The sequence below is a fragment of the Crinia signifera genome, chromosome 19 (assembly GCF_055691185.1).
Source record: "Crinia signifera chromosome 19, ASM5569118v1, whole genome shotgun sequence".
Lineage (NCBI taxonomy): Eukaryota > Metazoa > Chordata > Amphibia > Anura > Myobatrachidae > Crinia > Crinia signifera.
In genome coordinates this window covers 29,699,281-29,771,369 of record NC_139226.1, presented here as the reverse complement: position 1 = coordinate 29,771,369, position 72,089 = coordinate 29,699,281, and the positions used below count along the sequence as shown (strand labels likewise).

At 46.3% G+C, this 72,089-nt stretch overlaps 1 protein-coding gene across 1 annotated transcript; it reads left to right on the top strand.

Annotated features, from left to right (window-relative positions):
• The first annotated feature begins 30,473 nt into the window (after nucleotides 1–30,473).
• LOC146042307 (kinesin-like protein KIF18B) lies at nucleotides 30,474–63,674 on the top strand. The gene is made up of 16 exons (XM_083162260.1): nucleotides 30,474–30,614; nucleotides 32,416–32,751; nucleotides 35,100–35,257; nucleotides 35,945–36,049; nucleotides 37,392–37,502; nucleotides 39,305–39,502; nucleotides 41,153–41,329; nucleotides 42,327–42,401; nucleotides 42,491–42,603; nucleotides 51,462–51,588; nucleotides 57,277–57,365; nucleotides 57,611–57,843; nucleotides 59,717–60,338; nucleotides 60,822–60,926; nucleotides 62,049–62,152; nucleotides 62,672–63,674. Exons 2-16 carry the CDS (start codon nucleotides 32,430–32,432, stop codon nucleotides 62,794–62,796), a joined length of 2,664 nt encoding a protein of 887 aa, XP_083018386.1. The 5' UTR covers nucleotides 30,474–30,614; nucleotides 32,416–32,429; the 3' UTR covers nucleotides 62,797–63,674.
• The last annotated feature ends 8,415 nt before the right edge of the window (nucleotides 63,675–72,089 follow it).

Genomic DNA, 72,089 nt, shown 5'->3' with positions numbered 1-72,089 from the left:
GGGGTGCGATGCCGGGCTGCCCGATGTTGATACATTGGGCAGCTTCGCATACCCCATAGAAACCTATGGGGGATGCGGCCGGCGGCGCTGCAGGGGGGGATCGTAGCAGGGATCGGAGATACCTGCTGCGGTCCCCCTTTAATACATTTAGGTGATACTTAATATTTGCAGTTTACCCCAGAAAACTGGTGTTTTTGGGGATTTAGCCGCAAATATTACTTTATAAATGGGGCCCACAGTCTCCATTCAGTGCACGGAGGTTGATGCCATGCCCCCTTATGATATCACATGATGCTTGCAAAGATGTCAAAACCCTTTAAGGGTCCCGGCCCATGGAACAGAAAAGGTATATTCTCTATAAAGAACTGCACAATATGTGGGCGCTACATTAAAAAGCTATCAATAAATATATAAATGCGATCCTATATCAGGGCCTCTGGAAAAAAAGGATTTCTGCTTTACTTGTTTGATGTCACTTGTTGAAGGTGACTTACATAGTACATGTACTGTATAAAACGTATTGCGTCAATAAATCTAATAGAGCCGGAACTTCTCAAATTGTATTATAAAGGATACTAGTCACCAGTCTGTCAAAATGATGGAGCTGCCGGGAGCCGGGTCTCTGCCATGCTGCGGTGTGTAGGTGCACGGGTGTGTACTGTATATGCCTGAACAGAGCTCCAACAGGTGCCATCTAGTGGCAGAAATCAGCTTTGTTCTCTGTACAATGATTTAAACAACTCACCAGTAGATGGCAGCACAGACCTATGGAGTGAATACTGATGGGATTATAATGATGCTGAAAAATGCACCGATGTAGTCTTTACTCACAATATAAGAGTCAACGGGACCATTTAGAGACAACTATTTGCAAGTATTGCTGTAACCGAGGCAGCAGCCAAGCATACATAATAACCCTACAGTGCATGTGATGAATGTGATGGGCACACATATGCAAATACTTAATAATACAGATAATTTGTGATCACCATCCACCCATATAAAGGCCAATAATTTTTATTGACTCACAAATCAAAACAGCAATATAACAAAAACCGATGTATCGGTATAATATAAAACGCATCCAGTTGCAACAATACTATCAAAGAGACCATCACAACAATATGGCCCTTATTCAGATCTGATCGCAGTACAAATATGTTCTCAAAATGGGCAAAACCATGTGCACTGCAGGTGGGGCAGATGTGACATGTGCAGAGAGAGTTAGATTTGGGTGGGGTGTGTTGAAACTGAAATCTAATTGCAGTGTAAAAATAAAGCAGCCAGTATTTACCCTGCACAGAAACAAAATAACTCACCCAAATCTAACTCTCTCTGCACGTGTTACTTCTGCCCCACCTGCAGTGCACATGGTTTTCCCCATTTTGAGAATAAATTTGTACTGCGATCAGATCTGAATAAGGGCCAAAGTAGTAAAAATCAAATACTGTATTATATATATATATTAAACACCCCCTGCAGTTACCCATTGATCAAGTTTATACTGCCTTTACTTTGTGTTTTGACAGTGTAATATTCTACCGTGCAGTTTGCGGCCAGTAATGACAAGTGGGAGGGGGCCCCCCTTTCTAAAGTGCCCTGGGCCCCCCTGAAGGCTTAATCCAGCACTGGTTCACACATGAGCAGAACGGGTCCTGCCAAAAAAGTGCCAATAATTTTTATTTTTTGGCATAGGGCGCAGCTAGAACCACATTGGCATTAGTCCCAATGGGTCGCTGCATTTTGTGGTTGGAACCAATACATTAGAAATCAGCTTGTCTAGTCTATGACATCAGTTATGTACTGCTAATAATTATAGGTGTGCGGTCTGGATTTAGCGCAAGTTCAGATTTTTCCGGATTGTTCTTATTTGCTATCCAAAACATGAGGCAGCCAGATAGCCAATAAGATTACACTTTGAGATCCAAGAAAAACCAGGTAAATCCGAGCCCGCGCATCTCTACTAATAATAGACTACTAGGCTGCCAGCTTCATGATGCTGTTCCTTGTAAAACAACAGACCTTGTTCTTAAAAAATCTGGAATTAGGAATTATTCTAATTTGTTCGGATGGGGCCGAATTTGGCCCCGTTCCAATAGTTTGATGGCATGTGCATGGTCTTTTATGCGCATGTGCAGGTCCCCTATGGCTTGCATAGTCGCCAAGCCGTTCACAGGCTGGGGGCAGGTGGAGGCGGGGTCGGGTGTTGCCCACGGGAACTCAAAGCAATTCAATCTTGGGTCACGACTGTTGGGCTGGCCCGACAGCCGTGACCCTGTCCCGTTTGCAGGTGGGATTCAATGTCCCGCCTGCAGCGGGACGAGAAGGGGGTGTGGCCGCGAGCTGCAGACGGGAGCTTGTGAGTTCCTGGCCGTTCTCGGCAGATTGAGCCCGACTGCTTGTGAAGACAGCATTGAATAGGGCCCCGCAGCCATCTCCCCCGTCAGCAGATGGCTGCGGGAGGTTGAATACCCCCCCGAAGACTTGCCAACCCTGCATCACTGTGGTGCACTTTCTGCAAGGCATCTGTTTTACATTCTATAATCATCATTACATTTTACAGACCCCCAATGTCATCCCTTCCTTATCCCTGTGCATGTATAATGTCTTTTCCACTTTGTACTGTGAGATGGAAGCAAAGAGCAGAGATGGGAATGCTGTGATTAATGTGGGATCTGTGATAGATCAGGGCAGATGAAGGAACGTGTCAGCCCATCTGTATGTTCTCCGTAATGATGTGACTCTTCCTCTACTCTTGGTCTTGCTGTGCCTATTCCCCCATAGGACGGCTGTAATTTGTCATCGCTTGTAACTTGGTAATGTGATTTTAATTCGCAAAGCTATTTTCCCGCTGTGTTTCCAGTTGCTGTGTTGTAATGTATTGTCTTGCGCATGGTCATTGAGGGCCTTATTCTAGTTCACTCTTTCTGACAAAATCCTTCTTAGATTGATAAAACCATGTGCACTGCAGGGGGGCAGTTACTTGTGCAGAGATAATTAGATTTGGGTGGGGTTTTACTTCAAAGTGAGATCTATACTGCAGTGTAGAAATAAAGCAGTCAGTATTTACCCTGCACAGAACCAAAATAACTCAACCAAAGCTAATTCTCTGCACATTTTACATCTGCCCCCTGCAGTGCAAATGGTTTGGCCAACTAAGAAGGATTTTGTCAGAAAGTGTGAACTAGAATAAGGCCCTGAGAGTCACTGGTGCCATTTATTTTATTTAATATTCAACGTTTCGGGGGAATCCTCGCTGTCAGAAGACCCCAAACAGCGAGGCTCGCAGCTAATGCAGTGAGCCCGCTGCATTTAGCCGCAAACCTAGCTGTTTTAGTGGCCACATACGCCGATTCCCCCTCGATCCAAAAACAGAGCGTCGTATGCAGGGGGTCAGTTGAATACTGACCCAGCGAGCTGTGACAGCATTGAATACTGGCCATTGGGTGTACCCAACTGCTAAGGGGGTGTGGTTGCTGATGGGGTTGAGGATACACCCCTCATATTCATAACTATGGTCCATTTGGCTGCAAATGGTCATGGGTTCATGATTGCGGCATCACATGGGTGATACCATAGTAACCACTTTATTCCACAGTCCCTATCTGTCTGTAACGGACAGTCACAACTCACTGGCACTCTACATCCCCAAGTGTGACCTGCTGGACAGATGTGACCGCTTCCACCGCTTCCCCACTGCTAGGAGAAAGCATCACCTTTGAACACAGGCTGCTTTGTGGTTCAGGATGCCTTCTGCCGGAGGACAATTACATCTCCCTCAAATATTGACTTTTACATTGACTGAAATTGACTCTGTTGGGCAGCCTCGGCTTTTGCAGATGCCTTCCTCTACTGTTAGGAGAGGTATTAAGCATTTGCCAGTTAACCAGGGCCGGAATAAAGGGGGGCTCAAGGGGGTCAGTACCCCTGGGCCCCCCTCTATCTATGGCCCCCCTTTTTTTATAGCTAAAGGTTTTGTACATGGGAGTGGGGTAGTGCTGCAGCTTCACCTATTTGCCAATGTGACTATAATTATTGGTGCTGAGCATCGGGATCCAAGGCACAGTGGGGCAGATGTATTAAGCTTTAACAAGAGATAAATGCAAGGGTGATAAAGAGAGATAAATGCCCAGCCAATCACCTGCTAACTGCCATGTTACAGCCTGTGTTTGAAAAAAGTCAGTAAGGAGCTGATTGGCTGGACGTTTATCTCTTGTTATCACCCTTGCATTTATCTCTTGTTAAGGCTTAATACATCTGCCCCACTGACTGCACAAGTGTGCAGTGCATTACTGGTAGTTGACTAAATCCCATGAGACTGCACAAGAGGTTAGAGGCTGAGAGGCTTGTGCTGAGCTCTGCTTGGTGGAGCTCATCACATGCTACTCAGGCCCATGGAGAACAGCAGCAGCAACGGCCTCGTCATGGGAAGGTTTTTATTCAGAGGCAGCGCTGAGCCTGTGAGGTCTCCTACGGAGTAAGGTACAGAGGGACAAACACAAGCTTTCCATGTGGTGTATATATATTAATCCCTTCCCCTGCATTTACCCATTGGCCAAGCTTATGCTGCCATTACTGCCTTTTGTTGGGGCACTCTTAGTTTAAATTGCTAATTTAATCGTCTAGTATTTAATTTAAATAATTAAGTTATATTTTAAATTTAAAATTGTGTCACGGGAGCACGATATCGTAATATATTCTACAAACTCTGAAAGTGAACTAAGAGTGTCTCCTTGCAAAAATAGTTTATATTTCTGACTCGGAGCATCACCAGAAACCGTGCAATTAAGGGAATGTAATTGTTACAATCATTCAATAAGTGTGAGGGTGGTTACTCTAAGTTTTCACCCCAAAACCCACCATTCAAGGTGTTACAGGGGTGACCAGTCCAATGCGACCCAAAAAATGCCTATCTCTGTGAAACTACAAATCCCAGCAGGCCTTGCCATGATTTTAACATTCCCTAATAGCAACAGTGTGGCAAGGCATGCTGGCACTTGGTAGTTTCATAACAGCTGGGGGGGGGGGGGGGGGGCAAGGTTTGGACTTGCCTTTCTTAGGTGATTAAAATTGTGCTATCTCAGGTACAATTTACTCTGCAGCTTTCATTAATAAGATTTGTATATCCAATAAATATCTAGAGACAATCAGCACCTGATATCTGAGTAGATGTCGGAGGGGGGCCATGCTGTAGCACCATGGCCCTCGTTAACAAGGTCCTCCATTGTCTGTAGATGTTCATATGAGGGAGGAGATTGTTAACAATGCACAAGAGCTTGCATCAAGAACGATATTGAGTGTACCAACTAGATGAGATAGTAAAGGGGCCTCCTCAGGGCCGGTGCGCCCCAGACGGGGGGGGGGAGTTGCGGCGCGGCTGGGGGGAACCGGTTATGCGGCACGTGGGGGGGGGATGTGCCTGGAGTTGCGGCACGGCTGGGGGGGGACCAGCCGATGCGGCATGCGCACGGGGGGGGGGGAGTCAGGGGAAGAGAGTAAGCACTCACCCCTCCATACCATCCAGGACACGGCAGGAGTCAGGACGCGGGGCGGGGGTGCACTGCAGGAGACAGTGCATGCAGTGATTGATGAGATGCTCCATGGGTGGCGGGCAATGCGGCGGCGGGCGATGCAACAGGGGCCGCGAAGTTGCTCTACGTTGGGGAGACAGTTACCTTACCACTCACCTCCATATCATCGGGGGGGGGACCTGCTCCATCTTCCACGGTCCAGTGGCCGGCGCCCTAGGCAAATGCCTAAAGCTGCCTAGTGGTGGCACCGGCCCTGGGCCTTCTGAGCGATATCTTTTACTATCTCGACTAGTGTGTATGGGGCTTCATGGGTGCTGGGTGAACTGATCTGTTGGCCAGAGAGGAGGCTTCTCAGGGAGAGACTGCACAGGGACTCAGAAAATTGGGCTTGTGTCCTTCTAGGAATCAGGCCCTGGGTGTCCTATTCTGTGTGCCTGAGACTGCATTCAGCTATAGCTAATTTATTATTTATGTATTTATTTATTAACAGTTTCTTATATAGCGCACACAGATTCATGGTTAATATGGATAGTTGCATCAGGGGACAGGACACTGCAGCAATCATCAGGGTGACAGAGGTTTATATATTCTAAGAAAGGCCCTGATCGTGAGAGCTTACATTCTAAAGGGTTAGACAGACAGGGGTGACACAGAAGGGGAAGAAGTGGGCATAAACAGTAGGTTAGGATAAGAGATGTGGGTTTTATGCAGGAGGGTGGGAAGAGGCCAGCTTAGTCTTTGATATTTTAAGTCTAAAAAAGTGCTGGGTCATCCAGGAGTAGACAGCAGAGAGACAGTTGGAGATATGAGTGAGGATAGAGGGAGAGAGATCAGGAAAGGAGTGGTAGATTTTAGTATTATCAGCATAGAGGTGATAGTGGAAGTTAAGTGAGCAAATAAGCTCACCCAGAGAGGACATATAATGATAGAGAAGAAGAGGACCAAGAATAAAATGATGGGGGACACCTACTATCAATGGAAGAGCAGGAGTGGTGAAGTCATTAGAGGTACAGCTGGGCACCTCAATGATCTGTGCAGGCTTCTGGCTAATTCGCCCATCAGAACCTGGTCTGATTTTTGGGCGAATTTTAGACACATTTATACAAATCGCATACCATTAAATATGCGATTTGTATACTTTTCAATGTGAAAACATCTGGATGCGATGTGCTGCGAAAAACAGCCATCGCATTTCCAGAATGTCAAATTTGTTGGCCAAAATCGCACTTTTTTCACATTTTCGCAGCTCATTCAATATGCGAAAATGGAAAAACATGCGATTTCGGCCGTTTTTGTGAAAAAAATCGCAAAAAAAACAAACGCATCCCATAGAATGTCACCCTTTATTTTAAAAGATCACATTCCAGTTCACCTTAAAAAGAAGGGGAATGCAAAACGGTGAATCATGGCGAAAATCATACTGAAAGCAGTTCTCCATCCTAGCATTGAATACACTCTCGGCGAATAACAGTGAAAACCCCATTGAAATACACCAGCGAATTGCAGCGAGTATGAAACGGAGAACTGGCCGGCATTCACTGTTCGCTTTCGGCGAGCATTGAACATTGAATAGGGTGAATCAGATTGTCAAAAATTGTGAAAAAGATTCACCGCAGAGAGAGAAAACAGCCCGATTCGCTGAAAAAAACGGTGAATCCTGAGCATTGAATACTGGCCATAATGTAAAGAATGACTCTTCCAGCCAGCAGACATCCTCATAGGTAACATTCACACACTGTCCAATGCTCCGCTCATTTGGAAACAATTTACTACCACATTTTCTTAATGGCTGTGATTTGGGGGCATCCAGAGCTGACCCGCAGTGGTGCAGGCTTCCGCTGGAGTGATTAATCCCAAATATGTAACCTGATGAGATAGAGGACAAGAGGATTCTGTAATACTGGACAGAAGATGGAGAAAGACCAAAGAGGGGCAGCTAATTGTACACATATGCTTCCAATATTAGTGACAGATTGCTAATAAATAAGGGTGCATGCATCTACAATTATGTCCTCTTAAAGAAGAACCCCGCTCCAACAGACTTAAGGTGCGTACACACCTACAGATTTTTCTGTCTGATCTATCTGGTGGGAACAAAAACCTGGAAATGTATGGGAGCAAATGACAATCAAAAAATTGTTCCCAATCGCTTGAATACAGACAGTGACCAGTCAGACAAATTGTTTAAATCATTCTGATATAACAAATTTATCGGTACTTATGTAGTATCTGGGCTGGCGATTTCTAAATCGGGTACATCGCATCGCATCGCATGCGACCATCGGATGCGATGCGATGACCCGATTTTTCCATAGGAATCAATGTTAAAATGGACATTTTAACATGGAATTCAATGGTAAAAAGGGGTCCTTTTCATACCCCTACTATCCAAGTGGGCATGGAGTTGGATATAAACCTGTGGCGAGCGTAGCGAGCCACCGAGCCCGAAGCGTGGCGAGCGTAGCGAGCCCCGCGAGGGGACACAGAATACCGTCCCCTCGCGGGGCTCGCTTCGCTCGCCACGCTTCGGGCTCGGTGGCTCGCTACGCTCGCCACAGGTTTATATCCAACTCCATGCCCACTTGGATAGTAGGGGTATGAAAAGGACCCCTTTTTCCCATTGAATTCCATGTTAAAATGGACTCAGTCCATTTTAACATTGATTCCTATGGAAAAATCGGGTCATCGCATCCGATGGTCGCATGCGATGCGATGCGATATTGCATTGCATCGCATCTGATTGTATGCCTTAACTTAAGGCATACAATCAAAAAATCGGCAGCCCAGATACTACATAAGTACCAATTTATCAAAGCACAGATTTTATGTTTTCCTGCATTTGGGTGGATAATTTTGATTGTCATATGCTCCCATACATTTCCAGGTTTTTGTTCCCACCAGATAGATCAAACGGAAAAATCTGTAGGTGTGTACGCACCTTAAGGGAATGCTTCTAATTGACTTTGCTGCTTCTAATTGACTTTGCATCCCCTCGCAACCAATGCAAGGGGACGTGTAACGAAGACACACCCCCCCGCATGCCGCCACTGCAGGAGAAATCATTCACCGACCATCGAATGATTTCTCCTACCATTGCAAATATAAGTCAGTTGAGACTGACTTATACTCGCGGCTGCTGGGATGAAGACGGGGGGGGCGGCTGATGTCAAGTGACGTCAGCCGCCCGCGTATCCATGGGAACCCTCAGTGTTTTCTTGGGGACGCCCACGGCCCAGCGCCGCCACCCCCCCCTTCCCTCTGTGAACCACCCAGCGAGTAACTCGCCGGAGCCGTTTGCAGTCGCGGTTTGCACATGCAACAAACCCGACCATTGGAGCAGGGGCCGGATCCTGATCATTATGTGTGATCCAGAATCGGCCCGTTACCACCTAGTAGTAGGAACTTAGGAAGGAAATGTAGACCACGATATAATCACCGACATCACCGTCCTCACAAGCTGTGGGAGACTGAGGGGAACGCTGACATTTGAACTATAAACAAATATCAGTAAAGCGTTTTCAGGGCTGATTCCGGCACCAGTTCACTAGTACTTCTATAGGATCTTTAGGGCTGTATATATTTGAGTTCATACATCCAGGACCTTATTCTGGTCCATACGCACCCGGGCAAATATGCACGTGTGCGCAATGTTTAAGACCTGCACATGCGCACTGCAAACAAAGTGTTCACCGGGCGCTCGCACACAACACTGCGGGCGTGGGGAGGCAGCCTGGGGATGCGGCCATGGGAACACCCAGCATTTAATTGGGGGCGTTCCCATGGAAATGATCCAGTGACACGGGTGCAGCTGACATCACCAGATGTCAACCAGAATCACCCCCCCCCCCCCCCCCCCCAAGTGCAGAGGCTAAAGTGATGAGCAGTTCCACATTCCATATCACTCGTCATATTTTGTAGCTAACTATTATTTTTATAGTGTTATATTATAACATTGTCTATTTTATTTGTTTATTATTCATGAGCAATGTGATTTTGGACGAGAGCTATAGCAGGAAAGTGTCCTATTGTGCCTACTTGTGTTGTATTCCTCATGATTTAGGCTAGCTACTGTATCTATTACTTTATTGCTGCGCTGATTATGGATCATTATTTTCGGTCCTCAGGACCCCACACAGTTCACATTTCCAGGTTACCCCACAGGTGCATTCATTACTCACTGACACATTTTTAAAGGTCCGCAGGTGGAGCTAATTATTTCACTTGTGATGGCCTTATTTTGGTTCATTCTTTCTGACAAAATCCTTCTTAGATGGACAAAACCATGTGCACTGCAGGGGGGCAGATGTAACATGTGCAGAGAGAATTAGATTTGGGTGAGTAATTTTGTTTCTGTGCAGGGTAAATACTGACTGCTTTATTTTTACACTGCAATATAGATCTCACTTTGAAGTAAAACCCCACCCAAATCTAATTCTCTCTGCACAAGTAACACCTGCCCCACCTGCAGTGCACATGGTTTTGCCCATCTAAGAAGGATTTTGTCAGAAAGAATGAACCAAAATAAGGCCCTCTGTGAGGACACCTGCAAAACATGCACTGCGTGGAGTCCTGAGGACCGAGTTTGAGAACCTGTGGTATAGTACATAGGCAGTGACATAGCTAGAAATTCTTCCCCCTGTCAAAAAAAATTCCAGGACCCGCTCACTACATATGCACCGCACTGGGTCCCCGCTCATTAGATATGTACAGGGTGGGACCAGCTCAGCGCTCACTGGGGTTTATTCAGGTTGATTCGCGAGGCTGCAAGTTCGCAGCCTTGCGAGTCCACCAAACCCCGCCCGGCGAACGACCGCCCCCCCCCCCCCCCTGCCCACATCTTTCGATGGTCACCGACCATCGAATGATGTTTAGCGTGCACGCATATATAAGTGACTTTTCAGTTACTTACATTTGCGTGCACGCTGGCGTGATATGGGCGGGCAGCTGACATGTGGTGATGTCAGCTACCCACCCCCCACAGCCGCGTCACTGCCTCATTACCATGAGAACGCCCAGCGTTGTCATGGGAACACCCATGGAATGCTGGGCGTTCCCATATGGTAATGGGGCAGCCCGGCGCCCCCCGCCCATCTCCGCCCCCCCACGCCGGCATGGGTGCGTTCCCCCGGCGACCTGAAAGGTCGCCATGGGTGCACGCACCATACGCCTGCACATGCGCAGATACCCGCCTGCGCATGTGCAGACGAGCAACATCGGTACTGCGTACGAATACACGCAGTACCGAATGGATTTGAATCAGGCCCTCTGTTTCCAGGGTCGTCTGTCAGCTCAGCCAGCGTCATCCACCACAGACCGCGCTGGGGCCGCTCCCCCAAGCCGCCGCGGGGTCTTCCACATATGTAGCTACGCCACTGTACATAGTTTCTCAAACTCGGGCCTCTGGATTCCAAACAGTTCATGTTTTTCAGTTCTCCTCACATAATAATCAGACGTGCAAGCGTAATGTAAGCATAGAACATACAAGCATGTGAAGTATTGGCATATAGAGATGAATGTTCCATAGACCTAACAGTGTAATTCTGTGCCGCTGATGCAGGTACAGTATAAACCCTTTCTGTGTTCTGTTACGGGGAGAGCTGCCCTGTTAGTCCCATTCATCTCTTCCCTTTATTTATTTTTCTCGTTACACTGTCTATGAGGACGAGATTCCTTATCGAGATGATCGTAGCTCTCATCACAGTTACTTAGGAGTAAACTAAATCCCGGTGCCGGAGCTACAAATTGTCATCGGCAGAACAGCCATTAACATTAATAAGCAAATTCCCAGGTAACAGAGACGGACGCTTATCTGCCTCTCTACAAACACCCAGGCCAAGATTGAAATCAAATATTTTGGCCCAGTCTGAAATCAGACATCCTTCAGCGCTCACCGATATCGCTATCAGACAATTTGTTTTGAGATAGTTTGGGAGCTGGGTTTGAAGTTATCTCTGGGAGTCTGTTAAACAGACAGTACTGCCTGAGATTCCTCCAAATGCATCTGGGAAAAGAATTTGATACATACGAACTGTTGTCATCGATGTTCTCTTCCCACTCTTGCGTACGGTATGTTATCGCTTTTATCGTGATGGCGAAGTTCCAATTTCACTGGCAAGAACTTTCTTACTACAGATTCATTGGAATAAATGTTTTTATTCTATGTGCAAATACACTATGTAGACAAGCGCTTGGACACATCCGCTCAAGCGATATGGTGTGCTCCCGAAACAGGCACGTGTTTGCGAAGGTATAAAATGGGTAAGGGGCACAGATTATACCAAATGGCTTGCCGGAAGGAGTTAACCGTGGCTGCTCGATTGGAGGTATGAGCGTGAGAAGCATTGTGAGGTCCCTAAATCCACAGTGTCTTCTGTTCAGAATGGGTGCAAAAAGAACAGTTATTGCAGGATTGCGCCCCGAAACTGCAACCCAGAATTAGGATTAGTCTGTGGGGCTTAGGGCTGGAGTTATGATTACTTGATTACTTACTAGCTGACATTGTACTGCTGTACAAATCTCTTGCCTGTGATATTCACTGATATTTATTACATTAGTAACTGAGCTGAGTACGTCTCTAGCACTGGCAGCAGATCAGAGGGGACCACATTATGGCCTGTGTGGGAGCCCAACTGATCATTATGAATATAAATACAATGATTTTCCAGAATATTATATTAGTATAGAGATGTTTCTTATTGCTTTGAAAAATGTAAATAGTGGTTTTGTTACATCATGTATTATAAAGGGAACATTGCTGGGAACCAAGACATTTTCTATCGCCTAAAGGGGCCAATTTATCAAGCAGTTATGAGGAAATTGCTGTGTCGGCAAGTCTAAGGGCAAAATGAAGTATCCTTACCATGAAATACGGTGTGAAGCTCTGATATCTCTTGCTTTCTGGATTCGATGGTTGGCGACCATCGAACAATTTCACCCCCATACACTCGCAAAGGAGAGCTGCACCTGCACTTTTTGGGACCACAAAGCTGATTCTGATAAAGCAGGGACAGTGCACACAGTAGAAGACACATATGGAGCGGAGACCGATAGTGCTAAGGGGAGTTATACAACAGAATACATGGGACTGTAAAATCAGTAGACCAGAAGTGGGTTGCACACCTGGCTATGAATAATGAGGGGTAACCATGTCAGTAAAAGCCCCCATACACTGAGCCAATCTGGTCAGATTTCGGATGATTGCAACCAATCGGGCCGTTAAATCTGATCAAATCAGCTGTCCCTGACATGCCGTCGGGTCCGATGCGCGATCCCGTGCACATCAGACCCAAGCAGGTGGTCAGACCTGCTGGCCGTCCAACCACCTGTCCTGGGACCTCCCTTCTGGTAGCGAGACGGACGGGAAGCAGGGACGCATGTGATCCTTCACAACAAATTAAGACAGATTGCATGCGTCCCTGCCTCCAGAAAGGTCCCGGGCGGCTTGCAGGGAATCAGGGGTCCGTACACTGCTACAAGACATCGCAGCAGTGTATGGGCACTTTTAGACTTAGGGGCAGCATGTGATGTTATGAGTCCAGAAGATAGGCTGAAATTGGCTCATAGAGTTCCATTACTGCCAAGTGACACTAAACGGAAGCTGTACTCGGGAGAGTAGACAAGATTGTGTTGTCAGTGGATGTACCCACATGCTTACTTTTTAAATTGTGGAGGCCAATCAGAACCTGTTATTGTCCAGTTCCGTGTGAGTAGAGCCTACTATCTGAGAAAGCCAATCTTTAAAATAACCTGTCAAATGACTGGCCGTTCTCTGATTGGTTGAGAGCTCTCTCAGCCAATCAGACAACGGCCGGTAATTTGACAGGTTATTTTAAAAATCTAATGCCCGCCACGGCACTGCCCATCCCGCCAATGATATCTGCGTTCACTGCCCAGCCAGGTCAGGACTCACCGCCCGCAGCACTCCCCGGCATCCCGCAGATGATGACTGCCATACTGCTCCCCCGGTCAGGCATATATAAAGGGAGGTTGGACTTGATCTTATGTGCTGACCGTCCAACCTCCCTGATGCGGTCCGATGCGCACAGGACCGCGCATCGGATCGGATGTCACACACCTGCGATTTTGGGCCGATTTCACCCGGTTATCCGAAACGGATGAAATCGGCCCAAATCATATAGTGTGTCGGGGCCTCAAGTGTTCTGCCACTCCACTGTGCTCCAGCCATATGCCTATATCCCTCAAGCCGAGAGTGAACGCTTTACTAGATCAGTATGAAGTAATGGGCATATAGCACCTGTGACTGAACCAACTGACTGGATTAGCGATATAGTCATTGTGGCAAAGCCTGACAAGCTAAGAATCTGTATTGGTCCTCATTTTTTCAATCAAGCACTGCAGAGATCTCATCACATGAGAATCCACCAATGCCGACATAGGGGGATGTTTTATAAGCTGCCCAAAGCAAAAATCTTGGATGCACATGATGCATTTCTGCAATGCAAGCTGGATGAAAAAGCAGCTATACAGTATGACCACCTTTTGGACCCCATGGCGTAGGAAAACATGGCATAAACTTCCGCTTGGAGTTTCTGTAGCATCCAAAAGTTACCAGCGGAGACAACATGAATTGCTGATTGGACTGAGCGGCATTGAGCCGATAGCAGATGATAGCCATGTAGTTGGCTGTGGTGAAACAGAAAAGGAAGCAGAGGCTGATAAAGACGGCATGTTGTGGGCACTGTTGGAATGAAGACTTGGGGGCCCATTTATCATTCAATATTTGCGGCTAAATTGGTGTTTTCGGGGATTATCCTCAAACATACCTCCCAACCGCCCCGATAATTGCGGGAACGTCCCGGTTTTCGCGGACTTTCCTGCATTCCTCCCGCCACCGGCAGAGTCCCCCGTTAGTTCCTGGCGAGCGGAAAATAGACGCTGTGCACATGCGCACAGCGTCTATCCCCCGCATCCCCCGCTCACAGAGCCTCAGAGCCATGCCCCCACAGCGTAAAACGGGGACATGGCCTCGCGGCACGACGCAATTATATGCCATGCCCCCTCCTGCAGCAAGCCATGCCCCTAATTTTGGGGAAAGTAGAAGTTGGGAGATATGCGCAAATATTAAGTATCCGATCCCTGCTGTGATCTCTCCTGCACCGCCATTGCCCTCTTCCCCCATAGGTTACTATCAACATCGGGCAGCAGCGCATCGCATCCCTGGGCTACCGCCATTCAGAGATTCCAGTGGCCACACCCACACAGCACTGGTCACTCCCCCTTTGCGTCTCATGCTAGGCCCTTCAACATGCCACTGGTCACGCCCACACAGCACTGGTCACTCCCCCTTTGCTTCTCATAATAGGCCCTTGAACATGCCACTGGCCACGCCCACACAGCATTGGGCACACCCCCTTTGCTTCTCATAATAGGCCATTGAACATTTTTAGCCGCAGGCCCATGAGGCCCTTAATCTGCACCTGATGCAGAGGCAAAAAGTCTCCCAGGGCCCAATTAATGGTCTGTGGAGTAATCGGCCCAAAAATCAATTGTGAAAGCTCAGCTTTGATGAATAAACTGTAATTTCATAATTGCACAAAATATCTCATGGAAAAGCCTGAACCAGAAAATGTGGCCTCCCGATGTCGGTTCCTGGCTGCCTAACAACCGCATACCATAGCCAGTGTTATTTTCATTTAATATACTCCAAACATCTCTCTTAAAACATGTTTTTAGACACATAGAAATCCCATCATATTAAAGCAATAATCTGTTAAAGCTGTCCATTGTCATGGCATTACCGGGCTTTATAATGTGTTCCAGAGCGCTCTGGCAACAAAATGTTTATCACAAAGTCTCCGTAGATGAATGTTGCCGCGGGTGCTCAAACAATATGTCCTTTCCTTAGTAGTAAAGTTAATGCGTTTTGCCCAACCAGTGCCTCGGTGTGATGATACCTCTCTCCTCAGAGGCACGTCCTTTTGCTGTGTTTATGTTGCTTTATTACTTGCTATAACCCTTTGGCCTTATTTGTTCCATAGCTGTTTACATCTTTATAAGACTGTAGGTCTTTTCGAATTGGGTCATCGCAATCATGTCAGTGGGCGAAATGCGTCTTCTGCCTGAAATTACCGAGTGTCTCTCAGGAAAGCTTTAAGGTAATCATTTTATTTGAACAATTTATGGCACCAGATGCAACAGCACTTAACAAAACCATTGAAAAACAAATGAATATACAAATTGTACAGATAGGGTTGTTCAGACCAATGCAGATAAGGACTCCTACACTTCTGTGTCATAAGACGACCATGCATGAAACAATTAGTTTAATCTGTCAACCAATCAAACCCATTCTTTTGGAACTGATTAACATGTGAGACAACGCATCATAGGGGTGTGTCAATTTGGTTGAGCTGATCAAGTGGACCAATCAAAATTGCACTGTGTGAAACACCCATATAAAGCAAAAGAAAAAGTGGTACTTATGTAATATCTGGGCTCCCGTTTTTCTTATGAGACCGCGTCCGCTCGCCACGCTTCGGGCACGGTGGCTCGTTGCGCTCGCCACACTATATAAAATCAACTCCATGCATAGTTGGATAGTAGGGGTATGAAAAAATGGGGTGCATTTAACATAGGAGCCCAGATAATACATAAGCACCGAAAAAGTAAAACTAGAAAAAAAGATCAAAATTAGAGAAGACATATTTCTAGATGGAGGGGAGACCACCCAGAGCCACAGAGACCCCGGAAAGGCAGTGATGTAAAGCTGGGTACACATATGTACAATTTCATTTTTCTTGCGACCGTTCGATCGACCGAATACACGTTCGGCCGTCCGAAACATACGACCGATCTGCGCGTACACATATGTACAATTTTACTTGCGACGTCCGATGTACACCCGTCCAAACAATCGCAAGAAAAAGATTGTACCACCGTACACACTCTCCCGTGGCAACGCTGCGTTACCTGGCAACAGGCAGGACCCTTGCCGACCTGAGATTCACCACCGCAATATCATCTCAAGCGCTGGGGTTGATAATACCAGACACCTGTGATGCCATCGTCCAAGTTCTACAGGACAAATACATGAAGGTAAATATGGAAATTACATACTGTACATGTCCCCCATATGTATAGCTGTGCACATACCTGTACCCTATATGTATATCTTTACAATGCCTGTTAATTTAATCTTTTACACCAGTGGGTGGGGGGTCATTTTGATAAGGCGGGTAATAGCTTTGAGGCTGCAATGGGGGAGGGCTGATGGGTCTAAAATCAACCCAACAGATTATTAATACGCATATACTTTTATATTGCAGTTTCCATCGACCAAGGAGGAGTGGCAAAATATTGCACGTGATTTCCGTTATCTTTGGAATTTCCCTAATTGTGGTGGAGCTATCGATGGCAAACACGTCAGAACAGTGGCGGAACTCCCGGAGGCAATGGAGTCATCTGCCGCCGGGCGCCAGCCTTAAAGGGGGCACTGGCTCCATTGCCTCCAAATGTTCCGCTCATTAGTCTCAACACTAGTCCCGAGTCTAGTGCTGCTCGGCGGTACCTTAGTTCTATGTAGCATCATGACGCGCCCCCCTCCTCCCTGTCAACCGGTGGGCTGCCGCTGCACTCCCTCAGGCATTGCTCTCAGTGAGAGCCCGCAAACAGTGACTACACATCAGGAGTCGGGCCGGGGCGGGAGACTCCACAGCCAGTGCGCACTGGTGCAGAGTGAGCTGAAGCAGCCGCAGCAGCGTGATGAGGTGCCGGGAGCCGGGTAGGAGACACTGCAGCGTGTGGGGCCAGTAGAGACAGCAGCAGTCAGCAAGAAGCCGGGCGGGAGATGCTGTGGCTGCCAGTGCCTGCCTGATTGACCATCGGTATCAGTATGAGAGCAACGGGTTAATTGGGGGACGGACAGCACATGTCTAGAGTGTGTGTATATATATATATATATATATATAGATATATATATATCTATATATAGATATAGATATATATATATCTATATATATATATATATATCTCTATCTATCTATATCTATATATATATATCTAGATATATATATCTAGATATATATATATATAGATATATAGATATATATATATATATAGATAGATATATATAGATAGATATATATAGATAGATATACTGTATACAGTGGTCAAAGTTGGGCACCATTTCTGTCTGATGATAAAAAAAAAATATGTCCCTCATGCTGGGCTCCCCTAGCAGAGGAGGAGGAGACCATCTTTGGGGACTGTTCTGCAGTCTGTCCCACAGCTCACCTCCTCCTCCCTGCCTGAACCTTAACCAGGGGTGCCGCATCGGAATATGGGGCAAGGGCGCAGCTTGCCCACCCCAAATATGAGATACACTAACCGCCCCCCCCCCCCCCCCCACTGCGGCCACATTACCATTACACGTTTGTGTTTGATTTACCAAATCCGTGAGTGCCGCCTCAGCATTTCTTAATTTGAATACATTTTTGTGGAAGGCAACACGGTATCGGGATACAGCCAGTCAGATATATATGTGGGGGTGTGTGTGTGTGTGGATTACTAATTGAGACCACCGTCATGTGATCTTATTGGAGGGATACCATACCCAGTGCGCTTTATCTAGCCGCAGATGGATACCCACCTGGTCAATATATTTATGGCTTAGAGGTTGTAGTTCTATCCGTTTTCCATAAAGTTTATACCTACTATGTTGTATTTGTAGTATGCAATCTTTTTTTAATACGATATTTATTCATCATTCTCCGAGTGCCGCCATCTGTTTTTCTCAGTACTACAAATATCTAGACTGAGGGCACCGGAATATATATATATATATAATCGGGCATGGGGGGGGGGTACCGACATGTATCTTGCCTCCGGGCGACTGGGATGAACTTACGCCACTGCGTCAGAATCATGCCCCCTGCAAAGAGTGGCTCTTTTTATTATAACTATAAGGGGTTCTTCAGCATTGTTCTAATGGCCATCGCTAATGCTCGATACGAGTTTGTATTTGTGGACATTGGGAAAAATGGTAGAGTTTCAGATGGAGGAGCCCTGGAGAATACATTTTTCCATGACAAACTGAAAAAAAATGAACTGAATCTGCCAGAGCGGACTGAAAATGAGCACGGTTTGAACTTTGTTTTTGTGGCGGATGAGGCCTTTGCATTGCACCCTAATGTCCTTAAACCCTACCCACAAAGGGCACTGAACAGGGAACGACGCATTTTTAACTATCGCCTGTCACGTGCCAGGCGAGTGGTTGAAAATGCGTTTGGGATTCTGAGTAATAAATTCAGAATTTTTCACAGTGCCATCAATCTGCGCCTAGATAAGATTGACAAAGTGGTGCTGGCCTGTTGTGTGCTGCACAACTACATGCGCAGAAAAGCGGTGCACACACAACAACTGGGGGCTACAGTGGACGACAGCCAAGTTGTTGATGAGCCTATTGGTCTGACAGCTTTGGCAAATAATTTAAACACCAGAAATGCATCAACGCAAGCAAAGTTGTCAAGAGACGAGTACTTGAATTATTTCAATGGTGTTGGGGCTGTGGAGTGGCAGAATGACATGATTGCTTAAAAATGTACGTTTTTGTCATTGTAAATATATTGTTTTTTGGTGTGTACTAATCAATATTTTGCCAATAAAATTTGTATACTCACAGTTCCGCACAAGTTGTCCTCTGCGTCTTCTTGCAGCAAGGAGGGGGAGGTGGAGGCCGAATCACGGCAAGTGAGTGGTAGTACTCAGGTGCCAGGCATTCCTGGAGGGCACAATGCCACGACACCTGGAGTGCAGACTGTACCCAGTACTGGTGTTTATGTACTAGCAAGTAGTTGCTCCACCACACCTATTTCTATGCCAATTTCTCCTGGTACTTTTGTACAGTCTCCAGGAGCAATACATGAAGGTAAATATTGAAACAACATGCATGTACCCCATATGTATATCTTTGCCCTATAGTCAACCTGCATAGTAAATGATATTTTCACACGGACACCAACTAGATTAGAGAATTTTTATATAAATTATTAACTTATAAATTTATAACAAATATAACATAAATAACAAGGAAATAAATAATAAAGAAATACTTAAACATAAAAATATTTAAACTATATTATTAAAACAATAATGCAATTAAATAAACTATATAAAATATTCACATTTGCTGATAAACTTGTCCCACCCCATAATCCCCTGTATCCATCGCCGGTTGTGAAGGAGATGGACTTTCCAATAAACCAAGGAAGTGGCCACCAGGTGGACCTGGTGGGAGTGTATTAGCCGACGTTGCCGGTTGGTGCTGCCTTTGCCCAGTTGGTGGCTGGAAATGTTGGTACTGCGGATATTGCACCGGGTGAAATACCGCTTGTTGGGGTATAGGGGCAGGGCTGATGGGTTGAAATTCAACCCTAGGCAGAGGGGTCTCATCGGTGAGCCGTGTGTGCCGGGACAGAGTCCCCACACGGGCCCGGTACAGCGTTTCATCAAATATGCGCTCTACCTCCACCCTTGTAGCCGGGTCCAACTTTCGCAAATTGTCAGCCAATACACTCCCCACCCGGTCCGCATCATCCTCCTCCATGGTCATCAATCTGTTGGCAGACTCCAGGATCTTGGTGGTTGCCACGTCCGCAGCATCTGGAGTCTGCCTCGGCCTTTTGCGCCCTCTTCTTGATGGCGCTTCTGCTGGAGGTTGAGCGCTTGTTTGCGGTTCAGCGCTGGTCGTGGCGGTTGGTGTGGGGGTGGAGCAGAGGGCCGGTGAAGGCAGCTGTGATGCCACCTCCAGCGATGCCGAAGATTCCTCCTCGGCAAATAGCGATGGCTGTAACAAAACAAGATGACAATGATGTATCACTATCGATTTTTAAGACTTCCATATATTTTTATATCTACGCAGAAGAACGCAGCCCACACACCACCATGTTGCTGCCATGGATGAAAGTGAGCTAGTTGAAGAGGCGTTATGACTGGCATCTCTGGAAACTAATTATTTAGATACCAGACATACCAAATACTAGTTTAAATACCAGAAATGCATCTATGCGTGCTAAATTAACCAGGGATGAATACATGCAGTATTTTATTGGTGTTGGCGCTGTGGATTGGCAGAATGATATTATTTCGTTAATTTTACACCACAAAAAAATATTACAATAATCCGCGCCAGAAAGACTACAACAGTGTAGATACCAGGGATTACCAATCCCAACCAAAAGTTCCAAATACAAAAAATGTGGTCAATGCACTTGCGATGTCTGAATATTGATCCCTGTGTTCTCAGGCGGATAAGAGTATACCTCCACCACTGAGAAGAACCAGAATTAGGGCCACAGAGAAGGTCAAATTGACGATGTATAACCAAAAGGGGGGGTATCGCCCCCTGCAACTGACCTCTCTGTTGTGCCCAACAGAGAGGTCAGTTGCAGGGGGCGATACCCCCCCTTTTGGTTATACATGTTCACAATTTTTATACTGTACTTGTTGTTATATTTATCTTGTTTAAAAAAAAATATTTAAAATAAAATCCGTCTACTTACTGTGCCGCAAATGGTGTCATCAGAAACCTCTTGGTTGCACGAGGAGGTGGAGGGGGCAGGCTGGTCCCTTGCAGTGTTGCTGACCGATTCCCTGGGCAGCTCCTGGTCCACCGTGAAGGCCAGCAGGTCGTAGTACCACAGCCTGGGCACATAGACTTGGTCTGCCCCTGCCCCAGACCGCTTTGAGGACTCCACCTTATTTAGTTCTTTTTTAAAGACGGTCCTCATATTAGCAATCCGAGTCCGGACCCACTCTACATTTGCTGTGGGGTAGTATGTCTGGCTCACCCTCACCAGCTCCTCCAGAGCAGATAGCCTCTTCTGCCGATTGGAATGGTCTCTGGATTTGGTGTTCCAGAGACAATTCTGATCCCTGTAGGCCTCAATGAAGTCCTTCATAAATTTGACATTTTTTTCTGCCATGGTTGAATTTCTGTTCCAAAAAATAAAATAAAAAGGACTATTATTTTCTTGATACACAAAGCACACCATAAACCATTTAATGTACAGGTGTTCAGTCTGTGGGCCACTAGATATACTGTAGCTATAGTACAGGAGTTGAAACTCTGTGGGACATAGGATACACGGTCACTACAAGCCCCAGCATACCCATGGCCCACAGATTGAAGTCCCTGTCATAGAAAACTACACATTTTGTTTTAATACTCACCGAAAGAAATGTCGATAAACAGTCCGGAAAATTCGCAGCGCAGCTCCGATCACTCGAACAGCAACGACGGAATATTCTTTCGTGCTGAACGTGGCTTGAAACACAGTGATTGGATGAGCGCAGGAATCTCACGTGCTTCGCGTCACACAGACACGGGACATCGAGGAGCCATGTCGGAGGGTCTGGCGCCACCGCATATGGGGGAGACCAGTACAGAACCTTTGATTTCAAATTCAGCACTGATAACAACAGATAAAGAAATCGCTGAGAGACAGGACAACAAGGAGAAAAAAGTGACGCGCGCCTCCGCCATGTCATCTGCAGAGGTGGAACTGATGGTCAAAATGCTGGATAGAAGGGACTACGATTGTTCGCGAAAAACATACCCCAAGACAAATTATAGAAAAGAAATTATTATGCAGCGTGTATGCAAGGAGATAAAGGAGAAGTTTGGGAAAAGAAGGTCCAAATACCAGCTACAAAAACGGTGGTCGGACCTGAAGCACAAGGAGCAGGCCAAGCTCAAGAAAATTCGTGGAATTATTAAAAGAAGTGAGTACAATGCCCAAGGTGGCTTTATTAATATACTGTCTTGATCCATTACATTTTGTGTGTTTTGCTGACATGTTGCTTGTTTTTACTCAGAGGAAATCCAATCCAGGAGAAGACATGAGGAAGGCAGAGACAGGGCCTCCAACCTGAAAATAAAGAAGGAGAGTACAACAGGTAAGGTTTTGTACCAGCACACCAACACAACAACGCATGTTTTATACACAAAACAAGGGGTAGTAATATGTCACTTTACCTTGTCACTATAGATGATATCCAGGCTGCGCAGCCGATGGAAGGGACCACAGAGGGCCACCAAGTGATTGCGATCACCAGCAGTGTAGATGGTGAGTGTATACAGCAAATCATCTTTATGGGATAGTGACGTATCATTTGTGGAAAGGTAAACATTTCTTTATCTGTACTTATAGATATCATCGAGATTTCAGATGTCAGTGCAGAGGGGGAGAAGAACACACCATCACCTGACACGTCCAGCGACGAAAGCACAATGCAAGAAAACATGACACAAGTCCATAAATGTCTACAAGAACTAAGCGGAAAAGTCCATACCGTAGCCCAAAAAATTACGAAAATCCAAAAAGGCGTAGCAGTAGTACACTCTTTATATGAAAAAATTTATAACGGTTTGCATTATAAAGTCAAAAAATAGTTTGTGTACTTTATTTTACTTTTTTCTCCTTCTTGTTTATTTGGAGGCCAGCAGCATGCACCTTAAAATGGTGCATGTCATGGCAAGCAGTCCCACGGCAGCAATGCATCACATGTGAGCAGGCCGGGATGTTCCCATGTGATGCGTTGCTGCCGTGGGACCGCTTTCCACTACATACACCACCATGTTCAAATGTGTTTTTATGTTTTTTGGGTGGGTGGGCGTTCCTGCTACACCTTCACACGTGGCACTTATGTCATGGCAAGCAGTCCCACGGCAGCAATGCATCACATGTGAGCAGGCCGGGATGTTCCCATGTGATGCGTTGCTGCCGTGAGACCGCTTTCCACTACATACACCACCATGTTCAAATGTGTTTTTATGTTTTTTGGGTGGGTGGGCTTTCCTGCTACACCTTCACACGTGGCACTTATGTCATGGCAAGCAGTCCCACGGCAGCAATGCATCACATGTGAGCAGGCCGGGATGTTCCCATGTGATGCGTTGCTGCCGTGAGACCAGTGGCGGGCTGGGCAGGGGGGCAGGGTGCCAGTTGCCCCCCAGGCCAGCAAACTGTACCTGTTTGGGGCCGCAGGTGTGTGCTGCACTTGCACATTCATGTGGCCGGGAGACATTGCAGCGTGTGCTCCTCGCTGCACTGACAGCCGTTCAGGGCTGGTGAAGTCGGGTCAGGCACACTGAGTACAGCCAGTACGGAGCCTCAGCCTAGTACACAGCTCAGCTGCAATACTTGATACTGGGGCCAGCCCCTTTACTGGGACCAGCCACCAATGAGCTGAGCTCCCATACAGGCTGGCCCCTCCCCTCCTGTGTCCCGACCTCCTACTCTCCTCTCCACCCGGGCAGCAGCATGCATCCTACTCCCTCCCTTCTCTCTTCCCTGCCTGTACTGGAGGTACACCCCTGTACCCACCCCTGGGTGAGTGCTTGGTTGGAAACTGGAAAAAGAGACATGGGTAGGGATATGTTACTGGGAGCTGTTGTTTTCTTGTTCATTAAGTGGGTGGGTGTGTGTGTGTGTATGGAAAAATACATGTGTGGGGGGGCTGTTATCTTGTTTAGTGAGTGTGTGGACTACTAGATGTGTCTGCATGTGAGTGTAAAAATATATGTGTAACTGTTGCATACATGTGTGTGTGTGTGTGGGAGGTAGGGTTACCACCCGTCCGGGATTACTCCGGACAGTCCGGTAATTAGACCGGGTGTCCGGAGTCCGGACGGGTGTCGTTCCCGGACTATTCAATGTCCGGGAACTGGTGGCGGGTATCCCTACAGCCGCCGCGGAGGAGGAGGCAGTGGGCACGGCGGCAGAGGACATGTCATTACCTTGCTGCCGCAGCGATCGTGCCGCCCAAGCCGCCTCCTCTTCTTCTGTCCCCCCGCTGGCCTGGGCTGCTGCGACTCTCCGCCCCTCCCCTCTCACCTGGGCGCTGGGCAAGCACTGTGACGCGCCTCCGTCTCATGGGGTCACCTGACCTCGCGTTGTCCCAGCGGAGTCTGGCAGTGGTTGGGTGCTTCCTGCCCATCATCTTGGGGGCGGAGCTGTGCTCCATCTGGCTGCTAGTACGCTGTAATTGTGCCTGCTCCTCCTCCTGCCCATGTGCGAGGCTGAACCCCCGCTCCGCACTGCAGTGCCAGTATCTACGACTACTTCACTCGGCTCTTTGAGTGCAAGCGGCAGAGTTGGCTTACTGATCCTGGGGCAGGTAGGCATCTCACCTCGGGCGCTTTCTCTGGTGCCTGTACACTGTGCATGTTGTGCTGCTTGTATCCAGGCATCTGCTCTTTATTTCTGCTGCAAACTTCCCTTCCCTCCCACACTACCTGGCTGTGTCCTAATAATCCCCCTGTACCTCTGCTGTCACACCTTGAGGCAGTGTTACATATTTATGTACATACTGATTATAGTAATTGGTTTTTATAACACTATTATTATTTATTCATCTGTCACCCTTTGTGTGCCCCCGTCACACTGTGTGTGCCCATGTCACCCTGTGTGTGCCCCCGTCACCCTGTGTATGCAGCTCTGTCACCCCATGTGTGTGTGTGGGCATCATGGTGTATCGCATAATGTGTAATGGGCATTAGAATGTGTGTGATGTAATGGGCATCATGTGAGGCGTAACATATTTAATGGGCATCAAGGTGTGTGGTGTAATGTGCAATGGGCATTACAGTGTTTGGGATACCGTGTAATGGGCATTATGGTGTTTAATATAATGTGTAATGGGCATTACGGTGTTTGCTATAACGTGTAATGGGCATTATGGTGTTTAGTATAATGTGTAATGGGCATTACAGTGTTTGGTGTAATGGGCATTATGGTGTTTGGTATAACATGCAATGGGCATGTGGTATACTATGTAATGGGTGTGTGATATGTAATCGGCATTACGGTGTCCGTGTTGTCCCTAATTTAGAAAAAATTTGAGTCCTGGCATAACAAGTAATAAGCATAATGTGTAATGGGCATCATGTTGTGTGGCATAACATGTAATGGGCATTATGGCATTATGGCATTTTGTATACTATGTAATGGGTGTGTGACGTGTAATCGGCATTATGTTGAAATTTTTTTGCGCGCGCCTACGGCGCGCACTGTCCATGTTATCCGTACTTTACAAAAAACTTTTTGAGTCCTGGCATAACATGTAATGGGCATTGCGGTGTATGGTGTAACATGTAATGGGCATCACGGTGTGTGGCATAACATGTAATGGGCATTACTGCGTGTGATGTAACATGTAACTGGCATTATGGTATGCAAAATCAATTGAAGCAAATCTTAAAAAAATCTCAACATAAGGCGGGTCAAAGGGGCGGGGCAGTGGGTGTGTCAAGGGGCGGGTCACTGTCCGGGAATCTCTCAACAAAAAGGTGGTAACCCTAGTGGGAGGGGGGGGGTTGCTGGTGTTTTCTTTAAAAATATAAATATATCAGTGTTGCATACATGTCTGTGGGGGGCTTGTTGTTTTATTCTTTATGTTGTGTGTGTGTGTGTGTGTGTGTGTGTGTGTGTGTGTGTGACTAATTGTGCACATATTTAAGTTGCAGTTGGCAGAGCTGTAGCCCAGACCACCAAAACGCGGAGGGTGTCACATAAACCCCATACCATCCTTCTGTAACATGGTATTAGCAGCGGCCCACTAGCCCCAAACTCTATCCCTCATTTCACACTGCTGCTCTGTCCCCTGCCATTCTGGTCATCTGTGCTGTGGTTCCAGCCCAGATGCCTTCCCCCAGATCTCGTCCCATTCACTCTCCTAAGTCTCCTCCCCTTTCCTAGGAGCCAGGCCAGCTGCCTGTCTGATAACACAATTTGCATTTTGAGTGTGGTATGTAAAGGTGTATTTTGTGTATATAAAATTAAATATATGTATGAGTGCACGTGTGCATATTGTATATTTATCAATTGAGTTTAAAGGGAGCGGTCATATACAGATGGAGCACCTTTCGTTTAGCGGGGGTCTGGCAGGAGGGCCCCGCCAGCCACCGGAAGGGGACGCGCGCGTACAAGACACTCGCGTGTTCCCTTCCGTCGTTGGTCCCCGCTGTCGTCTCGTCGTCATTCCTCGGTGGTCCCCTCCGTCACCCCGCACCCCCCTAACACTGCCCGTCTCCCTGAAGCGAAGACGGGCAGGGTTCACGTCTCCCGATGCCAAAAAACTGGGGCGTACGTGCGTGTGAGATGCTCCCACATCCCAGTCAGATAGAGCGCCTCCCCGCTGGCGATCGCCAGCAGGGACATTCTGGCGATCTCCGGCACTGAACGAGAGGCGCTCCATCTGTGGAATAGGCTTCACACGGGTCAGTAATCTAGGGAAGAGAGTTCAGTAGCACAGGGTACAGATGCCGTGCATCAAGTACTGTAATGTTTAAACTTAGATATGTTAATTTTTTTGTGTTGGATTGGGTTTTGTAAAGGAAGTTTTGTGCTCCATCTGTCTGTTCATATACTGTATACAAAAAATTATATTTGGGACTTATGAATAGGACTCCATTATTGATTCAGGTTGTTATTATAATAGTATCTAGGGATTTTGAATTTTTTTTTAAATTTATTTCATAATATATTGTTTCCTACTGTAGTTGGGTTCTGTATACTCACTGGGGCAGGGTGCACCAAAGGTAAAAATGTGGCCAAACCTCTGAAAATCCATAGTCAGAGGTCTGACCACATTTCTCATATACACCAAGCTCCTGAATGTGATACATTCTAGATCTGGGGTAGCCAACTCCAGTACTCGAGAGCTACCAACAGTTTATGTTTTCCAGGTCTCCTCACAGAATCACAAGTGATGTAATTAGCTCCACCTGTGGATCTTTTAAAATGTGTCAGTCAGTAATGAGTGCACCTGTGTGCCTGCGAGGTGAGCTGGAAACTGTGATCTGTTGGTAGCTCTCGCGGACTGGAGTTGGCTACCCCTGTTCTAGAGCATGGACTTGGTAGGCATTGCCATCTGTAAATGGCATTGCCTTATAGAAGCCTATGGGTTTCTTTTTGCAATGTGTACTGAGAGGGATTTAATCGGTCTCCTCCCAGTGCCCCATGCAGCGAATTTATCTGATGCATGCGCAGAAGGATGCAGTGTTTTATGTTCCACTTGTCGGTTTCTGACAGGCGGCATTCTAAGCCCATTCCGGCTAAATAAGCAAACTAGGCCTCCAACATTGTGAATCTCATTTTCCATTTAATGCGCTGGTAAAAAAAGTGGGGCCACTTGCTTGTGTTTGCCCCCCAGGCTGAAAGTTCCCAGCCAGCCCCTGCGTGAGACCGCTTTCCACTACATACACCACCATGTTCAAATGTGTTTTTATGTTTTTTGGGTGGGTGGGCTTTCCTGCTACACCTTCACACGTGGCACTTATGTCATGGCAAGCAGTCCCACGGCAGCAATGCATCACATGTGAGCAGGCCGGGATGTTCCCATGTGATGCGTTGCTGCCGTGGGACCGCTTTCCACTACATACACCACCATCTTCAAATGTGTTTTTATGTTTTTTGGGTGGGTGGGCGTTCCTGCTACACCTTCACGCAAGCACCTGTATGTGATACTCTGTTCAGGTCCGACCACCCAAATAAACAAAGTGTTCACAGTATTTTTTGTCAGTATTTCTTAATAAATGTTAAGTGTTTATGCAGAACAATGAACATCACATATCTATCTATCTATCTATCTATCTATCTATCTATCTATCTATCTATCTATCTATCTATCTATCTATCTTCTATAACTATATCTGTCAGGAATGCACACACAACGATTATTTATTTAAAAAGGAATGCACACACAACGAATATTCTTTAACAGCATGGCGCGGAAAGTACGGGGGAGAAGACTTCCTGTTGTTTACATGCTGCGCTGATGGAGGGATGACGCAGCTAGTCAACACCCACATGGGCGTGCTGCTTTTGGGAGGAATGATCGCAGGAACGGGCTGCATATCGATCGAACGTGCGTACACATGTCACTTTTCTTTCGATATGGAGCCGTCCTGTCGGAAGAATATTAAGCAGCAAAGAACCTGCGACCGACCGACCGTGGACGGCCAAGAGCGTTTTTGGCCGTTTATCGATCGCAACGAAGGGATCGGGACAGCGTACACATATATACAATCGAACGGCCGTTCGTCCGCAGATCGGAAGAACGGCCCGACGATTGTACATATGTGTACCCAGCTTAAGTAGGTATGAACAAAGCAGGGCTCCTACCTACACAACCACTCACAGGAATACAAATTTAAATGATCTAAACAATTTAACTTTTAGGTACCTGCAACAAAAGCAATGTTTAAACAATTTAAAAAACAACAACATCCTGTACAGCAGAGATTCAGCGTTTGGACAATATAACAAGACTTAAAGTTGAAAAACAAAAAATTCAACATGAACCCTCCTATGACCCTGTATCTACTCTAAGGGCAGTTTCACACAATCCGGCAGCCGTCGGGCAGCAAAACCGTGCACAGCCAAAAGCCACTCAAACAATAATGCCCAGCAATCTGTCCTTTCATATGGGACAGACACGACGACACGGCCGCCGGGTAGCAGCTGGATCTTACAACTGCAAAGGACAGCTGCCGGGCCATGGCAGTCCCGTCCTACCTAGGGATGGCCATCGTTGCCATTGCCATCGATGGTTGCCATCGATGGCAATTCTGCAACAGGCCATCGATAGTGTTAAACTATGCAAAGGATGACCATCAATATTTTTACATATCGATGGTCATCAATTGCCTGTGGGCCAATCAAAAAATGGGGCGGGGCTTCGCGGTGTCAGGGGGCGGAGCTATGCTCCGTGTCCCGGCACTTTGAAAAAAAAAAAAGCAAAACATCGTTTTGCTGTTCCATCGATGGAGGGAAACCATCTGGTTCTCCCCCATCGATGGCAAAAGTATTCGACATCGGCCATGAACCATCGATGATTTTGAATCATCAATGGTCGATGGCCATCCCTAGTCCTACCCGGTCAGTGTGACCTGAGGGCAAAGGGGGCCTTGCTCACACACACAAGTGAGTTGGTGTGCAGTTTTAGCTCTCCACCGCCACCAAACTCACGTCACTAGTTTCCTCCCTCAAATTTGCATAGCATCGGCTCACGGAGCAAAAAGCCGGACAAAGTGTGTCCGGCCCTAACTTACTCTCACAATGTTTAGGTCTAAATCAGGAATGTCCAAACTATGGCCCTCCAGCTGTTGTGAAACTACAAGTCCCATCATGCTTTGCCACAGTTTTGCTATTAGGTAATGCTAAAACTATGGCATACTTACCTACTTTTGAAAACTAGTTTCAGGGAGATTATAGCTGGAAAAAGAATTCTGCAAAGCGCCCCATTGAGGGGGCATGTCATGTTCCACCAAAAGGGCGTGTCTAGTTCCACATAAGGAGAGATTGTGAAAAGAGATTGTGAATGTGGAACCTAGAAGCGTGGGTGTGTACTGCTACATATGAGAGGAATTTTTTTAAATGACTTATATACAAATGTAGATGAGCCCCAAAGCAGTTATTAAGAGCTGCTATACTTGGTAAAGTGCTGGGAAATGGCGCTGATGATTCAATGTAAATTTATCTATCTCTCATTCCTTTTATCCCCAAAAAGTGTACTTTGGGCTAGGTGAAATGAGGGAGACTGCTAGACTAATGAGGGAGAGAGGGACATTGCAGCTATTTCAGGGAGTCTCCTGCAGAATGCAGGAGGGTAGGCAACTATGAACTATGGCAAGGAATGCTGGGATGTGTAGTTTTACAACAGCTGGGGGGCCACAGTTTGGACATGCCTGGTCTAAATGATGTTTTCTAACCAATGTTGAAAAACATCATTCAACGGATGTTTTATTTCGATGTCCCATCCCTAGTTGAAACTTGTAAAGTACTGAGTGCTGCAACTGAGAGAACAGAAGCAAAACTACAACTACCGGCACACTCTGCGCGGCGTACACCGTCCTGACGTCACGGACGTATCAGCTCTTTTCGCGGCCAATCGGATCCCAGCTAGCGCGCGATTTGAACCTAGGCTGGCGGAAGTGTGAGCAAAAAGCGTCGGAGTGTGGGCGGGGCGGACGGGATAAGGGACTTTACTTTATACTAAATAGAAGATTTATTTGTCAATATAGGAGGATCCTCCCGTTGTCCCCAGCGCCGGTCACTTTCGGTAAGTGCGGTAGTTGGGTACTGTGGCGTTCTGTGTGTGCTGAGCCTTCCCAGCAGCAGCAGCCTAGGTGCCCCATTGCAGACATCAGAGTGCAGTCATTGCATTATTACAGCACCGCCATAAAGTGCGTGCGGCTGCAGAGAAGTCACAGGCACACTTACCTTCTGTACTGTGAGGGTCACACTGTACACATGTACTATGCTGTGTACTAATTGCAGGTCTCCCTGTATGTGCTTGGGCCTGAGTATTAGAATGTACGTAGAAATTACAGTTGTGTGGTAATTGTAATTGCTATGCTGTAATGTAAGTAACTGTGCTTCCGAGGGGGGTGTGGATTATGAAGTCGACTGCAGGAAGGTTTACTTTACGTGCATTAGGTCAACCGCTGGAGGTCGGCAGGCCTTATGTTGACAAATGAAAAAGTTTGGCATGGCTTTAGGTCAACAGGGTCATTGGGTCGACACACGCATTAGGTCTACATTGGGAAGGTCACATGGATTTTTTACGTTTTTTGTCCCAATTGTCAACATGCACAATGGCTCGCTGCTCACGCCATGCTTCGGGCACGGTGCCTCAATACACTCGGAAAACTATTCTATTCTTCATCTGCACCCAAGTGGATGGTAGGGTATGAAATACGGCTTGTCGGCTAAAAAAATGTGAAAAACTCATGACTACCTAATGACCCTGTCGACCTAAAGCCATGTTGACCTTTTGGCCTGTCTACATTCAGTGGTTGACCTAATGACTGTATACCGCGTCTGAGAACGCCTTGTTCCAATCAAAGGGCTAGTAGCAAAGTGGTGGGTACATGCCCACCGAATAGACTGGTGCCAGTACAAGCCAGTCGTAGGCCTGTCAGTTAAAAAATAAAATGCCCTTCAGTGGCCCATAGGTTACAATGGCTGTCTCCATGTAGGGAGGGCCATCAGCAAATCCCCCATAGATGGTTGCCATCTATGGCTTTTAAAGCAGGAACCATCGATGGCTATAAAACATTCTACCTCCCACCATCGATGGTCACTGCTATCGATGAAACTTTAACAAGCCATCCATCCAGTTTACAGTTCTTCTGCACATGCACGCAGCTCCCGGTGGGGTAGGCCGCCCGATGTGATGCCGCTGAATACAGCAACGCTGCACAACCAGTGTGCCCACGCCCACAGTCTTTCCATCACAAGACATCTATCGATGGCATAAAACCATTCGATCCTCCACTATCAATGCCCAAAACATTGAGCACTAGGTCCCAACCATTGATGTTGTGGGAATATCGATAGTCAATGGCCATCCCGATCTCCATGTGGATATGGTATTCGGTACTGGGCCAAGCTCCACAATGTTACAGGCTCCTGAGATGCTCTCAGCTCAAAAGCCGCCCATTGTGTATGACTCGGTGATGAACACTCGCATCATCGTCGGCTGGGGTGGACGGCTTTCCATATCGTACTGCTATGGAAAATCGCTTAGACTATCAGAAATTGCTCAGTGTGAAAGCACCTGTAGGTATAGACCCTAGAATAGATTGTTGCGGGAAGGTAGGTAAATCGCACATCGGTTTTGACTTTTTCAAGATTTATGATCCACGTGGAGAGGTAAACTGCGAGGCCTGGAGAACGCTGACCATGCGCACTACACTAATTTTGGGTCTATATGCTCAGATGTTGACGTATGTCGACCTTTTCATCCACACCAAATTGCCACATGGAAGCTGGAAAGTACAGTGCTGAAAAGGCACGGGTTCACATTTACTGTTTGGTGAAATGTATCTTGAAGAAAGACTAACGCTTTTTCTCCCCAGGGGATTCCGGAGCTATGACCACCTCCCCTGCCCCCGAGGAGGGCAATGTGTCGGTTGTAGTTCGCGTCCGGCCACCTAATTCACGCGAGCAGGAAGGGAACCAGCACTGTGTCATACAAGTGGTAGAACCCAGCATTCTGCTGTTTGACCCGGAGGAGCCGGAGACGTCTGGCGTCTTTTCCAGCCTAAGAGGCCACGAGGGATCTAAGCGCAAAGGGAAGGATCTGAAATTCATATTTGATCGTGTGTTTGGGGAACAGAGCAGTCAGCGGGATGTGTTCGAGCACACCACTAAGAAGATTCTTGACGGTGTATTAAATGGCTACAATTGCTCTGGTAATAAAATCAATATAATGTTTTCTGTGCGTTTAGGGTTTAAGTAAGCGCCAAGCTTCTGTCTTCTGACAAATACCATTTATTTTGGATTTATCTGTATTTGTCTATTATGGTGTTTTTGAACAATATGGCAGTTTAATAAGCGGCTAACACGGTAGGTTTCCCCATAGATTCTGACGTTGACCAGAAAATGCTAATTTATTAGGTTCCGGAAGGGAGTCTACGTAACTGAATTATCTTTCACAGTATTTACTAGCTCCTGCCCATGTGCGGCCTAATGCCTGTGTATTAACAGAGCAGAGTCAGAACCTAGTAGATACGTGATTGCATTGTATATCTAGAGTGCATTCTAGCACCCTGCGCCTTGAAATATCTTTGCAGTTCCTCTTTCGTGATGCGGTCAAAATCCCGACGGTCGGAATCCTGACCGCTGCAATGCCGGCACTTTGTCCCTTTTATGGGTGTCCACGACACCCATAGAGGGAGAATAAAATAGTGTGCCGAGCACAGCGAGGCACCGGGCCCGCTGCATGGCGAGCGCAGCGATCCACGGGGCCCCCCTTGTCAGCATTGCGGCGGTCAGGATTCCGTTCACCAAGATTTCATACTGATCCCCCTCATTCCTGCCTGAGGTGTCACTGAGACAAACTGTGCTGTCCTAGAAATACCACAGCAGAGTGTGACACCCCAGGCAGAGAGTGACACCCCAGGCTTGAAGGAGGAACTGCAAGGATATTACAAGGCACAGGGTGCTAGAATGAACACTATATATCACTTTCTTTTTAGCCTTTGCCTGTACAGGCTCTTCCCAGAACGGTCCTTTTGCATACGAGACTGCGCGTCGGAATCCGCAGTATACCACATGGTATTTGCCACTTTTCATCTGATTTTATTGGCCGGTGCGTCAAAATCGGCCCTAGTGTATGGCCACCTTTTAATTATAGAGGTGGAAATAGTGTAAAACAGTGAGGAGCAATGGCGGGCTAGCTTATTTACTATCATTTCAGGGTTCTTCTTACTTGCTGTAGCTTCTGAATGTGTGCGGCAGTCGGGTCATGTGTGCGGGGAGTGACTGGAAGTCTCCTGTCTGGTGAATCTAAAGCTTATTAGCTAAAGATCAGAATTACTTGGCACCAGAGAGCGCTCCCCATTGGCCATTGTAGGGACTTCAGTGTTCTAGTCTTCTAATGCACCAGTGGTCTCTGATATCTTCTACGTTAGGCATTTCCTAAATAGCCCAATACATCTATTTGCATAAAGAAACAACTGTTCGTGTGGACTTCATAAATAATTACTTCCTGTTCTGGACAAAACATTTGATCACCTGTATATGATTGTCCATCAAATGATTTACCATCAATGGTAGGTATCCAGTCAACAGGAAGCCAACCGCTCTTCAAACTATAAAAGGGCGTTTAGTGTCATCACACAACGACAACGGACAAACTGAAGTGTGGGGTTTTGAATCGTGTACTAGGGGCCCCAAAAATAAGAAAATAGATTTTTGCCATTCATGGAGGAACAAATAATTTCTATGATCTTCCTTCTATGGCCAAACCCATAACCTGTTACGTCTGGAGCATTGCAGCAGCTGTCCAGGAAATCTGTGTTCCAATGGCATGCTGGTGGGCTGACCTTCAAACTCCGCCCTATGAGACGTATGGTTGGGAGGAGTATTCTATAAAGGACATGTGCCCGAATCCAGTGGGGCTGCAGCACAGTTCAAAATTCAAATATTGGAGAAACCCCAACTGTCAGTTGGGAATGGCAGTTGCTGTGTTCCCCCTATTTGTAGTAGTTCTTTAATACAGGGGAAGCATAGTACTTTGTTAGGTACTTGTGTATTTGCAGGGCGCCCACTAAGCGATTTGCTTAGTGGGCTATTCTGCGTAGTGAAATCGCATTGCATGTTTTTGTGCCGTGCGATGCAATCTCACTAGTTAATTTATTCATGCACCCTGGCCGCGGATCGCATAGCACGCAAAATCGCATGGGTGCTTATACAATGAAAAATCAAATCGCATGCGATGCGGGCAGAGGTGCACTAAAAATTAACTATGGAAAATCGCATTGCACCGCAAAATTGCATGCGATGCGATTTTCCTACGGTGCCGTACGTATATAATTTGGGCGCCCTGCAAATACACAAGTACCCTTTGTTATTGTACCAATGCACATAATATAGACTCTGTGACCGTCTTGTCTGTTACAGCTCTTGAAACACTTGGGTTTGTTATTAGGCTGTGACTAATAAAAATCCCTTTATACCTGTCTGTATAAATCTGTATGGAACGCCTGCAATGACGGAACCCTTCACTGTGGCTCTTTTCTCTCCTTATTACATTTAGTCTTTGCCTATGGAGCTACTGGAGCGGGGAAGACTCACACAATGCTGGGTACAGAATCTGACCCTGGAGTGATGTATCTCACGATGGTGGAGCTGTACCGGGCCATCGAGGCAGTCAAAGAGGAGAAGTCGTGCGAGGTGCTCATCTCCTACCTGGAGGTGTGTGCTGCCAGTCCGTTTCATGGGACCGTATAGTGAATCTTTCATTTTGAAGTGGGGGAGTCAGAATGTAACACTGGTAGGGTCTCTCCTCTGTTAGGGATTCGGAGTCTGTACCAACATTCACTGTATACAGGATGTCCCATTCCAATAGATATTGGGGAGGGTTTCTCAAACTGGACCCCTTGTTTATGGTTTTTTTGTGTTTCTGCCAGAGCTATCTATTTATTTGCTACTGTCTCCATTAAAGAGTAGCTCCATCCCAAATGAGAAACGTAGGGTTAGGCGACATCCATAAAATGACAATCTTACTATCCAACTCTTCTTTTACCCCCTGGCTGCTCTGCGTGCCTTTAACAGTCCGAGCTGGAATGGGTGTTGGGCATTTCTCAAACTCTGCAGGGGAGAGCCGCTGCGTGAGACATAGATATATCCTATATTCAGGGATGGCCCCTTTACCTTCAGCATAAGATGTTCTTCATCCAAACTGCACTTAAGTTCCACGTGATGTCAGTAGCTCTGGCTCCTGTTCCCCCTCTGATATAGATGTTGATGGACAACAGCTGCCGTTGAGCAGTTCCTGTGGCATCATCTGGATCATTGCTGTGGTTTAAACGCCACCATCATAGTGCATGAGCTGACATGTCTCCTTATGCTGGAGTATAGCTAACCACTGTTCTGCCGTAGGTGTACAATGAACAGATCCAGGACCTGCTGGAACCCAAGGGTACGTTGGCAATCAGAGAAGATCCAATCAAAGGGGTTGTAGTACAAGGTCTCTCGTTTCACCAGGTGAGCGTGTGCAGGTGTTACGGCAGAAATGGGAGCGCAAAGAAGTGGAGTTGGCTAAATCCATTATAAACTTGTATCCCCAAAAAGGGGACATTAGGGGTTAAATATATGCAGATGGGAATTCTGTGTTGCCCATAGCAACAAATCAGATTCTAGCTTATTTAACACCGTCTAGAAGACCATATGTAGTATCGGATTGGTTGCTGTGGTCAATATCCCATCTTCAATAGAATCCCATATTAATACATTTATACCTAAGGGGGTTATTCAGTACGTTCGCTGCCTTTAACAACCGCATTGAAGGGTGTCAGATCGGTCTTTTTGTCTGATCTGTCTTTTTTTTTGAACAACGACAGTGGGTTGTCGAATTCACGGCCGTTTTTGCCGATCCACGGACGTTCCGACACTCGACAGCCAGAGTTGCAATCCTACTGTCAAGTTACTGTCGGAGGAAACCAAAATGGCCCGGGATTCCGACTGTCGGGGTATTCAGTATGGTATTCCGACTGACGAAACACCATACTGAATACCCCCTAAGTGTCCAGATGGCTTCTCCTGTCTGCCGCAACCAAGGGCGCAACTTCAGCCATTGATTTGTATATGCATGGGTGGCATTTTCCATCAGGAATTATTATTATTTTTTTTTTTCCATTTTTCTGTCTGGGATTGGTGTTCAGCCGGTTTCCTTAACAATTAGTACAGTTCTGTGCTTTATATTGGCTCCATCTGCAAGAGCTTAAATTCTTCCATGCCAATTGCGCACCGTATTGTATCAATGAGTCACACCGCTGTTACCTTCCAGCCATGGCCTGGATCTGGGGAGATAAGCATCTCTGATGGATTCATGGAATCATTGTATCAAAGAGAACCTGTGTTTCCCCCAGGCCACGTTATTGGCGTAAGCACAGTCTAATATCCCCACCGAGACCTATAAATAGTCAGGAGCTCAACTTCTAACTCTGATTTAAACTGAGTCTGTCTGCTTTAAATATACGTGTCATTAGGCCAGTCATTCCCAGCCGCGGTCCTTAAGGCACGCTATCAGTTCAGGTGTTAGTGATCTCCATGCTTGAGCACAGGTGACTTAATTAGTATCTCGGTTATTTTGATTTAACCATCTGTGCTGAAGCCTGGATGTTATGGACACCTGCTCTGCTAAGGAGTGTACACACAATCCGATAATCAGTAAAGATATGCACTTTAGAGATATAGTTAACAATATTATGGCGCATATGAAGTGTGCACGCACTATATAACTATATATTAGCAACAGTACATAAGAGACAGAACTAATGTTACCGGAGTAATAAACTTGCCTGTTTTGCTTTTTCCATATACGCAGCCCAAATCTGCAGAGCAGTTACTGCAAATGTTGGCTAATGGGAACCTTAACCGCACCCAGCATCCCACAGACTCCAATGCATCGTCCTCCCGATCGCACGCCGTTTTCCAGGTATGTGTCTCGTTTCCTGAAGATGTGTAGAAGTATGTATTTTGTCCTACTTAGAAGACCCGTAGCTGTGCAGAGCACTCGCAGTGAAGAGCTTTAGCATCAGGTTCTGTCCGGTGGAGATTTTAATGCAGGGGTGGCCAAACCGGTCCTCGAGATCTACCAACAGTCCACGTTTTCCAGGTTACCTAGCCGGTGCACAGCTGTAGTCATTACTAACTGTCACATTTTCAAACCTGCTGCATTCATTCCCACTAACCTACCAAATCAGCAATGGATATCTATACCAGGTTGAACTAGATGGACGCAAGTCTTTTTTCAGCCTTACCTACTATGTAACTATATGGATCCACAGGTTGCCTGGAAAACATGCACCGTTGGTAGATTTTGAGGACAGGTTTGGCCACCCCTGTTTTAATGCCTCATAAAGTTGACTTCAGTCTATTTCACTTCGAGACTCTATACCAGGGGTGGCCAAACCTGTCCTCAAGATCTACCAATGGTGCATGTTTTCCAGGCAACCTGTGGATCTATAGTAGGAATGAATGCAGCAGGTTTTAAAATGTGACAGTTAGTAATGACTACAGCTGTGCACCAGCTAGGTAACCTGGAAAATGTGGACCGTTGGTAGATCTCGAGGACCGGTTTGGCCACCCCTGCTCTATACCTAACCTATTTCAGCCTCTTTGTGGAGGTAAATGCAAATAACAGATGATGGCAGCTTGTAATCTGCTTCACAACAAACATACATATAACGTTAAATATCTCTAGTTGTCCGGAGGCCCCCATACACTATGCGACTTCTCCGAGGGGAGATGTTGCATCCAATTCCCCCATGAGCCACCTGGCACCTTCCCGGGATGGTCACATGCGATTTGGCACTTGATGCACCTTTATTTTTTTTACATGCAATTTAATCGCATGTAAAGTCCCGGGGAGCTGCAGGAGAATTTAAAAAACCCTAAACAAATGAATGGGCGGCCGCTGATTGGCTGAGAGAGCTCTCATTCAATCAGTGGTTGCCCATGTTTTGTTTTATTTTATTTTTAAAAGTAAATTTCCTATTAGCCAAGGAGTTCAGTGTTCCTGTTTATTGGATTTTCGCCCACAGATTGGGGTTATATTTAGCGAATCTTAATCTACTGTATGTTGGGCTACCAGGGCTAAAACAATTCAAATCGTCCTTCGTGCCTATATCCCATTTGTCTTGTTCTCACCAGTCAACCGATCTTTAACCACGCCCATCGGTATCCGTGATTGGTTGGTATGAAATCTGGTTCTTAAGGAGAGGTGGTGCAGCTAAATGTTTAACACTGGCGTAGTGTTCTGTGCTGTTCTTTGTCGGGCGGACATTACCCATCACTGGACACAGTGGTTTTCTGGTAATCATTTTAATAGTTAATATAATGTCAAGAAAAATATTTGCTGATCCTTGGGGAAACCTCTTAATACGGCTTCTGAATTTTTTACATTTATTTTAGTAAAAGTTATGCTTCTATTTTTGGCAGGTTAGAACCAAAGGAGATGTACAGGCGTGCGGTTACTAACTAATGGTCACTATGGCCAGGGAGCCTTTATTATAATTAAAAAACAAATTGCAGATCCAAGGTGCGGCACTCCTAGCATAGAACACCGTAGGCCTGTTAACCCCGCCCCTCTTTGCCTATTGTATTTAGAATGTCTGTACAACTGCTATAACACCGTTCAGGTCTTTTCTGCAGCCCACCAGGAGACCCCGCTCTCACTTGTACTGCCCGGACTCCTGTCTAACCGACGTTTGCCTACATTGTCCTGGTCTCTTCCAGATCTACATAAAGCAGCAAGACCGCACGGCCAGCATCAGTCAGGACGTGCGCATGGCTAAAATGAGCCTCATAGATCTGGCCGGCTCAGAACGAGCATCTTCCACAAATGCCAAAGGCGAACGTCTCCGTGAGGGCGCCAACATCAATCGCTCTTTACTGGCTCTCATAAACGTCATTAACGCTCTGGCCGATGCCAAGGTACCGACTGTCCCTTGCGCTTGTGTGGCATGTGCTGTACTGCGCTGATTAGCTTCATGTGGGCAGAATGTTTGATTAGTATCTTGGTGTCCTTGGGCCTCATGAAAGCCGCTGTGTCTGTTGTCTGTTAACGTAATCTGCATTTCCTGGGCACAAAGCAAACACTGAATAATCCCCTCCCTTGCTCAGGCCGCTTGGACCCTTGGCATAGATTAATTGTGTTTATGTTCCACAATAGCTTACAGCATTGGGATGTTCCGTAGCGGCAGAGTCCACAGGCAGCTGAACATTCATTGGAGCCCACACGTGTTTCGTGTGTGTGTGTGTGTGTGTGTGTGTGTGTGTGTGGTTTTATTCTTGTCAATGTGATGAAAAACCCTATGAACTACATTCAGGGATATCTGGTTTCCCTTTCTCTGAAAGGCCTGTGAGAACACAGATCTGTATATTTATTGCTATGAGTAATTTGACTATTTGTAGCATGAATTCTCTATTGCTCATTTATGCGGAAGGAAGAACAGTTGCTGACAGTCAGTAGTGGGTTACTGATTCTAGCTTATTGTTACAACCTGATGTTACATCTATTTGAGGGGTATACGGTCGTATTGTCGACAGTCATTAGGTCGACAGTCATTAGGTCGACAGTGGGAAGGTCGACATGGGGTTTTTCACTGTTTTTTGAGCCGACACGTGCCGACAGGCGGTATTTCATGCCCTACCATCCACTAGGGCGTGGCTCGAGAATAAAATAGTGTGCCGAGCACAGCGAGGCACCGTGCTCGAAGCGAGCGATGCAAGTGGCTGCGGTTCACCTCCAACTGTGTCCATGTCGACTGTGTCGACATTCGGGTGAAAAACCCAATGTCGACCTAACGCATATGTCGACCTAGAACCCTGTCGACCTAATGACTGTCTACCTTAATATTGTCGACAAAACGATCCACACCCATTTGAGGGAAGCATAAAATATATCAAAACTGTTTGCACACTTAAACAGTTGTCCGTCCGATGTGGGCAGGTTCCGGGGGCACATGGGAAGGGGGCGTAGACTGGTGGGCAGGGGGCGTGGCTCTACTTTACTGATGGGGGGGTCGTGTTGAGCAACTACGGAGGTGTCGGACTTATCCCAAGCTATTAAATTCACCATGGAATGATTTATTTATTTCTTTTCTCTCTCTGCCGGTGGCTTGCCCCAAACGCCCGCGAGGTGTCAATTTCCCGGTGATCAAATGCTAGCCTGTGCTTGTTGTCTGCGGATGGGCAGGGCATGTACCATGCATATGCGTAGCCATTTAATTATCGCTTGTGCTGTGAGTTCACAGCCCGGCGTGCGGGGCTGAATGACCCCCCTATATAGCCTAGTTAGTCAGCAGCGTTGCAGGTGTGTGGGATGCCATTGGGAAAAGGGGACTTTCTGTGTCGTATTCTCTGCTGCTGATGTTGTTCTTTCTTTTCTCTGTAATATTGTGCTGCAGTCCCTCCAGTGACATGACTGCTCACTGCTGTATTAGCTGAGGGGTTTCTGATAATATCTGGGCATCTGTGAGGCTTTGCATATTGATAAGTGTCTTTATCCTAAAGGGAAGGTGAGGGGGATCCTGCATTGCCTCCTCCTATGTGTCACCTATGGATTGCTTGTTCTTGTTGTAGAATAAGAAGGCTCACATTCCCTACCGAGACAGCAAACTGACCCGGCTTCTGAAAGACTCTATTGGAGGGAACTGTCGGACGGTCATGATCGCAGCGATCAGCCCCTCTTTTCTGAGTTATGATGACACCTATAACACTCTTAAGTATGCCAACCGGGCCAAGGAGATAAAGCTGTCGGTGAGTAACCACTCCGACTATGCTTCATTGTTTTTATTTTACAAGTTCTACATGAGCTCTGCCGCCCCACCTGCAGCTGGGCCTTCCCACTGCCGCCCGACCTGCAGCTGGGCCTTCCCACTGCCGCCCGACCTGCAGCTGGGCCTTCCCACTGCCGCCCGACCTGAGGCTGGGCCTTCCCACTGCCGCCCGACCTGCAGCTGGGCCTTCCCACTGCCGCCCGACCTGCAGCTGGGCCTTCCCACTGCCGCCCGACCTGCAGCTGGGCCTTCCCACTGCCGCCCGACCTGCAGCTGGGCCTTCCCACTGCCACCTGTATTGCAGCCTGACCTGCGGCTCTGCCTTCCCACTGCCACCTGACCTGCGGCTCTGCCTTCCCATTGTTGGCTCTGCCTTCCCACTGCAGCCTGGCGGGCGGCTTTTCCAATGTCTCTCTTCTGCTCTATAATTAGATTTTGTGTTTTCTGAGGACTATAAAGAACAAACAATTATCAACCTGATTATCTCTGGGGATTTAAGTTTCTTAAAAGGACCGTAACCTCCAAAAGGTTCTTAATCTTACCTAGCACAGAATAATTATTCTGCTACGCCCAGTACTGTGACCTTTCTATTTGCAGGCTATTACCCAGTTACGTGCCCCCTCCATAATATCATGCATATTCGGCAGTCGGTCTCGGCTCTTGTTAGTTGAGGTCTTTTGCAGGTAGATAAAATTGTAATTCAGCTTTGGGAGGAGATAATAGAATAATGGGGGGAGAGGACAGACACAATAACTGCACTGAGTCGTGACCTCTGAGCGCTGGTTGCTAGAACCATCACAGGTGACAAAAATAGTCTGCTCTTAATACAGTACATACATATATAAAATATTGGCTTGGAGTGTCGGTAATCCGGGAGAGCTATAAAACCTTAGTGAACAGGGTTTTTATGAAGTACGCATTCTTAGCTGTGCACTGATTTTTTTTTTTATTCTACAAATCTTCTTTGTTGTATATAGCTGAAGAGCAATGTGATCAACTTGGACTGCCACATTAGCAAGTACGCGGCGGTGTGCGAGGAGCTGAAGGCGGAGGTGAGCTTATTACAGCGCGATTGCGGGGAAGGCGTCGCTCGGTGCACTGCACGCCATGGGGGTATGTAACGCTTCCTTTCTGTGGGCAGGTCTCTGAATTAAAAGCTAAATTGCACGCCTATGAATCAAAACAGGCCAGCCATAAGGAGCAGGAGATTCCTCCTCCGCGGAGAAGGTCTCAGCAACAGAGGAAATCCCTCAGGTATTGTGCTTCCTTTTTTTTACAAATTACGTATTTTTTATTGGTTTTACATTAGCAGTAACAGACATTTAAACCTGCAAACAGCAGCTTAGTGTTCGATCCAATGGTGTACGCATAAAGTATACAATAGGTAGAATATCATACATAGGTATGCATACAAATGTGGCCATATCCATTTACACTCACATCGTACATGATGTGCACAGGCAGAAAATCAGCTGTACAGGGTGTAGCCGGGCATGTATTAAATCGAGCACTCGGAGGCGCCATCCGAGCTCCCAGGATTGTAGAGATATACGGATAGTAGAAGTGCATGGCCATGTTTCAAAGCAATTCTCTAAGCACCAATGATCTAGCTCATATAGTAAACAGCTAACAATAATATCCTCACCTAACTAAAGTAGACTATCATTATTGATAAGAAATGATCCCCAGAAAACAAACCCTCCCAAATGACCCAAAACATCCCACCAGATAACCCCCCACCAAGTGTCTTATGTAATGGAGTTATATAGATGAAACTATTGCCATTTGTAGATCTATGGAAATTAAAGAAGTCCATATACTGTCCCGGATAGAAGGGCACAAGCTCCAGTTTAGTAGTCTAGGCGTCGTAGTAAGCTAGGCATCGAAAGCAGGAGGAGAAGCGATCATGGGGACAGGATTCACGCCGCCTTCGAACAGGGTATCAGGATAAGTCCCACAATGGTAGTATGACCATATCCAGCCCAATGCAGAGTATAACATATAAAAGTGGGGCATTCCTGAGCAAGTGGCACCAAGCATGAAGTAGCAGGTCAGGGCTTTAAAGGAATTTCCAACTATTGAAGCAGGACCCTGTAGACCTGCATCCCGAAACAGCAGAGGATCAGAAGCCATGGGGCATACGATGTCACAGCATACAGTAAGGGTGTCTTCGGAGGTACCAGCGAATGCATCGTCAAAACAGGAGCGAGAGGTAGTGTCACACTGTGGAGGATCAAAAGCCATGGGGCGTACGGTGTCACAGCATGTAGTCAGGGTATCTTCAATCATGCCAGCAGATGCATCATCAGTGTAGGAGCAAGAGATATTATCACACTGTGGAGAGTCAGAAGCCATGGGGCATATAGTATCGCAGCATATAGACAGAGTGTATTCATGTCTGGGGTCAAAGTTAGCATCAATGTAGGAGCGAGAAGTAGTGTCAGAGTGTATCTCAGTCAGCCTGACCACAAGCCTATCGGCCGAGGATGTAATAGCCTGCAGAATACATTGCAGGGAAGCTTCCATCTTAAGCTATTGGGTAACTGCAGGTTTATATAGAGACGGCCAGCACGCCTCAATGTTGCACCCAGAAAAGCAGTAGAAAGACGCCTCACACTCCCAGCTTCAACAGTGGGGCTTGATCGGAGAGCACTATCTGGATATAGGTCTGGAGAGCGCTGATAGGTGGCCAGTGTAGCAATAGGGAATTACTGCCCAGGTCCGTCCTCCACTTAGATATGGAACATCGTTAGCTGGGGTCACCAGGTTTCCGCAGCACACATCCGCCAAGAGGTCACAGAGTGCTCGGGGTCGAGCCCGGAGGGGCAGCCTCAGCTGAGTGCAGGAGACCTGTGCCGCAAGTGCCCCAGCCCCGGAGTCACGCGGGCAAGATGGCGCCGGCACTCCCTGCGCGGCCAACAGCAGCGCTACCCTGACGGGAGCGCTTCCAACTCTCTCCGCTCAGTGAACAGAGAGCGGCCGGCACCCGTCTCTCCCACCCGCTGCGATTCCCGGAGGGGCAGCGTCGCAGCAATACCTCAGGGGCGCAGGGGATCAGCAGCAGTGCCCGGAGCTCGGCGTGGATGTAGGTCGCGGTCTCTCCAACTTTCAATCCCACAGACACACAGCCCCGGAGAACGAGCGGCGTTGGTGCAGAACGGTGAGCGGGTATCACACACATAGCAGGCGTCAGGATACTTGGTGGCAGCAATACAGGATATTTTGCAGGATTTTTAGAGAGAGCACAAAGGATCTGCTGCCTACTCCATCAGCGTCCAGGCCACGCCCCCCAGGTATTGTGCTTCCTGCATGAGCCCAGCAGCAGTAACCAGTGAGAATGGTAACTGCTTGTATCTTGGGGGCAGATGTATTAAGCCTGAACAAGAGCTAAATCCAAGGGTTATAGAGATAAACCTCCAGCCAATCAGCTCCTTACTTTTTTCAAACACAGCCCACAACAGGGCAGTTGGCAGGTGATTGGCTGGACGTTTAACAACATGTAATATGTCACCCTCATGTCAAACTGCATATTACAGGCCACCTGACACTGTGGACTGTCCAGTGTTGCATGCATGCTAAGCTGGATACACTCTTTAATAATGTAATTGTCCTTCCGATTTCACGAACAATGACACGATCCGAGAACGTGGGACTTAGAGCGTACACTCTCTGCCATCATCATTCCCGATTGTGCGCTGTATCCTTATTAGTGCATGCATCTACTGCCAATTCAGAATCCCTTGTTTTTTAGTATCACTCTTTGGGTGTGAGTGGGTGGTAGCTGGAGATTCGCACCAGTTAAGTTTGGGGGGGGGGGCTGGTTGTGGGTGTACTGTATAGGTGCAGCTCCGGTCAGTGATGAGGAGTGTGTTCACAGATCAGTCTGATTGTAGGCGGGTGCCTAGCACACGGTGTAATACTGGTGCCGTTGCACTGATGGTCCCAACTCTGCACACAAGCAAATATCCACATTTAGGGGCTGATTTGGCGGCAAATGACCTATGGTTTCCGAACTGCACCAGGGCCGCTGTGTTCCTGCTACTCTGGTAATCACGCAATGTATGCTACAGCTTTCAATACCTATGCTCTGGCCTCGTCCCCTTTTGCCTCAGTGGACGTTCTGATTCAGTGACCTGAGGCATGGTTTGATCTTCTGCCTACTGTCTCTGGGGTAACGCCTGTAGGATTGATGCTGCGTCTTCTTCCATACTTGTCAGCGCGGGGCCGGTGAGCGCTGAGGGCAGCACAGGTAGCTCCCTGAAACTCTTATCAACCTTTTTCTTGTCTGCCGACAGTAAGTTTGTGTCGACACTTAGTGGTCGATCTAGTGACTGTTGACCTAGACATTATGTTCCACTTATACCGTAACCCCCCTTATTTCCTGCCGTGACACCAATCACCGCTGATCGTTCAGCCTGGAAAATCTATTCCCGTGGTTAACATTTATAGCTTTCATGTAGGGTAATGAGGAACATAAATGTCCCAGTGTCCAAATGAAACTAATGTCAGCACATCTTGTCCATAGTTAATGCCTCTTCTGCGAATGCCTGTGGGGGGTTATGGGAATTGGTTCCTTGTGAAGTGCAGATTAAAACCTTTTTCTCAATCCAGCAGAGACCATATTGGCAAATGAAGACCCTTATTCAGGTGACGGGTGGCCAAGCTGTTACGCATGTATTCCGTGACCATGGCAGCTGCCACATTGCCCAGCTATGACTTTGATCTAGAGTACAGTTCAGTTGAATAGCAATTACAGATGGTGCCGCTCTCATTAGAGCAGCGCCTGGCGATGCCATCGCTGTCCGCCAGGAAGGGGCATGTGCCCAATTGTTCTGCATGCCCTGCAGCCCATCTCCCTGCCCTGTCCGCTCCCTGAAGCGGAGACGGGCAGGGAAGTACCGTCTCTCTGCTCCCTGTCACCCAACAGAGTGGGACACGCGAGTGAGACGCTCTAGTGTCCCCGCCATCTGCTAGAAACATCGCCATGGCGAGCTGACGGCATGGCTGAGAGGGGCTCCATCTGTAGTCTCTCTTCCATGACGATGAACTTTTTTGAACTGTTTGCTTTTGAGCAAATTCGCACAGCGACCGACTATATAATGATTGCGCATGCATACGGTTTACGCCGAACCGTCAAAAATGAGCAATTTTTTTTTCATTGCAAGCCGGGAAAAAGGGAAAATGCTGGTGTGCCCAAGCATTTTTTAAGAGGGTATGCCACGTCGGTTCTGGCCTCGAACAGCCTATTTAAATTGCAGAGTGAAAGTAGGTTCTAGGATACAAACAGACTGGAAAAATCCTTCGATAATGATCAAGTTGCCTACGGATTTTCAGCTAGATGTCAATCGATGTGATTCGCAGCCTTGCACACGGTGGGTTTTCAAAAACATTTCCACTACGTTGGAGCTGATCGGCTGGTGGCTTTTTCACCTTGAATTTTCTCTCTCCTCGATGCATAATACACCTGCCCTATTGTTCTTCCTCTTTAAACCATGGTTAGCTGCTAGGAAACAAATGCAGTCATTGTTGCTTTGCACAAAAAGGGCTTCACAGTCAAGGATATTGCTGCTAATAATATTGCACCTCGATCAATAAATATTTATCAGATCATTAAGAACTTCAAGGTGAGAGGTTCAATAGTTGTGAAGAAGGCTTCAGGGTGCACAAGAACATCCAGCAAGCGCCAGGACTGTCTCCTAAAGTTGAATCTGCTGCAGGATCGAGGTATGACAGCAGGCAGGTGTGATAGCATCTGCATGCACTGTGAGGAAAATGCTTTTGGAGGATAGTCTGGTGTCAAGCAGGGCAGCAAAGAAGCCACTACTCTCTGGGGGAGAAAAATGGAAAGTTTGTACCTCCAAAAGATACAGGCTTTGATCTGCTGAGGACTGGGGTAAAGTTATTTTCTCTGATGAATCCACTTTCAGATTGTTTGGTGCATCTGCTAAAAAAAACCCCAGACCTTAATCCTTTTGAGAACTAGTGGTCAATCCTCAAGAGGAAGGTGGACAAACAAAAAAATCTACAAATTCTGACAGACTCCAAGCACTAATTAGGCAAGAATGGGTGATCATCAGTTAGTATGTGACCCAGTAGTTGATTGACAGCATACCAGGGCGAATTGCAGAGGTCTTAAAAAAGAGTGTCAGCACTTGCATAGATGTAATGTAATTGTCAATAAAAGCCTTTGACACTTATGAGATGCTGTAATTTGACGTCGGTAAACCACAGCAACATCGGACAGAAAGGTCTAAAATCACTGAGGCAGCAAACTGTGAAACCAAATACTTTGTCATTCTCAAAACTCTTGGCCACGGCTGTAGAGTGGAAAATCCTGTTGCTTTCTCTGTAATTCGTTTTTCTAAATAATTATGGTTAGCATCATTTTTGCAGTGTCTTTCCCCTTGAATTTAGCCTGCAAGAGCTATAATGACGAGTAACCATTTGGATTCACTACTGAATCCCGGCGGTCGGGATCCCGACGTTCAGAATCCCGACGCCGGAATCCCGACAGCCGAAATGCAGACAAGGGGGGGACGTGGATCGCCCCCCCTTGCGGGCTCGCTGCGCTCACCACGCAGCGGGCCCGGTGCCTCGATACTAATTTATTCTCCCTCCAGGGGTGTCGTGGACACCCACGGAGGGAGAATGTGTCGGGATTTCGGCCGTCGGGATTCTGAACGCCGGGATTTTAACTGCATCCCAACCATTTACATTAAATTCCCTTAATTAACCAGTTAGCGTTTTTTTTTTTTTTATTTCTAAATTGTGCGTTTATGTTTTGGATGGCAAATTAGGTTACAGGACACAATCCACATGTTCAGAACTACGATTTCAAAGGGTGTACTTTCATACAGTATCTGGCATAAGCAGCATGGTGAATATAGGGCGCTCCAGCTGTTGTTGAACTACTGTTTTGCTATTTGGGCTTGCTAAAACTGTGGCAGGGCATGCTGGGATGTGTAGGATCACATGTTGACTACACATATATAGGGCAGTGGTTCTCAACCTTTATTCGCTCCCGTACCCCTTGATTAGGCTTTTCATTTTATGAGTACCCCTCCTCTCAATTTGAAATATCCACAGTACTTACGAGTGGAGTGGAAGTGAACGGTATGCGTGTCCATATATGAAGGAGTAGCGGAGGACTATGGTGCGTTCAGGATTTGGATCCCTCGATGTGGGTTCTCTCCACGGCAACGGGGGACTTTTTCCTGTTCCTGTGCCATTACCAATATTACTTTCAAGTACCCCCAGCCGGTCTGCAATGTACCCTGAGGGGTACACCAATCCCTCACTGATATTGGTTGATCAATTGACAGACCTACTCCGTGTTTTGGACTCCCATGTGCTAATTCTAAACCTCATACAGATATGAAATCTAGTATACCCCTAATGAAAGAAGGTGTCCCTATATAGTGGCTAGCCTATCTGTTTTTTGTTGCTTGACTTCCACATTCATTGGACAAATAGGTCCAATCTCCCCAGGCAGAACCAGTAAAGGATTTTTTTTTTCAAACCATTGCATTTCTGTACCTATGACATCACCGTACAACTCCAAATATATGTCACAATTTTATTTATGTCCGTCAAATCTGTTACCAGAAAACACATGGCTTTTTCGGTAATGCAATACATCGCAGTGTTGGACCAGCTATTGCCTAAGAGCCTGATATTCTTTGGGGTAATTTGCAAAGTAACCTGATGGGTTGTGTGAGGCCAACTTAAAAGGTTCGTAAACCCCAGATGGGTGGTATTGTGCAAAAGTCCACTTATTGGGTTTCTGCACTTGTCCTGCCCAGATTCTGTCCAGAAGTTTCCGTCTGCATCCAGAAGGTAATAGGAGAAGAATGATCAACACGAACGGAGTTCTGGTCATGCAGTGGTTTGGTTCATAGGTCTCGTGCTACCCCTCCATTTCTGAGTCCTCTATCAGTTATCTTGTCTGCTGCCCGCGTGTCTATCCTCCACACTGAACTCTGCTCCAACCCGTTCTTCCCGCTAATGACGGTAATGGTTCACCCAGGCGGTCTGGGACCATTTAGCTGAAATGCGTTACATATGCAGTGGCTGCAGGGCTTCAGAAACATTTTTCCTTTTTAATTTTATGTTTTTCGTCCGTCCTCTCCCCCCCCCCCCCCTATTACCATACTTTTATGTTTTGCCATTGTGACTGGAAAACAAAACAAGAAGAATCTCTATAAAATAAAACCTAGGGTGGGCAGAGGGGGCTTAGCGTTTTTACTTTGTTCTCTTTTTAAAAAGTTTCATTTTTGTTTAGCTTATTTGATGTCTCTCGCTGCGATTACCACACGGAATCAGGATTTCCCCACTGAGTAATGTCTTTCTCCCCCTTTTATGCCTCTGAAATCTTCTTGCCAAGGTTAATCTATTATTTTCATATTTCAAATTTTTTTTTTTTTTTTCTTTAAAGTATTTTTCTTTTTTTTAAGTTTCTATTCCACACATTGAGTTGTTTATGCTGTCGTTTGGAAGTTATTAAACTATTAATGTGGCAAGGTAATGCAGCGCCCCGCGGCTATGGTTGTACTTGCTCGAAACTCGTTACGCAATTCGCTTTCCAATTTGTAGTCTAGTTATAAGCGTCTCCTACAATGTTTTCTATGTCTGATTACTACAGGCGAGTTCTCGCAGCGTTACTTCCCCGCTTATTATGTAGTTATCCTGTTTTTTTTTCTATTTTTGCTCTCAGCAAGCCGTTACATACTGAAATGCAGCTGCTGATTCTGATATCTACATGTAAACGACTGATATAGGATTAAAGTCCATCTTTAAACCAGATGTTCTTTTTCCTCTGGAATCTGTTTTCTTGGGCAGAACGGTCACCCTGTTATCAGGTGCATGTCTTCAACCAGACGTTACTGATGCAGTGCATCACTCGCTGCCAAACAAAATAGCTCAAAATAAAAGGTCTCCGGTTCGTGCATCCCGCCTATTGTGAGTTGGTCACCTTCTGTAAGGCCGGGTACATGCTGGAGCAATGCCAATGGTCAATTGGGCTGAAGAACGCAGATGTGACTTAATGTATTTCAATTGTATGAGCTTTCTGTCTGTTCAGGCAAGTTTATATAGATGTACCTCTATCGGCCCTCGTTCATGTAGTTAATTTATTTGCAACTGCGCATATTGAAACGTTTTCTGATATCTCTGCGCGCGTTACAGTGTGCACACAAAGCCGCTGTTTTGATCCAATCACACAGTATCAGCCTGCTGGAAAGTGATTGGGCAGTGGCAAGTGATGCATGCAAAAGGGTCAGGGGGCGTTTCACTGCAAGGACGCACGATTGGTGCTTCCTTATCCATATGACCGTGGCAAAGGAGGTCATGGGGATAATGACGCACCAATTGTTACTACAGCATGCATCGGCGCTAGAAGTGGGTGTCCCCATCCTTGTATGTTGGCCCGCATAGATGTACACAGGGACAGGAGACTGTTGCAGCGTTTTATATAAATTGCGGACTTGTGACTGCTAATAGAGGCTGCTCTAGACGATTATGCCCAAAACTCTGGGTGTTAAGAAGCGGGCAGGCGAGGACGTTAATGAATAAAGCCATACACATTACATTGTGCCACAGTAGCTGTCTAAGAGCGATGGGGTAGGGAGTGGAGCTTGATCCCTGAGCAGGGTCCTATCTGTGTGGAGGTGCCTGTAACCTCCATGTTTGTGTGCGTTTCCGCACATGCTCTTAGAGCATACTGGTAGGATGATGGCGGCTGACTAGGAATAGGCACGGGTGCATGAGTGTGTGTTTAGGGAATTAGGCTGGAAGTTCCAACAGGGCCGGTACTGATGTGACTGGTTTGTGTAGCGCTGTATAATATGTGGTCAATATAATGCACAATAATTAGGTGGCAACATTTACTGAACTGAACCGTGTCCTCCGCACCCCCAGAATAAATTTCTTAAACTGTAGCTAAAAAGTGGGGACACGCGGACATCACACCTGAGAATGGCTATAATAGTGCAGCATGCTTCATAACTGGCCTTGGTTCCTCCATTGCTGTGGAAGCTCTGCTGCAGTAAGTGGGGGTGGTACAATATCTGTATCGCTGTTTACTGACTTTCTCTGTACTGTGTGCTTTGCCACAGGCTAGAAGAGCCGTTGGACACATCCAGTCCGGAGCAAGGATGCAAGACCCGTCTCCAAGCACTGGCAAGGCTGTCCCCCAGTCACTTGCAGCACAAGCGTAGCCTGAAGAAGATCCGAGAGACTCAGGTATTGTGGTCTATTGTGTGTATGGTGTGGACACTGCCAACAGTGCATACAAGAAGGTCCACTATTCACCCTATTATATTTAGACTTGACATCTAAAGTCCCACAGTGGCTGATTCCGCAGACATATCACCGGGAAAATGGCTGCTGCGCTGTATAGAAGTCTCGGGCAACAAGGCGCGGATTCCATGTTCCCAGAGACCGGCACATGTACAGAAGACTAGCACAAAGTTAGGGTATACCGCACTGCCAGAGATGAGGGGGCCTGCACACAGCCAGTACGCGGGCCCTCCATAGACCAAAAGCCAGCTGCATGTGTCTGTGTCATTTGGGGGCGGATTGCTGAAAATGCATCTTTAACTGACAAAGGCAGTTAAAATGACTTGGAATAAGCTCCTCTGACATTTCCTGCGCAGGAGGAGGAGGATATATGGTACATGTTTAGTTTCACGGCGGCAGCATGGCCGCCGGCTACTTCCGGGTTGTGCGCTCGGCAAACTAACTTAACTCCATGCCAACGTGGATAGTTCATACCCCCACTATCCACGTTGGCATGGAGTTGATTTTAGATAGCGTGGCTAAATCTGTACTTAAACAGACACACACCTATTCCGCAGCAATTTAAAGAATTGGTAATCATTTTTGCACCTTTGAAACTCAAATATGTCAGCATCTCTCCTCAATCTAGATAAGTATGTAACGCATTTTTCTTTTTGGTGCCCAATTGCCATTGAATGTTTGCAGCTCATTCCCCCAAACACCCATTTTCAGGGGTTAGCTGCAAATATTAAGTATCCACCGTGTGTATCATGGAGGGATCTCCGATACCGGCTGCGATCCCTCCTGCTGGTGCTAGGTTTCTAGGTGGCAGTAGCCCATGGGATACTTGGTGCACTGTCGGTGGGACTGTGCGGTCAGCCCGGGGATTTTCTGTGTATTTTTTCCATACCCCTAAAACTCCTTTCCGCAGCCTAACCCTAATGTCTAAATTCTGGCATTATCAACATTTAACCTGTTGACATACTGATAATGTCAACACCGTAACTGTCGACATTATGGTGTTGACCTTTTGAATACATTCCGTGAATCGGCTCTTCCTAAATCTGCTTTAGCAACATCCTTGTCTTTATCGTCTGTTATTTATGGACACAGATGGCTGAGGGCATGAATGGAAGTAACGTTACACTGTTTATGGCCCACGGAAAGAAGTGATGTCAGTGTACTCTATCCCATTACTGTACATGTCTGTGCCACATACTTCATACACAAATTACAGTGCCGCAGGTTCCTGACATCCAGGAATTCTCCCTAATGTGTGGATACATTTATGCTGCGAGTGGGAGTCTGCAGCCTGTACGGCCTTCCCTGATTTATAGGGCACCAGAATCCCTCCAGTCCCTGAGTGCCAGTCCGCCTATCACCCGTCTCCGTACGGTAATTACGTCAGACAGAAGTTCATGGGATGTGAACATAAAATAAAAATACTAAATGATCGATATATTAAATGATGCTTAGAGTATCTCATTCAGAAGTACTTGTTTTGGCCCAGACGGATCTCCCTGGGCTCGTTCTAGCCTCAAGTAGAGCATAAATATTACTAGCAACAGGCTGCAGAACGGTGATTATAACTCGCTGCATGTTCCTGGCGCTTACTACTTGGTGGCTTACGGGAAATACGTACCCACGGTACTAGAAAGTGACGCCAGACCTTTACGGTCTGCTGCAGTGCTGTATTATGTCCTTGCGCTGTACAGGTACTAACCCACAAATCATTCTTAATGACAGAAGTAATTTAAAGCGCCATGATGGGCACCTATGGACACTGGTGGTTGGGGGTGGTTAATGCCGTTGGGGATCTATTACCACTGGGGAATCGGGTGGGAGGGTAATGTCATGTGATATCTATGCCACCAGGGGCTCTATTGGCCTGGCACAATGGGAGTAATGTTATGTAACAGTTGTGACATGGAAACAGAGTTTTTTTCTATTAAAATAAAAAAACAAACGGTACTTGTGTATTATCACGGCGCCCACAATTTCAATCGTAGGGCATTGTACAACCAAAAATCGCATCACATGCGATACTATGCGACCCGATTTTTAATTGTACAGGCACCCAGATGCCTGATTCCAATGTTAAATTCCCCCCATACCCGATTTTTGATTGTACACCCACCCTAATGGGTAATGACTATGTTAAATGCCCCCCCCCCCCATTGTTAACGCTACCCCACTATCAACGCCAACCTGAAGCGTGGCGAGCCCGCGAGGGGCGGCGGTACGCGTCCTCCGACCTTTTCATGCCCCCACTATCCACATCGGCGTGGAGTTGATTTTATATAGTGCGGTGAGCGCAGCGCCACGCTTCGGGCTCGGTGGCTCGCCACACTATATAAAATCAACTCCACGCCGACGTGGATAGTGGGGGTATGCAATGCGATGCAAGGCGATATTAAAATTGTATACTCAGCTCGGGGAAAGGCTCATATCTGGTCCCATCGCATACCTTAATTTAATGGTATGCGATGGGCGCCGTGATAATACACAAGTACCAAACAAACAATGTTTGGATGTTTTTTTTTTTTAATCCAGTAAATTAGCAGGTGGTGGAGAATGGGTTTGGGGTGTATTTGAGTCCGAACAATCTCATTCCAACTCTTTATAAACTTTATAAAGCACTGCTGGACGATTATACGGCAATTCTTCTGAACCTGGAAAGTTGTAGTGTGATGCACCCATGCTTACTATCCTCGTTCAACCATTGATAACAAGTAAGAAAATCATCCATCTAACACCCTTTAACATACGGTACGCCAGTGCTGTCATTATGGCCTCTAACCTACCTCTATGTAGGATCCATTGTGGTGACTTTTGTCGATAAAGTTGTCTCAGATTGGCAAGGCGCAGGTCTTATGTCTGCCTTCCCCCTAATTGGGTCCTTTGAGGCAAAATCCAACCCCCATCCACTTGTTTGGCTAAAAATCTTCATTTTAATCCATTTGGGCAATTTCATTGTTTTTTAACAACGCCCTGCAGGGGGAGATCACCACAATCTCTAGCGGACAACTGAAATCGAATTCTGATCCGTTGACGAGCCTGCCACTTGGGTACTCTATAGTTTGGTTTTGTGAATGGAAGCTGCCACATATGGGAGCGATGTGGTCTCCGCGACATCATGGTTTTGAGTTTGGACGAGGATCTCCATGAAATATATGGTTTAGAATTGCATAACTTAGTCCAGCCTGTAGAATTAAAATACAAAATTCCCAATGACACAATTCATAATTTAAAGGGATAATAAATCAGCATTGATGGGCCCACAGGGGATATCCTGAGCACCTGGCTTGTTTACTCTCTCCTGATGCCTTTAGCATCTGTGATTTATTGTATTTTGGACATTTAAAGCCTCAGGTTCCCGAAGCGGCCCTGCTATAGTGGAGATCCTTCCCCTAGGTTGTACAAGGTCGCACACTGGAGTTGCCGGGATGATCTTGGCTGGGGAAGATATCGTCATGGTAACGTGCGCTTGATCACTGAGCGCATTTGAAGGGGAAACGTTTCAACTCATTAGTCGTGGAATTTTTTTTTTCTTCTTTTTACTGAAATAGACCTAATGGAACTCACTAGGAATTTATTTTTCACTTCACGCATCATTTTCTCATACACAACGTTGTGTAAGTTTTTTTTTTATTTATTTTTTGTAAAATAAGCAACTTTTTTTTTTCCCCAGTCAATTCCTGTATAAGGCATGCTGAGATGTGTAATCTAGAACAGGTAGGGCAGTGTGGTATATTCTGCATAGGACAGGATAGATGTAAGTGTTCTATGCTATATAATAAAACATTTTTAACACTGCTCCTCACCACTATGGAGGGGATTCAAGTTTCGTGCGCAAAAGGCGACCACTAGACGTGAAACTGTTTTTTTCCAGTGTTTTGGAGCGAATGGTCAATTGTTAGTTGCTCCCATACAGATTTTCACTGCTACCTGCCTGATAATTTTAAGGGCCAGATTCTCTCAGCTTCAAAAGTGGTAAAATGAAGAGTGATAAACAGCCAGCCAATCAGCTCCTGTCTGCCATTTTTCAAACACAGTCTGTGACATGGCAGGTAGGAGCTGATTGGCTGGCTGTTGATCACTCTACATTTTATCACTTTTGAAGCTTTGAGAATCTGGCTCGAAGTCTTTTGTGGTGCAGAAATATGTGTGTTAATGCAGTGGCACCCAGGGGCAGATGTATGAAACAGCATTACATGTGATAGCTGCACTAATGCTTGTTTGTTAAACATATGCAATTTTGTTCTGGCTAAATGTATTAATGTTATGCTTCCAAAATCTGCCTGCCGAAAGTGCTGCTCCTTTCTCTTCACCAGCCCAGGTCTGGTGGTGCATGTTCATACTTTTTTCTATTCAATAAAGCTTTATTTATTAACGCTGAGGCAAGGGCTGCTGGAAGTGACTCAGAAGGTGCCTAGATGAAGACTCAGTGGTTGCTGCGATTTAACACTTACACTGCATGCTCTGTGGCTTTGAAGCAGGTGCTGCTGGGAATAGCTTCCTTGTGATAATGCGGTGAAGCATCTACTCCAAGGTGCCCTATAGTATTAGAATTTTTTCCATGGCACCCATAGGCCAGGAGTTTCTGGTTGAGAAATTTAAGAAAAAAATATTAAATTGTGTTTATTATTTTAGGTTTAAATATGTATTGATATAAGTAGTGAGGGACAGGAAATTATTCAGTCTGTCAACATATTTTATGATTGACAGCCATCAGCACTGGTTTTGCCAATTACATTGATTCATTAATGTAATGAAAATGTAATTAATTTGAATTGGATCTTGACCTGAATTGGATCCAACCTGAGGCAACCCTGCAAGGGTCCCAAGGCACCAGAGGGTGCTGCAGCACAGTCTGGAAATCTCTGGTTTAATGTTTTGATATTTAGTTTTTCCAGTGTTTTTTTTTTTTTTTTTTTTATGATGCACCAATAAACTGGGTTCTGTCATTTTTCAAAAAAACATGAGACAGGAGCTGATTGGCTGGAGCAGTATTTATCGATTTCAAATTTATTTTCTTGTTTAGATATAAAATGTTAGTTTTGTGGGTATAGGGTGCTCCTCAAAACACATTTTATTTGATCTGTGTTTTTTCTTAACAGTTTGTTAACTGTGTGTTTTGATAACGAGCATGCAATTAATAACCTATGAACCAGCCGATGTTCTGTGCCTGTACTTTGCGTGTTGTATAGTCTGACAAAGGGCAGTAATGTGTGATTACTTGAATGTTTCGGTGGTTGCTGTGATGCAGATGGGAATAGTAATTGTGTATACAGTACCATCTATGATGCCATGTAGCAATGGCCGGCTTAGCTAGGAACATGTTTTCTATTACATCAGCTTTGAAAATCGCAGCCCTTTGATATTTATGATCGGAATGGGGTGCAATAGGTTTCCCAATTGCAAAATAAAATCTTTACAGTTTTTGAAAAACGACATGCGATTTGGCCATTTTTTCACCTGATTTCTCTGCCTGGTGGAGGGATTAGAGACGGTAGAGAGTGGCAGGGGATAAAAATGAAGAAAAGCTCAGTTGGGCCAGTGATGCCTTCTTTTAGAATATGGTTACCCTGATATGCCTTGCCATGCTAAAAACAGAAGACCTAATAATAATATCTCATCTTTCTATTCCAGGATCTTATGTCGGACAGCATCGAGAGGGGAGCAGGGGAAGAATCCAGTCTTGGTATTCTGATGGATCTACAAAACAATAGCACTGACAAGTAAGTAGTGTGTTTTTGTTTGTTTGTTTTTGGGGAGGCGGGGATTGGCTGGGAAAACTCCTGCGAGCTGCAGACCCATCGACAACCTTTCTCCGCATCCAAAAGATCTGATGTCAAAATACTACACAGAGGCGCCAGCAATAGTCCTATTAATGCAGCCAATCGGGTCCCCAGGAACCAGTGAATGCTCACAGCTACGGCTCCCCCTGCATGTAGACCATTCTAATCGTCCGTTCTCCTTTCAGCTTGGTTAACGCTCTTCTTCGGGTTGTACGGAAACAGTACGCGCTTCTGAAGCAGGCCGGCCTCCAGACGCCAGAAATGGACGCCGAGCTGCAAGCTCTTGAGGTTATGGCAGTGAGCAGTCAGAGTGTGACTGATGTAATACAGGATGAGACGGAAGATAAACCTGAGGTTTGCGGAGCAGTCACCATTGAGACCATCAAAGAAGATGACGTACAAAGTCTATCAATGGAAGGTGAGTCTGAGTTTTTACTGAGCAGCCTGTGGTTTGTTGGCTGTTGTGAGCAGTGCATGCTGGGAAATGCAGCCACAACTAGTGTTGCGTGTCCACTTGCTGAATCCTGACGCTGCACCAACATCACTTATTTAGATCTTTCTACTACGATCATCAAAGCCATCATCATTGTGGTGTGTGAAGGAGACTGTGGCTTTAGGCTGCCCGGTCGGCGCTGTAGCCCAATGTACATAAAGTAATGGTTCCATCAGTAAGTTACATTGGCGCAGCCACCTGGCAGTCACCTTAATAACTTTACCCTTCCCACAGTACATCCAGACAGGTGATAGCACGGAATAAATTAGGCCTTCATTTTATTCCTCGGCTATCGCCATATTTTATTCCAACCCATGGGTCCTCAGGACCCCACACAGTGCATGTTTTGCAGGTCTCCTCACAGAATCACAAATGAGATAATTAGCTCCACCTGTGGCTCTTTTAAAATGTGTCAGTGAGTAATGAATGCACCTGCCGGGTGACCTGGAACCCGTGAACTGTGTGGGGACCGAGATTGAGAACCCATGCTCCAACCCGTTTGTTGCTGCAATACCTAAGTTTGGGCCATCCCTTACTCTCTGTACTTGTCCTATGTAATAGTTGTGCCTTTTTTAAATGAGGAAACAACCACCAATATTGTAGATGGGTACTGACCCCTGGGCCCTCACCATTAACGGAGAGGCAATTGCCCTGCTTTATAGAGGAGACCTGTTCTCCTTCATACTAGACTGGAGCCATCCTACAGGTATGATCTAGAGCAGGGGTAGCCAACTCCAGCCCTCGAGAGCTATCAAGAGTTAACATTTTCCAGATCTCCTCACAGAATCACAAGTGAAGTAATTATCTCCACCTGTGGCTCTTTTAAAATGTGTGAGTAATGAGTGCACCTGCGAGGTGGGCTGGAAAACATGAACTGTTGGTAGCTCTTGAGGACTGGAGTTGGCTACCACTGATCTAGGGTGAGAACGGTGTACTGTATGGCGGCACGGGATGGGAGGGTCCAGGTACGTGTAGTACTAGCGAGACCTCCCCGTACCAGCAGATTGTAACAGCTCATCAGGGGTCCATCTCCAATACTGTTCTCCCAATGTACAGGAATAAGTCAATCTGGAGGAGGGACGCTGCTGTGAATGCTACACAGAGGACATGCAGGGATTGTAGAATGGGCAGCGTCTCTCTTTTGGCTGGAGCATTATCACCTTGCACATAACGTTCTGTATGGGCATAGATCCCACTTCTCCAAGCTTCATACATTTAGCCGTCTTTACCATCCACATTTTTATGGGTTTAGGGAAAACCTGGAATGGTCAAGATGCCGGATTGGGCCAGCTCTGTGCAGCAATCTCTGCCGTTCTGGAGTATTTAGTGCCGGGGTCACTGAAGAGCTGCAGAGGGTGGGTTACAGCCTCCCCATATGGTCTGGGGATGGGGTAATAACCGTAATGGTCTGGACCATACAGAGAAGCTGTTATCTGTCTTTGTTGTCACAGGCAACTAACACCCCCTGGACAGGGACTGATGGAGATGAACACTACAAGCTCCAGAATGGCAGTTTGCTGCAAGGAGCCGGTCCACTTTGGGCCATTCCAGTTTTTACCTAGTCCCCATTATGGCAGCAGCGATGCTAAAGGACAGGGCTGGCCAACCAGTGGCCTTCCAGCTGTTGTGAAATTACATATCCCAGCAAAACTGTGGCAAGGCATGCTGGGACTTGTAGTTTCACAACCGCTGCAGAGACACAGGTCGGCTAGGCCTGCTGAAGGACCACGTTTAGCCACATAATGATCATAGAAACTGACTGACCGAGAGAATTTGACCAACAACTTTCTTCTTTTAGGTGGTCGATATTATTTTAGTTATCCAGATATTAAAAAGGAGGAATCCCCAGAGCTTGTTGTACCCGTGCCCGCCACCAGGAAGAGGCAGCCAACAAAGCGTCACCGGCGGGAGCTTCTACCCGACGTCAGCCCTACGCTCTCTAGCCCAATTGTTCCTGTAAAGAGAAGGAGAGAAGCAGAAGCCCGCACCCCATCCAAATCCAGTGTATTCCTTCCCAGCACCCCAGAGGTGCAAGTGAAGAGGGCGAGAAAGTCCTCCATCCCCAGCCGGCCGGCTCTCCGTTCTAGTGCAAAACTCTGTCCTAACAAAGTCCCTGACCCCAGTCTCTCACGTCCATCATCAAAATGCTGCACCCCAAAGCAAGCCTCTGTAGTAGCACCGAAGCTGGTGTCCCAGACTGTCACCAAACCCCGGGCTCCGCTGGGAACATCTTCTCTCCAGAACAGCGCCTCAGTCGGTGCACCAGCCTTGGCGCTCAGGGACATGAACGCCACGTTTGATCTGGCTGATGAAGACTGGATGATGCCGGAGATGGACAAGACGGTCACGTTCGGAACCTCTAAGTTTCCTGGCTGGGAAAATGTTGGGCCATCGCAGATTGACTGCACATTTCTGAAGAGGTTGGTAACGCCTCATGTCATGGGCGGACGGTAGAGTGTTGTGTGTGTGCTGTGGGAATTACCCACAGTAATGGTTCCATAGTTTGTGTGTCCTTGTGCTCTTGTCTCTAGGAGTGTGACTCCCCTTGTTGTGAATGTATTGTCTTGTATGACAGCGTCTCGTGAATGTGTCATATATTGGGGTTGGGCGTGTGTCACCTCTGTTGGAGAATGTGAGGGAGCGCTCCTCTTTACCCCCGTTCTATGATTTGATTCTCAGTCCGCCATGCAGCATGAGTGAGCTGCGTCTAGCGTCTGTTTAGACCGATGTCTAAGTTGCAAAGCGACAAATCGGTTTCACAAAACTGCACCGTTATGCAACACTTTTATATCTGACGTGTATCATGCACGATACACTGGAAGTCTGCAGAATCGCTGTCATCGTGTATTTATCTCGGATGTACCACACGGACCAATACATTAATGAATATGCCTTTCCCCCAGTTCTGATGTTCCAGTGTTCGTCATGAGCGGCCTTTCAGTAAAGGACAAAAATGCTGCATCGCTCACTACAAAGTCCTACGCACAGCGGAGAAGGCGATCTCTGAGGTAAGGCACTGGGTGTTTGCACAGACAAGAATGGGATAAATTGGGCTTTGAAAGTGGCAGACGATTAGTACTGTTCTAGGGATAGGCCTGTCTGAGCGTTCGACAGAGTAAAAATGTTCAATGTGTATTGAACAACTTAAAAGGTTTTTATTTAACTCCGTCACCGCTGAGTCTTTTGTCACCTGTCTGCGGAGCCTGTTTTTAGCCATTTTTTTAGGGGCTCCTATTCCAAAATCCGTTCGTCCAGGTTTTATTCCCCAGAAATCGCATTTGTTTACGTGCTACACAACAACGAAAACCGAAAGGGCAAAAATAGTTTTTTATTGTAACTTGAAAGTGAACAACACCCAGTGTTTTTTTTTTTTTTTTTTTTTACTTCTTTATATAATCTCCTCCAATAAATGCACTGTGGGTAAACTAGCACACAATACAAAACTAAAAATAAATAATAAAAAAAACACAACATCTTGGTATGGTGGATACCAAGATGTTGTGTTTTTTTATTATTTATTTTTAGTTTTGTATTGTGTGCTAGTTTAAAAAAAAAAAAAAAAATGCAGTACGATTACGGTAGACCAGGGGTTCTCAAACTGTTTTGCTCTGGTACCCTGCCAGACAATAATAATTACATGACTCCCGCAGTGAGTGACATGGTGATGGGGGATTTGAGAGAGACTGGAGAGGCAATGGGTGATGAGGCTGGCAGAGGTTGATGGGGGTGGCAGAGAGGCAGTTGGTGACTAGGGTGAGGAATATGACGAGACAGAGGGTAGCAGTGGGTGATGGGGGTGGCAGAGCAATTGAGGCAGCAGGAGGGAGGTTGAGGCAGTGGCTGACTAGGGAGAGGCAGCAGGTGAGGTGATGGCAGAGTAACATGGCAGTGGTTAAGAGAGTATTGCAAGGGTGACGGCAGAGGGTGACCAGGGTGGGGCATAGGCTAGGGTCAGTGCACCCCTCTTTCCCCCTTACTCTCCCCTGATTATGCTTCCTTGCAAGTCAACCTATTGTTGGCCTAGACACTGTAGACTTTTCCATCCGCACCCTTCATGGTTTCACCTTTAGCAGTCTATAGGCCCAATCTGATATTACTAACATAATAACGATCGCCTTCACCCCTCACAGCTCATCCTCCTCACGTGCCGGCGGTGGGACAGTCAGCCAAAGTCGTATTGCCAGGTTACATCTCAGCACCACTAAGCAGCGGCCGCGACCACCTACCATAACAGGTGAGCTGGGGGTTTCTGCTCTATGTATATAAAACCTCTCCGTCCGATCCGAATCACGTAGAGCACAGGTCTTCAACCTTTGGCCCTCCAGATGTTGTGGAACTAAATGTCCCAGCATGCCCTAACATTTTGGCATGCTCTTATAGGGAAAAAAATGTGGCAAAGCATGTTGGATCATGTAGTTTCACAACACCTGGAGGGCCACAGGTTAAAGACCCATGACGTGGAGGTACCTTTAGTCAATAATCTGCGGAGTTACAGAGTTGGGCTGCTCCTTGCAGCTTCACGTTGGGGAACACTCATTGCTTCTACAGTTAATGCATTAACACCTGATTTACGCGTTGAGGGGGATATGCTATTTAGCAGGGTTAACCATGTCCTTCTGTAGTAATATTAGGTGCAGGAGGCAACTATCAGAAATTTTGCTGCCTATTCTGTACCAGTATTAAGGTTTCTTTCCGGATTCATACGACATTGGTGCATGTACAGCTATTCTGATGCTGAGTTGTTTACCCTCAGAAAACAGCTGCAGCCCACGGGCACAGAGTACCAAGCGGCCAGGAAAAGGGACTGTGGCCTTCGGCAGGTCGTTAGGAGGAGCTCCAGGGAATCGCTTCATGCAGCTTACAGCCACCAGATCCTAAATGTGCTATGCAGTGACTCCGCACATTGCACGCTGGTCCTCTACCTCCTCCAGTTATGTAGTCACATTCTACAGACTTACCCATCCGGAACCTCTTAGAAACATTCCGCCAGACGTCCTCCTGCAGGATCTCCACCACTACGAGCTCCCACTGGGACTGCTATAGATGCGTTTTCCTGATGCTCCCAGCTACGTACGTTATTGCTGTATTATCCGTACATTCCGATATGGGCAAGTGTGTATGTGCCTCCAGATGGGGCCTAAGGACGCAATACAGGACCTGCCCATTGCTGGCATCTCAGATTATCCTTAAAGGACTTTTATTCATTTTAGCAAGACTTTGATGATTTTGTGCTCGTTTACATCTCTCCTGGGAGTCACAAGTATAATCACTATTGTTTTTACATGACATGTATATAGAATCGTTAAGTCTTTAGCGCCACAAGACTTCTATTTTATTATTTGGCTTAACATTCATAAAGTTTGATCATGTAAAATCCTTTGTGCTCAGCCAGCATATTGCTGTAGCTTTGTACCGTGATCATACATCCAGTACGTCTTTGTATTCTGTCAGTAGCTACGGGGTAGATGTATGAAGCAGTGATAAGGGAGGAGAAGTGATAAAGTGCCTGGGAATTTATCACCGGCCAATCAGCTCCTGACTGTTAAGTTACAGGCAGGGTTTAAAAAGGGACAGTCAGGAGCTGATTGGCCGGTGATAAAGTACCAGGCACTTTATCACGTCTCCTCCCTTATCACATACATCTACCCCTAAGAGAGAAGAATACGTCTGTTATTTACATAGTCTACACAACTAATGTACCTGGCATTACCCAGTCTCGGGCACGTTCCATAAAAGTTTGTGCATGCAACAAAGTACCAGCCAGACTATGACCTGTTTACTGGGAGAGCGGCTGGTTGGGGTGGCTGTACGTAATGTTACTGTGGAGTTTGAAGACCTGATTTTGGTTTCCCAATTGCTGCTGGTTTCTGATAATATAGTTACCGAACGATAAACGCGCCGGACTGAGGCACAATGTCCTCTCTAGCGCAGGTGGCCCAATGCTATCTCAATGGCAATGTATTATTAGACTTGTGGTCTTGCTTCCGTGTGAATTTGTTTAAATCAGACATGTCCAAACTGTGGCCCTCCAGCTGTTGTGAAACTCCACATCCCAGCATGCCTTGCCATAGTTTTAGCATTCCCTAAAAGCCAAACTGTGCCAAGGCATGATGGGACTTGTAGTTTTACAACAGCTGGAGGGCCATAGTTTGGACATGCCTGGTTTAAATGCAAATGAAACTGAAGTGAGACTACGAGGTAAAGCTGGCTGCAGCACAAACCGTGTCTCGTTGGTCTCCCAAGTTGTATAGTGTCTTAGTTCAATCAGATTTACTTGACAGTATCACAGACCTCTTTCGTTATTAAACTTTTTTTTTTTTTACCAGATTTTTTTTATTTTTATTTTTTATAAATTGAACGTGGTTTTTATCTAAAAAAGAATAGTTAGTATTTATTATTGTAATATGGCCTTTGTTTTATCGTTATTCGTAGATGTTTCTGCTGTTATCAGTTGCTTGCAGCCGTTCTACTGTTTCATGGACCAATCATTTCAACCACCAGCTGCCACTGCCCAGCATACGGCAGCGGCGGAGGTGTGTTACTATAAGCACTTACACTGTGCAGAATACAAAGATCGCGCTTACTTATAAAAATAGGGTTAAAATAATGTATATATTTCTATAATTTTTTTTTTTATATATAAACAATGAACAGTGTTTATACTTGGCTATATTTGTTAGCATGGGGTATGGTTTCCTCATGGCTCATACAGGCATTGCTGCTTCCGCGTGTTCAGCGTAAGTCGCTGCAGACCGGTTTGGGATTGCATGTGGCTGATCCTTGTGGCCCGTACAGGCATTGCTGCTTCCGCGTGTTCAGCGTAAGTCGCTGCAGACCGGTTTGGGATTGCATGTGGCTGATCCTCATGGCTCATACAGGCATTGCTGCTTCCGCGTGTTCAGCGTAAGTCGCTGCAGACCGGTTTGGGATTGCATGTGGCTGATCCTTGTGGCTCGTACAGGCATTGCTGCTTCCGCGTGTTCAGCGTAAGTCGCTGCAGACCGGTTTGGGATTGCATGTGGCTGATCCTCATGGCTCATACAGGCATTGCTGCTTCCGCGTGTTCAGCGTAAGTCGCTGCAGACCGGTTTGGGATTGCATGTGGCTGATCCTTGTGGCTCGTACAGGCATTGCTGCTTCCGCGTGTTCAGCGTAAGTCGCTGCAGACCGGTTTGGGATTGCATGTGGCTGATCCTCATGGCTCATACAGGCATTGCTGCTTCCGCGTGTTCAGCGTAAGTCGCTGCAGACCGGTTTGGGATTGCATGTGGCTGATCCTTGTGGCTCGTACAGGCATTGCTGCTTCCGCGTGTTCAGCGTAAGTCGCTGCAGACCGGTTTGGGATTGCATGTGGCTGATCCTTGTGGCCACAACAAAACCAAGTCACTGAGCGTCCCCACATTATCAATGATCAATTATAGTGGTAGTTGTAGGCGAAGGCAATGGTCAGGGTTGTGGTATATTACATCTACAGTGTCTAGGTCAACAACGATTGGTTGACAGACAAAAGGTCGACATACTTTAAGTTGATTTTGACAAAAGGTCGACATGAAAAAGGTAGACTGTTTTTTTTGTCTATGCCTACATGGGCACTGTATGAGTGTGGCGCGTCCCCCTCACATGGCTCACTATGCTTTGGGCACGGTGCCCGCTGTGTTTGGCACACTATTATAATCTCAGTCTGTCTACTGCGATGGTAAAGTAGGAACAAGTCTATTTTTTACAACAACAAAAAACCATATCGACCTTTTGGCCATGTGGACATAATGTATGTCGACCAATAGTTGACATTTTGATTGTGGAGCCAGACACTGTGTAGACCTAATGACTGGATACCAATGATCACCGGCCTCCTTGGCATTAAAGGGAAATTCAGTTAGTTTGCGGGGAGGTCTCGTTTCCTCGGCGCCTGTAGTGGTGTGCATCGGGGTGTTGTACTGTGTACAGCCGCACATTGTGACTACAGGAAGTTATTACCCTGAATTTCCTGTTCCGCTGGGGTATCCGAGAAGTACAACATGTTGGATTCGCTGATTCCGACCAGAATATTATTAGGACCTGCAACATTTGTAAAATGCAGTATTGTCCAGCTGGGTCTCTGATTATCAGCGCCGGTTACTGATCATTGGACCAGGGCTTGGTGCCTCGCTACACCAGCACACAAGTCTGTTCTCCCTCCATGCCGAGATGGATGGTGATGATGTAAAAACCAAGCCGGTCTAAAAAAAAAACAAAAAAAACTCCTGTTGACCTATTGCATGTCGGTTTTTGGCGGTAGACCTATTGCCAATCTGTCTAGACACTGTAGATCTCTCAACCGTAGCCATAAGAAGAGCGGGCATTGTGCTATACAACCACGTGCAGTTCTCCTATGTGTAATCTAGACCTAAAGCGGTGGTTTAGGGCTAGCAACTAACGTGAGGCAAATTGTCCTTTGTACCATCCTCAAACCGAAAACATGGACCTACAACGGGCATTTCTCGGACCCTTTATTACCCCTCCTACATCTTATACTTTGTATATGTTTTTTCACATGTATGACTACTTGTATATATTTACTAAGTGAACGTTCATGTTGTAACTATGCAGGTACCACTGCTGTTAATGTTTGTATGTTTTTGTGCATGTTTCCTGTATATAATTGTGCTTGTGTATTATATTCCAGTCCTTTCTTTTTATACCTTCCTTAGACTTCAAGGATACCTGGTACAAAAATCACTCAAACCTTCTAAGAATACTTAAAAGGGAAAAAAAAGTACTTTGTCCCTCCCACTGTGGAAGACACGGCTCCTACAGGTGATAGATACAGCCTGAGGGATAGGTGCCTAACCTCTACGTATGCATAGGACATAGGCGCATGCTAGTCCTGGTCAACTGAACAGCCTATTGTTGCCACAAAGGCCCAGTCAGATATATTATTCTGCTGCAGGATTAGCCTAGCTAGGTCTCTCTTCTCCCCCCGGTGTTTGGACAGTGACCCTATGGAATTCGCTCCTACTGACTGGTCTTCAATCACAGGCTTTGAGATTTCTTGTCTCATTGGAGCGGATGAGATTATTCCACTCCATTTGGTCAAATTACTGCGTGGTGGTTTTCAAAGCCAACGCGTCTATGTCCATTTTGGCTGCTGTGTATAATGGGTCAGTAATTAAATAGAAAGCCCAGTACATTTTGTATTTAATACTATTGCACCCTTTAAATCCAACAAGCGGAAGAGGTGGCAGTTATGTGACGTGCATCCCTACGCGCCCGTCACTTGTAGTCCATAAAGTTGTGTCTTTCCTCAGATGTGCCCACTCCCCTCCCCTTATTAATTAGGTAATTCAGGCTGACAGCTCTGGGTGTGACTATATAGGCAGCAGTGGATACAGCGATGGTAGTGAGACCATCTGCAGAATTCTCCAGGTAAGAGAACCTGAAACATTTTGTGGTTCTTACGTTGGGAATAGTCTCCAAACTGGCAGCCTCCAATTCTGGGAGCCTAGAGCCCAATTACCATCGCTCAACCTACCCCGGACTATGGCCCTTATTCAGATCTGATCGCAGTACAAATTTGTTCTCAAAATGGGCAAAACCATGTGCACTGCAGGTGGGGCAGATGTAACATGTGCAGAGAGAGTTAGATGTGTGTGAGTTATTTTGTTTCTGTGCAGGGTAAATACTGGCTGCATTATTTTTACACTGCAATTTAGATTTCAGTTTCAACACACCCCACCCAAATGTAACTCTCTCTGCACATGTTACATCTGCCCCACCTGCAGTGCACATGGTTTTGCCCATTTTGAGAACACATTTGTACTGCGATCAGATCTGAATGAGGGGGGGGGGGGGGGGCATGGCGGCACTATGAAATAGTAGCAGTGTTTGGCCACAAACAAACATGGTACATCGCTAAAACACAGGCAAATTATTATGCAATTTTGTTTTGTTCTGCTTGTTTTCAATGGCACAGTCACAGATTTGTATTCTTAATTTGTTAAACCTGGGTAATGAAGTAAATGCTTTCGAGCATAAACTCCGGCAAGGTGGTATGGGACAAGCTGTTATGTATTTCCCTTCATTAAATGTTTATGTTTTACTTCATGTTTAGACTGGAAAATTGATTTTATATTACTGGTCTGCTCATTCTGTTCCCTGTGTCCTGCAGTATAAACAAGTCCAATGTGTCTCCACGTCAGACCCCCCCTGTGACCCAGTGATACAGGGAATGTACCAGTCTGTGTCGTTTATTAGTTGCTGCTGTCCATTCATAACCCAAGTGTGATTTCTGTTTTATCAGTCGCTTTATTAAAATGCGTTTGCTTGTCTTTTTTTTCTCTTTAAATGAAGGTATGTTTCTGTGTATTCCACGCATATTTGTGTAAGTCTAGCCCCTTCCTCTGACCCTAATACACAACAGATGTGGATGATTTTTGCAATAAAATTTTAAAAAGCGAAAAAAAACATGATTTTGAGACTTTATTTTAGGCCTTTGTTCCTCACTTATTAATTTATTGCAGGACGTTCTGCCTGAATGCATATCTCTGGATCTTGCACATGTGCCGTTACCACAGAAATGACATTGCTCTTGTTCTCCGGCTTAAAATGTTTCCTGAAGTGTGCTTATCGTAGATAGGAAGAAACAGAGCGCAGCCTTCCGTGGTGTTGGGGGGACTTTATAGGGATTTCTTCTATTAAATGTTTTATGGGTTTCTAGAAGGGTTACGCTTAAACAAGCAGGATAATCAGCTACTATAGCACAGGTACTCCAAACTCGGTCCTCTGGACCCCAAACGGTTTAAGTTTCCCAGGTCCACCCGGCAGGTGCGTAGGTGTATTCATTATTCACTGACACAATTATCTCCACCTGTGGCTCCTGTGAGCGGTTTGGAGACCTGGAAAACATGAACTGTGTGGGGTTGGAGGACTGCGTTTGAGAATTTGTGTTCTATGTAGACATTTCCCTTGGATCACTTGCCGAACGTGTAGGCTCTGTTAGTTATGGCTTACATAGATGTGATAAAAGTTGGTTGGGCAGTGTATACAATTGTGCAAAATTTATTTATTTACAGTTTCTTATATAGCGCACAAATATTCTGCAGCGCTTTACAGAGTATAGTTGAACATTTACATCAGTCCCTGCCCAGAGGAGCTTACAATCTATATTCCCTACCACATGTACACGCGCACACAGACATTCTAGGGTTAATTTTTGTTGGAAGCCAATTGAACTACCAGTATATTTTTGGATTGTGGGAAGAAACCGGAGTACCCGGAGTAAACCCACACAAACACGGGGAGAATATAAAAACTACACAGTTAGGGCCATGGTGGGTATTGAACCCATGACCTCAGCGCTGTAAGGCAGTAATGCTAACCATTATACCATCCGTGGTGCCCACAATTAACTGAAATGTCCGACCGTTGCTTATTTTGGGAGAGGAACGCCACCTTTCGAATGCAGTTTGGTAAATTTGGTAAGCGAAACAGGTGCCAAATCTGAAGACGATGCAAGTGTTTTTTGATGCCTTTTAACCTTATCAGTTAGGAACATCGGGTTTCCAAACACTAGTATAGAATAAAAAAAGCTAATTATTACAAATGGGCACATGAAAACCATAAAATAACAAACAATGACGTTAAAAGTAATGGGCGTAGGTTTGTGTCCATATATCCCACCATGCATTGGTGGTGCAGTGGGCTATTGGGCCAATAGCTGATTGACCAGTCCCGGGCAAACTGCTCCGCCCCACTGCACAAGCCTTTAATGGAAGCAGATATTCGGCCAAGCAGCACCTCCTCCCATCCTTATGATCGCATCCTCACAACGCGTTTCAGATATAGCATCCTTCAGGTATGGATGTCACCATGATACTGGTACGGATCTTTTGTACCCTCACCAATATTCCCTTAATTGGCTTGCAAGTTGCCAGGGAAGAGGCATTTGCGTTCCATTGGCTTAACTGGAAGTAATATTTTTGCATTCCAAATACTGGAAGTGTTTGGTTCTTTTTTTCACCAGATTCATGCCACATACTTTCTTGTAGGTCTGAATATCAGTCAGGTAGCTGCATGTTCTTCATTTTAGGTATGGGCATGTTTCAGTGGGACCCAATCGGCTGCCATGTTTGAACGGGGCACATGAATAAATTATACTTCGAAATATAGCAATGCCAATAAAAGCTACACCGTACTTTGTATTCCAGTCAAGCCCATCCCCAATATGGAATAGTCCAATACTCAGAGCTGATGAACATGTAAACAAGGAGATAAAGAGATAATAAAATGGAACAATGGTACGGCAGCAGACATTGGAGCGTTGGGGCCATTCCTGTGTTTTTCAATTGCAAAAGCTGTACCCGGAACTTTTTACGAGGTTGGCGAAAATGTCTGCAGTCAGTTAGATTTGGGTGGGGTGTGTTGAAACTGCAATTTAGATTGCAGTTTAAAAATAAAGCAGCCAGTATTTACCCTGCACAGAAACAAAACAACTCTCCTAAATCTAAAGGTCCGTACACTAAGCGATTTTACCCTGGCCAGGGATTTTCCTGGGGCTGGACGACTTTCCATAGCAGCACGCCATGGAAAGCTATCCACGCCGTCGTCATTTGTGGGTAATACCAGCAGATGTACGGCGGCTGTTGGCAATGTTGCGGGAGTGCCCGCCACTCATCTCTGCACCATACACATTGGGCTTTTGTGCTAATAAAAGCAGCTCAAACGGGAAAACGGCTGCTTTCAGCTCAGTCGCCCAGTGTGTACAGGCCATTTACTCTCTCTGCACATGTTACATCTGCCCCACCTGCAGTGCTCATGGTTTTGTGCATTTGAGAAAAATGCAGCTTTGCGATCGGTTTTGAATAACACCAAGTCTGAATTAGTCCCATGGTTAGAACAATATTGGGCAGATGTAATAAGCCTGGTAAAGCGGTGATGAAGTGGAAGGTGATAACGCACCAGCCAATCAGCTGTGTTTGAAAAATGACAATTAGAAGTTGATTGGCTGGTGTGTTATCACGTTCCACTTCTTCGCCGCTTTATCACTTCACCAGGCTTCATACATCTGCCCCATTGTTACCAATGTCTGTTGGAATATCTTACCATGTTACATCCCCTTAGCCGCATATACGCTAAAGGCCCCCATACCTCAGGATGCAATTTGGATTCTTTTCCTTCGATTGCAGAAATCAGTCACGGAAAAGAACCCATGTTGTAGGTGACTGACAGGGTATACAGTCGCTGTGTATATTGGGTCGACTGCAGAAGGTCGACATGAGCCAAGGTTGACATATGGGAAGGTCAACATGGGCTAGGTTGACAGTCAAAGGGCAGACATGCGGTTTTCCTTTTTTTTTTTCGTCTAGGCGGTATTTCATGCCCTAGGGTTTTGATGAGCAAATTAATTTAAATATTTTAAAGGTTATGTTTAACACTATTGATGGCCAGTTGCATTGTTGCCATCCCTATACATCAATCAGTAATGTTCCAAAACTGACAACAGTATAGCTTTATCTTGGGGCATCCGGCCAAGCAAGTGAAAGTGTACCAGACACAAGGGCAATATATGTGAAGCCTTGACAAAAGGATGCATGTCCTGAAATGTTGGCATGTATGCCTAATGCCCTTCAGGGTGTTTCATTTATCCCACTGCTGCCTCGTAATTTGGAGATTGCATTACACCAAATGAGGGAATCGGAGCAGCTGACTGCTTGTGTATTGAGTGCCAAACTAAAAAACTTTGCACCGGCACTCTGCTCAGTATGATATCCGGTACGGTGTCCTGCTAGGTACATACATCAGAGTCCAGTGGAAAGTCAAACTTTCAAATAAGCATCAACTGTATTGTCTGAAGGTTTTCGAGGACGGCGCCCCATCCTCAGCGCGTCATACAGAAACTTGTAGGCCTGTTGAGGGGTATTTAGTGGGAAGTACGTTTTTGTATGTTTCTCTATTTGCTGTGAGATGCCCTGTCCCCATAAACGTCCCCATAAACGTTTGGACAATACATTTGATTATTAATTGAACAGGTGCCTTTGGGGCCCCTTCAGACCTGCTCACTAGGATATATGTGTTTGGAGCCAAGGGCGGGCGGCACTCTGTGTCCCGCCCGCATTGGCATGGAAATGCCCAGCGTTATCATGGCGATGGCCATGAACGCTGGGCGTTCCCATGGTCCAGCGCTGACACCGCCC

Bases quoted from the DNA above. Each gene is read 5' to 3' on its own strand.
- LOC146042307 (XM_083162260.1), top strand. From the start codon at position 32,430: ATGACCACCTCCCCTGCCCCCGAGGAGGGCAATGTGTCGGTTGTAGTT. The intron at 37,503-39,304 runs GTATGTGTCTCG...GGTCTCTTCCAG, and splicing joins GATCGCACGCCGTTTTCCAG to ATCTACATAAAGCAGCAAGA. The intron at 57,844-59,716 runs GTGAGTCTGAGT...TTCTTCTTTTAG, and splicing joins ACAAAGTCTATCAATGGAAG to GTGGTCGATATTATTTTAGT.